Source organism: Schistocerca americana, chromosome 2, assembly GCF_021461395.2.
Source record: "Schistocerca americana isolate TAMUIC-IGC-003095 chromosome 2, iqSchAmer2.1, whole genome shotgun sequence".
Lineage (NCBI taxonomy): Eukaryota > Metazoa > Arthropoda > Insecta > Orthoptera > Acrididae > Schistocerca > Schistocerca americana.
The window spans coordinates 1022531165-1022592112 of NC_060120.1; the positions used below are offsets into that span (position 1 = coordinate 1022531165).

The 60948-nt window shown below is 43.4% G+C and overlaps 1 protein-coding gene across 1 annotated transcript; it reads right to left on the reverse strand.

Annotated features, from left to right (window-relative positions):
- Nucleotides 1-20439: 20439 nt before the first annotated feature.
- Nucleotides 20440-60404, reverse strand: LOC124596400 (farnesol dehydrogenase-like). Its single transcript, XM_047135527.1, has 6 exons — nt 60195-60404; nt 52077-52239; nt 34329-34458; nt 32939-33068; nt 26954-27118; nt 20440-20618 (listed from the first exon to the last, which is right to left on the reverse strand). Exons 1-6 carry the CDS (start codon nt 60330-60332, stop codon nt 20577-20579), a joined length of 768 nt encoding a protein of 255 aa, XP_046991483.1. The 5' UTR covers nt 60333-60404; the 3' UTR covers nt 20440-20576.
- Nucleotides 60405-60948: the final 544 nt, after the last annotated feature.

Genomic DNA, 60948 nt, shown 5'->3' on the forward strand with positions numbered 1-60948 from the left:
GGCGTTATTACGGCCAGAGGTGGTTGTTGTGGGTACTGATTTCTCAGGATCTATGCACCCAAATTGCGTGAAAATGTAATAACATGTCAGTTCTAGTATAATAAATTTCTCCAATGAATACCCATTTATGATCTGCATTTCTTCATGGTGTAGCAATTTTAATGGCCAGTAGTGTATTTGGTTTCTCTCGCGGCTTTAAAGAGCTATAGAACAGCGAAGTTTCAACCAACCAACCAAGCCAGTACGAAATCATTACAAACGAAAATAAATTAGCAAAGGAACTGTCAGCAGTTAATTGACATTGCTGCTCAAATACAGAAGAGGCAGCCGTAGACACGGAATTGCATCAAACTACGCTTCTGCAGATAATGATCTCTGAATGTTTACTGCAACTACGGCAAATACGTGTCCGTTGATAGCACTCAACACATTCCACATTTAAGTCTGAAGTAGGCTAGACTGAGCTTCGATATGACGACATTTTCCTCTGGAAGCGTAAATAGAACTTAGACTCTTGACTGCACTCGAGACGGAACTGTAGAGACAACTCGTAGAAAGAACAGAACAGAACAGATCTTCTTCTATGCGGCGGTGTCTGAAGAGCGTGATGTGACGATGGCGGCGTCTCGTAACTATGGGAGGCTCAGCCTACAGCTTGTTCCTCATAGACTCGCCTTGAGGCTGCTTGGGTGTGCAGCATCTCTGCTGTTGTCGACTGTTGGTCTGATGCAGTCGATTATCGAGGACACTGCAACACCAAGGACTCAATAACATATGGCAGGCTGGTACGGCATTTTCACGTGAAACTACGCACATTTTAAGCCTATAGATACCTCCACTTTCCATGGATGTACTTTTCATTCAAGCTGAAGATTCCTCGTTTCACGAAATTTCGGGTAATCTGGCGGATGTCAGTAAATTCTGACATAATATTCCGGCACAGATGCTTCTTGCCATTTGTAGATACATGCTGGTGGGAGCACATGGAGCTTTCCTGTTTAAGTATCTGCTGGCAAATTCTTGGTATACTCGAATGTCACTGCGGAGTGTGTAATTTGAACAAATCTGCTTCTGCTTTAAGTGTGTGCGTTACTATAAGCGTTACTGTAGTAGTAGGTCCTCTTATTTCAGATCAGTTATCTTCCTTCGATGAAATCGCAGAACGAAGGTGGTTATGCCCAACATGAAGTTCCAGGATTCCAAGCAGTATCCAACAGAATATTTACTGTCCCGATTGGAAAGCTACTCAAAGAGTAGTATTTACACTAAATTCCTCTTCATGGAGTTCAAAATCTTCAAAATGTGGGCCACAATTTTCGTTTCTCTGTGTTCCATCGAAAGACCAGTACACGTAATTGTAAGTAATATATCTATAACGATTCTGGTGCGCTTTTCACTTCAATGACCTTGGAGAGTGCAATTGTTAGTGAGGGATGCCTATATGCCAGGAGCCCAGGCAATGATCTCAAACACATGCTTTCCTTGAGACGGCGCTTGCGAGAAATCTAAAAATGCAGGATGGTGCTGGTGAGAAATTCGAAAATGACGAATGGTGAGAAAGTTAAAAAAATTCCTTTCAATCTGAGGCTTTTTACGGTTTCAGTATAACATGGGCAAGTGTTGTAACAAGTTGCAACTTGTTCAAACAGGTCTTAACTTGCTCAGTGAACATCGTGATTAGATCTGCTGACATCTGTGCATGTGCACTGATGCAATCTCCAAGCATGTCGTATTTCTTTGAGTTGAGATAAATACACTACACCACTCTTCAAGGTCCAGTAGCTGCACTCCCAGTATTGTCACTTACAGTAGCTGACACATTCAATACCTGACACACCGAATAGCTGACAAACCCAGCACCTCACAGTCCCAGTATTGACACTCCCAGTAGTTGACACACCGAGTAGTGACATACCCAGCAGCTGACATCGCCAAGCAGTTGACAGCTCAAGTAGCTGAAACTTCCAGTATTGACACCCCCAGCAGCCAATTCTCCCAGTACCTGACATCGCAAATAACTGACACCGCCCTCCCCAGTAGCTGACACCCTCAGTAACTGACACCTGCTGTAGATACACACTATCAGCTTCTGGTGACAATACTATTTATGACCCAGTACCTAACACTCACTAGGCATCTTGCTACATTGTCACTCTAACATGGAGCAACTAGTTAAAATTTTGTTATAACATAAAACAAAACAGTTTCGTCGTAAAATGTGCCAACTTGTTACAGCTTCGCTTTTACATTGTGGGCAACCTATGCAACTGACACCGCACCCCCCCCCCCTCCCCACCCCCTCCCCCATAGCTAAGATTCCCCTTCCCCCCATCGGTAGCTGACAACCTGCACACACATAGTTACTGCTAATAATGTTACAATACAGTTTTAATATCTAGAAGTTGACAGTCACTAATAAGTATTGGCATACACACTGTCAACTTCCGGTTTTGAGATACTGCTTCAGTTCTAAAAGCCCGTTTGTTTGTGCCAGTCATCACTGCCTTGCCTGCTTGCCACTATCAGTAGAAAGTGACAAATGTTTTGTTGTGGAAGGTGAAAGCAATATCCTTAGCTGGGGGCGACTATTCTGTTGACTGATTTTGAAAGCATACCAACCCTTTGCTGCGCTGGTACTAGTCTTAGTCGTAGGAAAGGGGAATTTTGTTAAAATTCAGTAAAGGCGTGGCTGGGCGAAAGAAATCTGGGGCCGCTAACGGTGTGTGGTTATGGTCGGCAGCCAGTAGGCCAGGCAGGGTAAACATGGCGCAGAGCTGCAGCGGCGATTTGCACGTACGATTTGTTTGTAGTGGGGCAACGTGAGGCAGGAACTGCAGCGTTGCTTTAAGCTATTGCGATGTATGAGGTGAGGCACGGGAGTGGCAATGTATAAGTGACTGACATATGGGAATTTACCCCTGCCATACTAGACAACATTCCATTAGAACTACTGATGGCCTTGGGAGAGCCAGTCATGACAAAACTCTATAACTCTACCATGTGGTGAGCAAGATGTATGAGGCAGGCGAAATACCCTCAGACTTCAAGAAGAATATAATAATTCCAATCCCAAAAAAAGCAGGTGTTGACAGATGTGAAAATTACCGAACTATCAGTTTAATAAGTCACAGCTGGAAAATACTAACGCGAATTCTTTACAGACGAATGGAAAAACTGGTAGAAGCGGACCTCGGGGAAGATCAGTTTGGATTCCGTAGAAATGTTGGAACACGTGAGGCAATACTAACCTTATGACTTATCTTAGAAGAAAGATTAAGAAAAGGCAAAACTACGTTTCTAGCATTTGTAGACTTAGAGAAAGCTTTTGACAATGTTAACTGGAATACTCTCTTTCAAATTCTGAAGGTGGCAGGGGTAAAATACAGGGAACGAAAGACTATTTACAATTTGTACAGAAACCAGGTGGCAGTTATAAGAGTCGAGGGGCATGAAAGGGAAGCAGTGGTTGGGAAAGGAGTGAGACAGAGTTGTAGCTTCTCCCCGATGTTATTCAATCTGTATATTGAGCAAGCAGTAAAGGAAACAAAAGAAAAATTTGGTGTAGGTATTAAAATTCATGGAGAAGAAGTAAAGACTTTGAGGTTCGCCGATGACATTGTAATTCTGTCAGAGACAGCAAAGGACTTGGAAGAGCAGTTGAACGGAATGGACAGTGTCTTGAAAGGAGGATATAAGATGAACATCAACAAAAGCAAAACGAGGATAATGGAATGTAGTCAAATTAAATCGGGTGATGCTGAGGGAATTAAATTAGGAAATGAGACACTTAAATTAGTAAAGGAGTTTTGCTATTTAGGGAGTAAAATAACTGATGATGGTCGAAGTAGAGAGGATATAAAATGTAGACTGGCAATGGCAAGGAAAGCGTTTCTGAAGAAGAGAAATTTGTTAACGTCGAGTATAGATTTAAGTGTCAGGAAGTCGTTTGTGAAAGTATTTGTATGGAGTGTAGCCATGTATGGAAGTGAAACATTGACGATAACTAGTTTGGACAAGAAGAGAATAGAAGCTTTCGTAATGTGGTGCTACAGAAGAATGCTGAATATAAGGTGGGTAGATCACGTAAGTAATGAGGATGTATTGAATAGGATTGGGGAGAAGAGAAGTTTGTGGCACAACTTGACTAGAAGAAGGGATCGGTTGGTAGGACATGTTTTGAGGCATCAAGGGATCACAAATTTAGCATTGGAGGGCAGCGTGGAGGGTAAAAATCGTAGAGGGAGACCAAGAGATGTATACACTAAGCAGATTCAGAAGGATGTAGGTTGTAGTAGGTACTGGGAGATGAAGAAGCTTGCACAGGATAGAGTAGCATGGAGAGCTGCATCAAACCAGTCTCAGGACTGAAGACCACAACAACAACAACAACAACAACAACATAGTTTCTGTCTCTCTCTGACACTATGTCAGAAGCAAGGGGAAAAACAATATAAATAGTCAGGCATTTTAAGCTTGAGGTGTGTGCCAGGTCAGTCAAGAGTCGGGTCGGACCAGTGCTGGTCTACGCTTACAGGGGCCAGTCTGTCGGCGATGTTGTAAATGTTCTGTGTAAATCTGTATTTTGTTTCTGTGTACTTGTTCTAGCTGTATTCCACCTCCCGGGACACAACACCGGGGCGGGATGGAACAGCAACCGGGTACATGGAGATTGCACGGTCTGCCTGAAGGAGGGCAGTGACAGCGGTCTGCAGTGGGTCCAATACGAGCCACGTCCACTTCCCACCTGGCATACCAGGTCCGGACGAGGCGCACACTGTGTGAGGCACGGCAGTGTTGCGGCAGCAGCAGAGACGGCGGCGGGTGTTGCCATCTGGAAAGCACCGCTAACGGCAACCTGCAGCACCGCATCCAGGAGGGCGCGGGTCCAGCCCTGTCCTGGAAGCAGCGGCGACCCGAGGGCCACGGGTGACCAGTACATCCACCTTCGTCCCATGGTTGGACAGAGCAGGACAAACGTGGCTGAGGGCGGCGAGAACCACAGACTGCAGCAGTCTCCGCAATCACAGGCAGCTACACGGCGCAAGACGTGACGCCTCTGCGGGCGGCGACCGGGCAGAGCGTGGCCGACTCCCAGGTGAGCGGCCTTGATGACAACAGCAGCAGCATCGTCATACCAGGAGTTGCTGAGCTGGCTGGACTCGCGGAACAGCGTGCGGTGCGCCGACATTACACTTCTGTACACTAGCTAAATAAAGGAATACTTCCGAATACTGCTGTGCCACTCTGCACTGCCCCTTGACGCTATTGAACTTGCTCAGCCTCCCGACGAGAATCAGCATGGTGGACCCTGGTTTCAGCTCTGCCAACTGCAGTCCCGGATTCGACCATCGTCACCCCGCAACAGAGGTGTCAGCTATACGAATGAATATTACCACTGTTCAATTTGGTATTTGGGAAAACATATTTCAACAGATCCACCTTCCCAGAGGTTTTTGTTACTGGTACAGACAATCACCATTTCAGTTATCAACAAAAATCATTGATGGTGGTAGGCATTTTGATCATATTGCTATGCTAAATTCATTCGAAGTATGGAAATGTGTATGGATAAATCATGAACTAGCTCAAACTGTTGTTTGAAAGCATTATATGTTGTGAATAACATAATAAAATAAACTTCTTTACTCTGATAGTTCTGGTCGACAAGTGCACTTTATGTTGTTGGTTGGATCAACAGCAGTGGTTATGTGTGTGTTGCTATGTTATAGAATAATTTTTAGGTATTTTAAAGAATGTAATGCCATAACATTCCTTATTTTCTTTATTCTCGTTGACAAGTGCAATTTAAGCTGAAGGTTAAACAGCAGCAGGTCCCAATTGTGTTTTGCAATGCTATAGAGCCAGTTTTCATGTATGTAGATGAATTTAAAGCGTGGTATGAAGATCTAATTGGGCTCTTCGACTAACCTAAAATTTATTTCATTAGTGAAAATAAGCAGTCCATGTGTATACAGACAATTTACCGGCGGAAATATTTAATTTAAGGTCCCTTGTGCTTGCTAAAGTATGGTACAAAGATGGTACTACGAAGATTCACAAGTGTGGCTTACACTGTAGGTTAAATCAATAGTCCTAATATGCAAGCTATTTGTGTATTTTTAAATGTTATAGATCAAATAAGTTACAGTGGCAGTGCCATAGCTGTTTATACTCGAAATCTTACATATTTTTAAGAATAATACAATTTTATTTTGGTGCGGAGTTATTTTTGTCCACAATCAGAGATTGGTAATTGTGCTTATGTATTATGATAAGCAAACTGTGTTTGTGTGTATATTTTGCACTCGGAATCGTTACTTGGTTTGATAAAGAATTTGTATTTTGGTGGTAAAGATTGTATTTTCCACATATAGACCTTTCATCTCTGTCTTGTTCTGTCATTATATTTTGGCATATTTCCTCTCGCTCATTTTCCACCATTATTTTTGGTAATATAGTTTAACATGTAAAATATCCTGTTATGTAGACCTCCTTGCGTATTACGAAGATATGGAGTTTAAGTGTTACATCACAATAACGATCTTGTCAGAACACCTTTTCTTGTCCTATAATGATGCTTCATCAGTTCGTTTTTCTGTGGCTATGCTGTGAGCTTTTTTGAAATTGTATTTTAGCGCATCATGATTAAAATTTTGCTGTTGTGTAGCAGCTGAGCATTTGAAGTACAACTGAGCACAGGAAATACAATCAGTAAATATTTTCAGAACCTTAGCGCTATAGTTCTGCTCAGACAAAGCCTCTCAAAAATTGATTGTACATAACCTTTTGTAGGTACAAATCATTAGAAATAAAAAGCATTATCGGCTAACTGGCACCATCAGTTACATTTTCCTACTGCAGAACATGCTGAATTGCCTTAAATGATGCTTTCTAAGGTCAAACATTAATGAAAAACTTGTAAAGAGTTCAGCTGATGACTGTTCATTCGATGAACCACAAATTACATAATCTCAGACTCTGATGTCAGCACCCTTCAAATATATTATACATTGAGATGTCATTGTATCTTTTGACAAGCAGCCTAGAACCATTTAGATGTGGCAATATTTAATTTGAGACTTAATTGTGCGTTGCACCACATGTATTTTATTTTATTTCCTTATTCATTTATTTGTTTAACCTAGTCGAATTAGGGCCATCAGGCCCTCTCTTACATCAGACCAGGGTTGCGCACAGTTACCTAAGGAATAACAATTTTAATATCACAATTGAGTCAAGGTCTTCAGAACGGCCGTATCTGTTCTGGATGGTGACAATTGGTAGCCTGCAATTACAGGTCTGTATGAATAGGCTTTCGGTACAACATCTGTCGGAGTGTGTCTTCGTTCTTAGGCCATACTAGGTGTCTAAAAAGGAATATTATTTTTCGATCTACAAAGCACATTTTTTTTCTCTGTATCCAGCTGAGATGTTGAAGAAATTTGCGGAGACTGTGCAGACCATGGGACCAAATTATAAATGTATCATGAATGTGCTTGTTCAAAATCTTGCATAAAACGGTTGGACAGGTTGGCTACCAGGGGAGACAAAGAACGACAGCGTAGGAATGCTGAAAAAACTCCTCTCGATATCTGTCTATCCCCAAGACGTTTTTGAACGAAGGACGCTTTCAGCATGCTGCACTCCTTCTCTCAATCATAGTTTCATTTGGAGTGAGCAATTATCAGGCAATGAGGTACTGAAATTAAAGCCCAATATAGTCAGCTACATGCACTGTCCAGTCACATTAATGTGGCTACCTTCCTAAAGCCTGAATAACAAACTTTTGCAGTGCAGACCGCTGCGCGAATGTGTAGGAGGAGAATCTGTGGAGGTTCTGGGAGGTACCAACAGGGATATGGAGCCCTGCCGACTTCAGCGAGCCGGCCGGTGTGGCCAAGCGGTTAAAGGCGCTTCAGTCTGGAACCGCGCGACCGCTACGGTCGCAGGTTCGAATCCTGCCTCGGGCATGGATGTATGTGATGTCCTTAGGTTAGTTAGGTTTAAGTAGTTCTAAGTTCTAGGGGACTGATGACCTTAGATGTTAAGTCCCATAGTGCTCAGAGCCATTTTTTTGACTCCAGCGACTTGGCCACCTGCATTAGGATTCTCGGCTGAGGATCAATGACATGAATGGCCTGATTGAGCTAGTCCCACAGGTTATTGGTTGGATTTAAATCTGGGGTGTCTGGTGACCAGACAAGTATCCTTGTTCTCCAGACCTTGACTGATCCTGATGCCATTGAAACCATGCACGTACACTGTGAGTTATATGACACTGCAGCATTGCCCTGCTGGTAATGCCATTGTGCCAAGGAAGAACAATTTACATGTACAGGTGGAAATGGCCCCCAAGGTTAGATGCATACTTGCATTGCTCCATTGTGCTTTCTAGAAGAGGATATCACCTAGAGTATTGCACTCCAGCCTGGAGGGTTCACGAACCAGGCAACTGCTGTGAAGGCCCATACCTAGTAACGTTCACTGAAGGTCGTTGAGGAGACGCTGTAGGTAGCCACTTGGTACATCTAGCTGGTCAGTTGAACAGTTGTACGTCTATTCCCCCGCACATATGTATTGTGCTGTGTCATGGGCATGGTGTAAGTTCACCTTTATCCTTTTTCGGCAACCGAGTGCACATGGGTCTGGGAATAAGGTTGGTGTATGTAAAAATGTGTGTATTGAAGTGAAATGTCGTGTGGCTAGGGCCTCCCGTCGGGTATGCTGGTCGCCTGGTGTATCTCTTTTGAGTCGACGCCACTTCGGTGACGTGAGTGTCGATGAGGAAATGATGACGAAAACAATAAAATACCCAGTCCTCTAACGCAGAAAATAGGCGACCCAGCGGGGAATCGAACCGTACCCCTCACATGGCAGTCTGCTGCGCTGACCACTCAGCTATGGAGGCGGGCAATATGTGTGTTATACATCGCGTATGTTTGTTGTAATGATGTTCTAGATACGCCATTCGTTCATTGCGGAAACCAAAGATGTAACAACACTGTGGAGTAGCTAGCAACCGCTCGAGGTTGCCGATGGCCGACGATAATAATGAAATAGTTGTCAAAAGTCGAGGTGGTGTCACGTGTTTGTTTTGCAATGACGGTCCGAAACGATTTTTCTTTGAGAAGGATATGCAGTCCACGTATGAGCTTCGTAAGCGTCAGTTTGTCAAAATCGGTACATATCATAGTCCTTCTTGGTTGAGGTCTGATTTGTAGTCTGTTGGACAAGAGGTTCTGATAAGCAACTACCTTTGACTGGCGTGGCAGTGAGATTTTTTTCTCCCGCGACCGATTTATAACCGACGTTGTTCGAGTAGGTTTCGCTGGCTTAGCACTGGCAAGGGAGGTCTTCATTGACTAATGGTAATTCGTGGGTAAAAATTATTGGTTCACGTGGAAGAAACTCAAGTAGCCAAGTCTTCGTTTGGTGGTAGTTGTTGGCGTAATTCACTGTGTCGAAAGTTATCCGAATTTTGACCGTGTCTTCCTGCTAGTTGACTGAAAGCAGTCTCAGAGGTAACAGGATTGTTGCTGTTATTTTTCGGAGAATTGAGTGACTTTTTGATGCCTCGAGAGAGAGGCACTGATTCGCGTGTGTACTGCTGTATGTGGTGGCGCTAGCAGATTACGATCGGTACCACTTGGCTTGTTAATACTGAATTTACCCACAGGGATTTGAGTCGATCTTGAACTTCACCGTTATTTAAGGTAAAACTCAGTAAAGAAGAACCGTCGAACGAACAGCACGTAGCAAAACTGATACTAGATTGATTATTAAAGACGAGGGCCGACTTTCATTTAAAGCAAAAGTGTCCGTTGAAAGCCACTTCAGGCCAGAAGAGTGCACCATTGTTCCATAAGTTTCGTATTATTTAACACAAAGTTTTATTACTGCATAAGTATCACAGACCATAGTTATTTTACATTAATCCGTTTGTTATTCTATACACACTCTATGCACTGAATAGCCGATGCTATGGATATTTTGTGCTAGTTAAATAAATTATTTCCGCCAGGTGGTACTACAAGAAATGAGACAAATAATTATTACATTACTCACTATTTTTAACGTTCTGTTCTGTCCTGTAGGTTCTACTTTTTATAATTATTCACTTTTAGATAAACTGTATCTTCAAATAATACGTAGTTTATGTAAATCGTTCCTCATTGTCTGATGTAGACGTCATATAGCACAAACATGCCCTCACCAGACCTATATATCGCAATGCTGCCCGGCCAATAGGAGCAGTTTCAGCGGCTGAGATCAACTGTTATACACAACATCTGCTTCAGTTTATGAGTAGCAGATCTTCGATTTTAAAATGTAAAAGACTTTATTTTAAGTCACTGGCGCCTTTGCGTAACTAGAAAGTTTTCCATCTTTCACAATGCTGTCTGAAGATGGCCTAAGCCTAGGCCAAAACCGGTCAGTTTAATAAAATACCCAACTCGATCTAGACTGTTTCTTCACTGATTTGATATAGATTAGAAAAATTTTGCATATCTGTCCTTATACTGGAAATAACGGAGAACAGTCAACTTATTCCTATGCCCGATTGTTCTCATAATAAAGTAAGCGAATATAAAAATTCATTTTTGAAGTATAGAGGACAGCAAAGTCTTAGTGAAAGAGTATTGTTAGAAAAGGAAGAACCAGTAAACGGTGTGTCAACCGTTACTGTAAGAGGAGTACTGAATGAAATTGAATTAGAATTTTTGATTGACACAGTCAAGTGACTCTATTCCTAAAGCAGCTTGCGAGATCCACAAGAATTGATACACAGCATAGAAGTCTTCTGCTTTTCCTGTAGCTAACGTGCTTATAGTGGGACTGACAGGAATCAAAAAGAAAAATTTAGAAGAAGAAATGCTACTGACATTTGGCATTTCTGGAATAACTTCGCAACAATCAATGTTAGCAGTGTTTAGAATTCCCTATTTTATTGGATATGAACTTGTTAGTGACACACAAACTATTGTTAGACTTGCCTAATGAACGAATGGAGATCAGAGTTATTAATCAGCATTTGTGGATTAAAAGAAGTTTAACTCAAGGATAAATAGAAAATTTTAAAGGCTGGAGTACCCAGTTGAATGAAGGATTTGATGTGAAGGAGGAAGAATTGTCACTGGAAGCCGAAAGTATGGTTAAAGACAAATGTTCAGAAACGAATTGTTTAAATGAGATGGTGAAAGAACTAGCATCAGTGTTAGTGAAGAATAGACCAACATTTAGTGACAAACCTGGGGTACTGAAAAGGTATGAATGTAGGCTGTGACACATGAAATCCATAGAATGACTGGTTGGGATATTACTGAATGATCTAACTGTAACAGCTAAGAAACAAAACGGTGATTTTTAAACTCCTCCTTGATGCTAGAACACTTAATCTAACTACTGAAATTGAGCGCGATAGGCCTGTTCCTACAGGAGAAATGCTAATGAGGTTTCATAATGGGAGCTATTTAAGTTTCATCGACCTCCCAGTTGGCTATTGGCAGATAGTCCTCCCTAAAGAATTAAGGAAGTACACTACATTTTTGTTTAATGGTAGGTCCCATCATTTCAAGTTACTACCATTTGTTTGTAGAACAAAAATCCGCTTCAGTTGCTAATGAGTACAGTTTCGAAGTTTAAAGCTTCGTCTTCAGGTGCCACCAAATAATTTTGAAAACATGAATGTGTAGCAATCAGGCCAGTCAGTCTTCAGAGATCATATCAATGTGAAACGAACGGATCATGTTTCTGTTATACAAAAAATAAAGTAAACGAGCCCTGGTCCGGAGCCTTCCCTTTTTGTCCAGTGGCGTTCATGTGTTGTAGCAGTCGCAGGGATCTCCAAACTGTAGAATGTTGTAGTGGCAACCAAGTGATGGGGGTTATGGAGATTGTCCACTGCTATGACTATCACCCTAGAACCATATTAGCAAGCAACTGAAAAATGAAGTGCGCGACCTTTCACAAAAAGTGTCACTGTACTTGGATTAATAAGTAGTACACAACACTTGTTATAGACTGAGCTGGCTATGAATTTTTGGTTTTGCATTACTTTATTTATTTATCTATTTATTCGAATATTTCTTTTACAGAGCATGTTAAAGCAATATTTAAATTTCTGCTGTAATATTCTTCATTCTGTTTGGCCCTATTCATTTCAAATCTTCTGATCCATGCCTCAGGAGTTCTTTCATGTTAGAAGGCTGATTCCTTTTTCTTTCCTGTTCATCCACGAAGAGAAGTTTCTGAAATTCTTCTGAAATAAATTCCTGTTATATGAGTCAGCTACATTGGTGTTTACTTATATGAGGTCATTTAGTGTCTATGTAAACCATGCGTGTTGTCATTTCAACTTCATTGTATTAGAGTGTTCCGTGTGTTATGTTCTCTACATGTTCAGAAATCTCCTTGTAAGTCATGGTCTGTTGCTTTCTGTTTCTGTTGCCCTTTGGGGCAAGTATCCTTCTAATCAGCATTCTTTCCATTTTCATAATTTTGATTATACCACTTTTCCACACTAGTTTTAGGGTTTCAATGCCATATAGAGCGTTTGTTTAATTTTCGTGCCACATGATAATGTCTTCTTCTTGTTTAAGTTTCCGGAGTTTGGAATGAAATGTTCATCTCAGTAGTACGGAGATGGGGATACGAGCACAAATTTGATACCACATTGATACGCAAATTAATTAAATTGATCAATTAACTAGCCCCCTCCCCGAACACACCCATCCCCAAACTCACCTCGCTGATTGACATAAATGTGTTTTCTTCAGCCAGCATGTGGGTTTCCCATCCTCTCCCCGCCCCACTCGCTCAAATACCCTATTGGCAGGAATTTCGAATTCTGGCGGCAATTCCGAATTTTCGCTGTACAATTCAATTGTCAGTTCAGTGGACAAAATATTAACCGTCATTGTTGATGGAAATTGTTTAAAAAACGGAAACAGGTGTTAGAAATCGGGAAACATTTAACGGGATGGGGGATCGGAGAATTATCCTCGGAGAACGAGATAACTTGCATTTAGTAGGACAGGGATATTCTTGTTTAACTTGCGATCACATTGTGTACTGTGATGGCAGAGTCATTACGACACTCTGTGATGCTCAGCTGGTCGCGAGTGCGCCAGTGTTCATCCCTTCCCCACATCCTGCATCACGTCGCCTCATATGTCCTTGGGGGGCTTGGTCTATCGCCCACCTGACCGCATTCATGCCTGCTACTGCTACTGCCTCACCTCGTGGGCACTCCTCCCCTCCTCTAGGGGCTTGAGAGGAAAGGGTACCGTGTGACGCGTACTCATAACTTTCAGCGGGCCTTAGATGGCACAACCAGTGGCATGTGTTCCGCTTGGCTCAGTGTCCGGCAATCTGCACAGTGACCACCCACACACCATGGGGTGGGTGGCAGCCAGCAGTTGGAAATTGGCAGATGATTGCAACGTTCAATTCCATGCTCAAGGCGAGCTTTGGTGGCTATCTGCCACTAACAATAGCTTTGTTTTCGAAGTTTAGTGTCTTCCTACAACTGTGTCCTGATGAAAACAAATATTTCGAGGGCTGCAGCTGGAATTGGGTGTGACAGACTATCTGTCTCAGAATGAACAAAGGATGTTTTTCTAAAGATATCAGATGAGTCCAATTTTTCATCCACTTGTCGGCAAACAATTTTCAGAAAATGTCTATCTTTTTCACAGAATTTTTTTGTCCCCCACAGAAGCCACCTGCATGAAGCCTGCTTCACGAAGAAAAAGAAGACGAGGTTAGCGTCCTCCTCCCACAGCTGTATTCTGACTAACAACAACATCTATTTCGAGGGATGCAGCTGATGTCAGAAGTATCAGTCTACCTGGTTGCCTCAGAACGAACAGAGAGTGGTTTTCTATATTGCCATTTAAGTGTCTATAAGAAAATTATGAGTTCAAATTGCGACAGATACAAAATTTTGTAGCAAAGTATTCAAAGTTTGCATGATTGTGATACATATTCATACCAAGTGGCTATAAGAGTTCTTTTTTTTTTTTCCTTGCTCTCGTGGTATTCATTCCCGAAATGTGGCTAAGTTATAACGCCAGCTGTAAGCTACCATCACATAAGTAAATGTCAAAATTCAGTGTGTGATAGTTTACATATTCAGAAAACATCTTTTAAAGTATTCAAATCAAAGGGATTGTGCTACCATCACATACGTAAATTTCAAAATTCAGTGTGTGATAGTTTACATGTTCAGGAAACTTCTCCTACAGTAATCAAATCAAATTGTGACAAGCGCTTATTACATTTCCACTGTTGTTCTAGCATTAAAGCAGCAGCACCTGGAAGCTGAAAGTCGCCATCAAGCCGAAGAGCTTGTGCTACTATCATGTGAGTACAACTCCAAATTCTGTGTGATAGTTTATTTGCACAGAAAACAGCTCTTGATTTATTCAGATCATAACAAGTGTTTTAAAACTTTTGGTCTGCTGTTGCAGCATGAGAGCGCCAGCTGACGGACATTGAGCGGATGCTGCAGGCCAAAACGCAGCAAGAAAATAGGTACATTTGTAATATATTGCCGTTAGACTTAGTTTCATCGTATACAGCTGTGTGAGGCATATATTATTCATTCTTGTAGATGCTGTTACAGAGCACGAGGTGGAGGAAATTCTAGCAGGGCATGCATCGAGGATGATGACCAGGAGTCATCACTTCCACCTGGTATGAACATTTAATTTTTTCGTCGCTATGTATAATCAGTATCTCGCTGCAGTCAAATTCAGTACAGATTTTTTGTTGTTATTTCTTACAATCAATTGTACGGATGGCAGCCAGTCAAGGAATATTTTAGGGAATTGGTTTAAAAACATTTATTTCAAAGGCCCAGTGGAATCTTTACAAGTTTTCTCCCAGAGTAATTCACGTCCTGTCTTCGTGACACGAGTCGCTTGTCTTTCATAATGGAGGCAGTTAAAGCTGCTGACAGGAGACGCCCTGAGCCCTCAGCTGAAATTGCTAGCGAATTCACGCCATTGACTTTAGCCAATAGCGTGCACGGGATACCGACCACATGTGTGGACTTCGGAGCGTCCTGCGGTGCAGAACACAGTTGCTTCTCTCTCTTGTAATCCAGAGCTCGAGTAGAACAGGCGTCCTTTTGGAAGGCACAACCTCTGGCTCTGCTTTTCACGACCGGCCACCAACGTAAGTTGACATGAACCGCTTCCCCTTCCGTTGCCCATTTTAATTAATTGTTCGACCTCCTAGACTGGCCTAAACCTGCTAACTTCCGATCCTAGGCGCGCCCTTTGTACTATGTATATTGAAAAATACCCTCTTTATTGTATTTAATTTCCTATTTTGTCATTTAACGGCAGTCCTGGATGCCCACTATCAAATCCTGACCGCACGACCTCCTGCACACTGCCGCCTTCCCCCTTCCCTTTCAGAAGTGGGATGTAACAATTATATTCACCCCCCCCCCCCTTCCCTGCACGTACTCTTTTACAATTGGTGACCAGAAGTGGGACGTTAGCGTCCGCTTAACTTTACATTGGCTGCAGAAGTCCCTCATAAACTTCCCCTAACTGTACAAATATTTTGTTGTAGATGACTACCAGGTGGAAGTGTTTTCCACCGCCACTACCTCTAGCATCACTGCTAGCTGACTGTTTCATATTGTAGGGAACACACGGACACTACTAGGCAGTGTCAAAGAATGATGATGATGGTGGTGGGGGTTGGGATTTATATACCTTCAGACTCCACCCACTATTTTGCAGAGACGAATAGGAACTTAGACTGACATACCAGTGAATTATAACTGGCGTTCTTTTTTCTTCAAGCAGGCTTGGTGCAGAAGTTTGAGGAACATATCGCAGCTGTTGGGAATGAAAAAAAAAATTCTTACACAAATATCCTTTGTTTTTGGCAAGTGGCTGGAAAATTGAATGCAGCTGATAGCTTTAGAAAAACACTCTTTGTCCGTTCTGAGGCACATAGGTAGATTGATACTTCTGGCACCAGCAGTATGCCTTGAAATACATGTTGTTGACAGTTATGTTCAGCTGTGGGCGGAGGACGCTAACCTCACAATCTTTTCCTTCTTGAAGCAGGCTTCATGCAGCTGGCTACTGTGGGGGACAATAAATTCTGTGTAACAAGTAGAGGCAGTTTCTGAAAACGTCCTTTGTTTGCCAGCAGCTGGATGGAAAGTTGGATGCATCTGCTATCTTTAGGAAAACATCCTTTATTAATTCTGAGACAGATAGATAGTCTGACACACCCAGTGCCAGCTGCAGCCCTCGAAATATATGTTGTTGTTTGTCGTGAGAGGAAGGCGCTACCCTTCGAAAATAAATTGTTCATTACAATCATCTGCCGCTGTCATCTGCTGCTGCCTGCTCCCCCTCTCCCTCCCCCCCCCCCCCTACCCCACACCCTGTGGTGGGAAGTTGAGGGTACTGCAAGTGCACGTGGTCACTGTGCAGAGAGCTGGACACTGAGCCAAGCGGCACACGTTGCACTGACTGTGACATCTAAGACCACCTGAACGTTAAGAGTACGTTTCGCGCGTCGCCCTTTCATCTCTAACCCCCGGAGCAGGGCAGGCGGCAGTAGACGGATCCAGCAGTGTCCCTCGAGGCGAGGCAGCTGCAGTAACCATCATGAATGCGGTCTGGTGGAGGATGGACCGAGCCCGCCAAGGTCATATGATGTGGCGAGGCACGGAAGACATGAACCCTGGCGCACTCGCGCCCAGCAATGCACTATAGAGCGTCTTAATGACTTTGCGATCGCAGTATACGAAGCGAACAGAAGTTAACCAAGAATATCCCTGTCCTACGTAATGCAAATTATCTCCTTCTCAGAGTGAATTCCATTCATTCCCCATTCTCTTAAATTTTTTCAGGTTTCTGCCAACTATTCCCATTTTATGAAAATAACCATCAACAGTGTCTGTTAATATTAAATCCTCTGAACTGACAGTTGAACTGTACAGGGAAAATTCGAAACTGCTGCCAAAATTCGAAATTCGCACCAATGGGACAGGTGAGGGAGGGGGACGGAGAGTGATGGGGACGGAGTGGAGAATTCATGTGCTGGCTCAGGGTAGCACATGACGTCATCTGGGGTGGGGAGTTAGGGATGAGTGTGGTTGGGGGAGGGTAGCTAATTGGTAAATTTAATTAGTTTCCATATCCATTTGTTTTTGTTTATCAGTAACTCCTGTGGTCAATTTTTAGCGATTGCTGTTATTTCTGTCTTTCGGCAAGAATTTTGGTAACCGATTTTTCCTGGCTGCTCATTTAGTTTTTCGATCTGGATTTTGGCAGCGTCATTTGCGAATGACAGGCTGTCCACATAGGTGATATTTTCTTTTTTTCCCAGGTTTATGCCTTTCGTGCCGGATTTTCACCAGTCTCTTATCACCTTCTTCAGGCCGCAGCCGAAAATCAAAAGTGTCAGGCCACTTCTGTGCCTGTTTTAAAGGCTCCTTTGAAAAAAAAAATTGTTTACTACTACTACTAGGCTAATTACTGTTTAGCTGTACAGGGCCTTTATACTGAAATGTTTCCCACACCACCTTGTATTCTCTTTCTATGTGTGTGCATAACTGTATGTTCACTGTTGTGGGTAAATACAAACGGCGTACACAGGGCGATGTGTGAAACTGATAGCGATTACACACTTCCGCTGTTGTAGAAATCTGCTGCAGCTGCTGCAGATATCGTGTTGAGCTGAAAGTGGTAACCAAAGTAGTGAGAAACTTTCTTCGGGGCTCTGTTGCATAGCAATCAGATTGCTTTCAGTTCTGAGAAATGTCCAGGTACAAATGTGGATTTGAATGATCCGTGAAGTGACTTCTTTTCCTAAGAAAGCATCGAACTATTTCACTAGAAATGAACGCTCCCTTCGGAACTGTTCTCAAGCTGGTATTTATTATTAAATCACGATAGAAGTATATGCTGGTTCTAGAATAACGCGTACCTTCTTGAAATGAACAATATTTTATTGTTCTATTAACTGATTTCCTTCGATATACACATATATTTTACAATGTGAGTCAAAATCTCGCAATGGTGTCGATTTTTACGTCACAAGAATGGCTCTCTTCTTGTAAAATTACTCTTAACGAGAACAAAAGCTCTATATCCTAAGAATAATTATGCGAGCGCTGACCGCCACAGAGTAATAAACAATATCTTTGTCTTTCTCTGTCTCGCACTGTCACAGCAACTTACGCTGCATCATACATCATACTGTGTGATAGTAGGTACCACCATTTCAAGGTACAACTATCTGTTTATGGAACAAACTTCCACTTCAGCTGCTAGTAAGACCGGTTTTTGTCTCAAAGCCTTTGGAGGATTCTTCACAGAATCTGATTGTACATTAAGTATTTGTCAATGTGTCTTGGATAATGCTTCTAGTTTCTGGGTCCAAGCCGAATTCTTTCACAGTATTGATGATGGATTTTGTGTCAATGGAATCATATGCTTTCTTGAAATTACTAAGGCAACCTGAGGATAGTGCTATGACATTTTTTATGAACTTTTCGTTCTCAAAAAAATTGGTTCAAATGGCTCTGAGCACTATGGAACTGAGGTCATAAGTCCCCTAGAATTAAGAACTACTTAAACCTAACTAACCTAAGGACGTTACACACATCGATGCCCGAGGCACAATTCCAAACTGCGACCGTAGCAGTGGTGCGTTTCCGGACTGAAGCGCCTAGAACCGCTCGGTCACCCCGGCTGGCTTTCGTTCTCTGTACCGAAGAATAGAGCGAGATATTAGAGATACGATCCATTGTAGAAAGCATTTCCAGCCACTTTAAATCTTTTTGTTGGGAAAACATTACTGCTTACAAGGGAACCTCCCTATCGCACCCCCCTCAGATTTAGTTATAAGTTGGCACAGTGGATAGGCCTTGAAAAACTGAACACAGATCAATCGAGAAAACAGGAAGAAGTTGTGTCGAACTATAAAAAAAAAGAGCGAAGTATACAAACTGAGTAGTCCATGGCAAGATAGGCAACATCATGAGTAATGTGAGCGCAGGAGCGCCGTGGTCCGTGGTTAGCGTGAGTAGATGCGGAACGAGAGGTCCTTGGTTCAAGTCTTCCCTCGCGTGAAAAGTTTAATGTTTTATTTTCAGACAATTGTTATCTGACAAACTCTTCATCACTTTTTTGGGAGTGATCATCACATCCACAAGAAAGCTAAATCGGGCAAAGTAGAAGAATCTTTTTACCCATTCGCCAAGTGTACAAGTTAGGTGGGTCGACAACATATTCCTCTCTTGTGACGCACATGCCGTCACCAGTGTCGTATAGAATATATCAGAGGTGTTTACCCGTGGAGGAATCGGTTTTGAGCTATGACCTTGCGATCAAATGTTTTCGGTTTCCATTGGAGAGGCACGTCCTTTCGTCTACTAATCGCATGGTTTTGCGGTGCGGTCGCAAAACACAGACACTAAACTTATTACAGTGAACAGAGACGTCACTGAACGAACGGACAGATCTTAACCTTGCGAAAATAAAAAAAATAAAATTTTCACTCGAGGGAAGACTGGAACCAACGACCTCTAACTCCGCAGGTGCTCACGCTAACCACGGAACCACGGCGCTGCTGAGCTAACACTCTTCATGATGTTGCCTATCTTGCCCATGGACTACTCAGATTGTATATTTTGCTTATTTTTTTCATAGTTCCACACAACTTCTTCCTGTTTTCTCGATTGATCTGTGTTCAGTTTTTCATGGACTATCCACTGTGCCAACTTATGACTAAATCTGAGGGGGGTGCGATGGGGAGGTTCCCTTGTTAGTATCTGTGTGTAAGAAAGGAATCCTGACTTCTTGCTGTATATATTTAGTAAACCTTGGAAAGTACATGATCCTTTTTTATGTTTCATTCTCTACTCTAAAATGTGCTGTGGACTGTTCTCAATTCACCCAATTGTAGAGCCTTTTCGCTGAAGTACCATGGGATTACTTGGGAGAGGATTTCCAGTTAGTGCATTTGCTATAAAACAAAGAGCAACCTGGAAAACTCGGTCTCAACTTAAGCAGTAGGGTATGATTCATTTCTGGGACAGGGAGAGAAAGGTTATCTACAACTTGTACAGAAGGCAAAGTATAATAACTTTATGTGGCTTCTGGTGAACTATCTGTCAGCAACCTTATAAGCTTCGCCACAGAGAGAATGAAAGTTTAATATATTGCGAGCGATGCTACTTAAACCTAACTAACCTAAGGACATCACACACATCCATCCCAGGGGCAGGATCGATTACCTACGTCCTCTTTCCTAGGAACCAAGTTGGATGGCATAAGTTATCAACTGCAACGTTAAAAATCGCATACCGTTAACGAACATTCTGAAATGTAGTATCATTTAGAGTGTTCTATTGCAAAATATTCTAGGTATAAAAAATATCACACAGATACACCATTTAACAAGAGACTGTTTATTCTGTAAAATGTTTCCAACCGTACCATAGTATTACTGTTCGCTCATCAGTATAACTATTACAGAAAAACTGAACGCCACACAATCGTTAGCAGAGGGATTCGCGTTCTCATCTTTCCTTAGAACGGTTGGCCGGTTGGCATAACAATTACATCGTGCACCTGCAACAAGAATTGACGCGTTACAGGTAAGAGCTTGCAAATAATTGAGCTACATAACTTTATTTTAATATGGAATAAATTGTTATTTTGAGAAGAGGGAACGCCTCACTCCCAGTAACATTAGATGTGAATATAATTAAGATGTCACTACCAAATTCCAACTTTTTAAAATAATTTCATTTACACTATTCATCCCTTTATCAGTGGAGTCCGCTCCTCAAACAATTTTTGCTGCAGATATTTTGTGGCAATAAGGCGTATTCCCAATCTCACGACAGTATTATCCCCTCGTCCATAGAAAACTATTTACTTTTCAGACAAGACCTTGTGTAAACAGGACTTAGTAACAAACAATGTAATGCCGTAAGATACAGTGTGGGTGCCCAAGAATTTTGGAATTCTACTGCAGCCAAATAGAAAAGACAAATATTTGATTGGTACCTCCGACCACTGCAGTGATGAGAAACCAGCTGCCTATTGAATAGATGGTTCTGAGAATACCCTGTGATTGTCAGCTATCTCGTTTGGCACTCCGAAATTTTCCATTCGATAGACGTTCATCTTCACTACTTTGCGACTACTTACGGAACACCGCTATAACGATCAGTGGTTCCGTCATTGAAAGTGCAGTGAAATTACGCTGATGAGCCAAAATATAATGAGCACCTGCTTAATGTGGTATCGATGCCACAGGGTAGGTGCCCGTTCTTAGGTTGGCACTACGAGAGCGGAAGATCTTCGCCGACCACAGCGACAACTAGCCGGCGCTGTGCAGCTCTACGAGCGCCGCTCCACTTCCCGCATCTGATCAAGAGCAGACGACTTAGCAACTTACAAGGGAACCTCCCCATCGCACCCCCCCTCAGATTTATTTATAAGTTAGCACAGTGGATAGGCCGTGAAAAACTGAACACAGATAAATCGAGAAAACAGGAAGAAGTTGTGGTGTCACCGCCAGACACCACACTTGCTAGGTGGTAGCCTTTAAATCGGCCGCGGTCCATTAGTATACGTCGGACCCGCGTGTCGCCACTGTCAGTGATCGCAGACCGAGCGCCACCACACGGCAGGTCTAGAGAGACGTACTGGCACTCGCCCCAGTTGTACAGCCGACTTTGCAAGGAAAGGTTCACTGACAAATACGCTCTCATTTGCCGAGACGATAGTTAGCATAGCCTTCAGCTACATTGACTACGACCTAGCAAGGCGCCATAGCTTTGATAATTAATATTGTGAAGCATGTATCATTAAGAGCGATGTTCTACAAATGTGGATTAAAGTTAAGTATTACAGCAACTGCGTCCATTTTCTAAGTTCTCATTTCCTTTTAACTGTTCCAGACCTCACGCCAATCTGCGTGGGCTTAACGCGTGCCTTTCGGCTTCCTCTCGTTGTGACTTGGCTGTCGTGCTAAGTCACAACAGAAGTTGTGTGGAACTATGAAAAAAATAAGCAAAATATACAAACTGAGAAGTCTATGTGGAAGATAGGCAACATCAAGAAGAACACGAGCTGAGGGGTGCCATGGTCCCGTGGTTAGCGCGAGCAGCTGCGGAACGAGAGGGCCTTGGTTCAAGTATTCTATCAACTGAAAATTTTAATTTTTTTCTTTTCGCAAAGTTATGATCTGTCCGTTCGTTCATTGACGTCACTGTTCACTGTAATAAGTTTAGTGTCTGTTTCTTGCGACCGCACCGCAAAACCGTGCGATTAGTAGACGAAAGGACGTGCCTCTCCAATGGGAACCGAAAACATTTGATCGCAAGGTCATAGGTCAACCGATTCCTCCACAGGAAAATCCGTCTGGTATATTCTATACGACACTGGTGACGGCATTTGCGTCACATGACAGGAATATGTTGTCGACCCACCTAACTTGTACACTTGGCGAATGAGTAAAAAGATTCTTCTACGTTGCCCGATTTAGGTTTTCTTGTGGATGTGATAATCACTCCCAAAAAAGTGATGAAAACATAAGAGTTTGTCACATAAACTGCAACAAATGAATGCAACAGTTTCACAGTCGCACAGTTTTCCCTGTGCTCTGTCAAAACATATGTTTTTAACGCTTTCATATTTTTCTGTGTGTAGACCGTCAAATCCTGTATATGTCCAAGCAAATCTGAACATGTCCTGGAATTTTGGAGAGCGAATTTAATTGTGTGTGATTGCCTGATCTTCGATAATTGTCGGAAAATAGAAAATTGAACATTTTATTCGAGGGAAGACTTGAACCAAGGACCTCTCGTTTCGCAGATGCTCACGCTAACCACGGGACCACGGCACTCTTGAGCTCACATTATCCTTGATGTTGCCTATTTTACGCATGGACTACTCAGTTTGTATATTTTGCTTATTTTTTTCATAGTTCCACACAACTTCTTCCTATTTTCTCGATTGATCTGTGTTCAGTTTTTCAGGGCCAACTTACAACTAAATCTGAGGGGGGTGCGATGGGGAGGTTCCCTTGTTAGCTTCTACTTGTAGGGGGGCTAGCCATTATAGACTTTGCCTTTTGTAACTTCTAGTAGCTGTTAGCTTCGACACATGAACAGCTTCGCACCTACGTGCTCATCTGTACCAAAAGTTAAATAATGTGTGTGTATATGTTTATACACCAGTAAAGGTGCTTTAACTTTACTTGCAGTACCGAAGTGCTTCACCTTTTCCTGCTCCTACTCGCGTCCTTCACTCTCAGCCTATTTTGCAGAAGCAGTTCACAGGAGCAGATCCACGCGTCGCCTATCCAGGCGGGATACAAAAAAAGTGGCGACGAGGATCGTTCTTTTTCTCCTCTTAGGTCGTTTTTTGCTCGGTACTACTTTATTTTTTGTGATAGCTCCGTGTGACTGCATGTATGAGTGCTTCCACCCTTCGCTATAAGACTTTTTGTGCAAACCATTTACTGAACAGATCAACGTATGACTTGCTTGGTTCGCCCCCGCTTCGTCGTTCACATTCCACGCTGACTGCATTTACTGGACAGAAAATCTCAGTGCTTGGCGTGTGTAGTTAGCAAGCCACGTATAGTGCAACGACGAAAATACTGTCTTTTCATGTGCTCCACTCTAGTAATGCTCCGAGCATTTTGTCATGGACGCATTTGAGCTTTTTGGCCTCGCAATCAGGACAATGTACAGGGTTATTACAAATGATTGAAGCGATTTCACAGCTCTACAATAATTTTGTTATTTGAGATATTTTCAAAATGCTTTGCACACACATACAAAAACTCAAAAAGTTTTTTCAGGCATTCACAAATGTTCGATATGTGCCCGTTTAGTGATTCGGCAGACATCAAGCTGATAATCAAGTTCCTCCCACACTCGGCGCAGCATGTCCCCATCAATGAGTTCGAAAGCATCGTTGATGCGAGCTCGCAGTTCTGGCACGTTTCTTGGTAGAGGAGGTTTAAACACTGAATCTTTCACATAACCCCACAGAAAGAAATCGCATGGGGTTAAGTCGGGAGAGCGTGGAGGCCATCATGAATTGCTGATCATGATCTCCACCACGACCGATCCATCGGTTTTCCAATCTCCAGTTTAAGAAATGCCGAACATCATGATGGAAGTGCGGTGGAGCACCATCCTGTTGAAAGATGAAGTCGGCGCTGTCGGTCTCCAGTTGTGACATGAAGACAATTTTCCGCGGGCTACGCGTGAAACTTGCCTGCACGCGTTCAACCGTTTCTTCGCTCACTGCAGGCTGACCCGTTGATTTCCCCTTACAGAGGCATCCAGAAGCTTTAAACTCCGCATATTATCGCCGTATGGAGTTATCAGTTGGTGGATCTTTGTTGAACTTCATCCTAAAGTGTCGTTGCACTGTTATGACTGACTGATGTGAGTGCATTTCAAGCACGACATACGCTTTCTCGGCTCCTGTCGCCATTTTGTCTCACTGCGCTCTCGAGCGCTCTGACGGCAGAAACCTGAAGTGCGGCTTCAGCCGAACAAAACTTTATGAGTTTTTCTAAGTATTTGTAGTGTGTCGTGACCATATGTCAATGAATGGAGCTACAGTGAATTTATGAAATCGCTTCAATCATTTGTAATAGCCCTGTACTTTGCATCAATGCTAATGACCATGGAGACAGTGTTGCCGCACTATGCGATGATTTCGCTCAACTCTTTTCTGATGGCCTTGGTTGTGTCACAGACTTTGCAGCGCATGTTGTAGTTAAAAAACAATGCCACGCCTGTTTTCCGGCGTGCACGCTAGCTCTAAATGTGGAGTCCGCAGCTCGTGGTCTCGAGGTTGCGTTCTCGCCTCCCGAGCACGGGGTCCCGGGTTCGATTCCCGGTGGGGTCAGGGATTTTTCAGCTGCCTCGAGATGACTGGGTGTTTGTGCTGTCCTCATCATTTCGTCATCATTCATGAAAATGGTGAGATTGGACTGAGCAAGGATTCGGAATTTTTACGGGCGCTGGTAACCGCGCAGTTGAGCGCCCCACAAACCAAGCATCATCATCATTCAATGTGGAAAAATGTAAGTTAATGTGGATGTGTAGGATGGAAACACTTGTAATGTTCGCATAGAGTATTACTAGTGCCCTGCTTGACACAGTCAAGTCGTTTGAATATCTGGGTGTTACGTTGCAAAGTGATATGAAATGAGCGTGTGAGAACTGTGGAAGGGGAGGCGAATGGCGAATGGTCGACTTCGGTTTTTGGGGGAAATTTTAGGAAAAAGAGTTTGATCTGTAAAGGAGACCGCATATAATATGCTGGTGCGACCTATTCTTGAGTACTGGTGGAGTATTTGGGATCCGTAACAGGTCAGATTGAAGAAAGACATCGAAGTAATTCGGAGGTGGGCTGCTACATTTGTTACCGGTAGGTTTGAACAACACGCAATTGTTACAAAGATGCTTCGGGAACTCAATTGGGAGTCCCTGGAGAGAAAGCCGACATTCTTTACCAGAAACGATATTGAGAATATTTAGAGAGCCGGCATTTGGAGCACATTGATGAACGATTCTACTGCTGTCAACATACACTGTGCTTAAGGGCCACAAATATAAGATGTGAGATTTTAGGGCTCATTAGGAGGCATATAGACAGTCGTTTCTCTCTCGCTCTATATGTGAGTGGAACAGGAAAGGAAATGACGTAGTGGTACTGCTTACCCTCCGCCACGCACTGTTCGGTGGCTTGCGGAATATCTATGTAGATGTACGTGCCGTCCGCCTATTGACGAGCCCTATATCCCAGCTGCCTTCAGTTAGTATTACGTCCAGACAGAATTTGAGGGCTACTCTTCAGAGTTCCCGGGTGTTAACATGTTTGGTTTTCTGGTATTTGCTACCGATTCAATCCGTTGCTTAGTAACAGAGGCCAAAGCAAAGTGGCAAGTCTACGAGTAAGTACGTGATGTGGAGTACCTGTACCCTCTACAAACAACTCACGCATAATGCTTCGCAGCCGCGCACCATAAACACATGATAATCGTTATGCAAAATCAAAGAAGAACCTGGTTTTAAATTATTGGATTACTTAATACTAGCTAGTCACCATGTAATCATTTTATTTCCGAGATAAGTAGGAAAGGATACACAGAATGAACTGTTTTAACGTAACCATTCTACATGGTATGAATGCGCATTTGCTCTCTAGTAGGAGACTGCCTACAGTACGCTTGTCCGTCCTCTTTTTAGAATACTGCTGCCCGGTGTGGGATCCTTACCAGATAGGACTGACGGAGTACACAGAAAAAGTTCAAAGAAAGGCAGCACGTTTTGTATCATCGCGAAATATGGGAGAGACTGTCACACTATTGATACAGGATTTGGGCTGGAAATCATTAAAAGAAAGACGTTTTTCGTTGCTACGGAATATTCTCACGAAATTCCAATCACCAACTTTCTCCTCCGAATGCGAAAATATTTTGTTGACACCGACCTACATAGGGAGGAACGATCACCACGATAAAATAAGGGAAATCAGAGCTCGTACGGAAAGATATAGGTGTTCATTCTTTCCGCGCGCTATACTCGATGGGAAAAATGGTTCAAATGGCTCTGAGCACTATGGGACTTAACAGCTGAGGTCATCAGTCCCCTAGAACTTAGAACTACTTAAACCTAACTAACCTAAGGACGTCACACACGTCCATGCCCGAGGCAGCATTAGAACCTGCGACCGTAACGGTCGCGCGGTTCCAGACTGGAGCGCGTAGAGCCGCTTGGCCACTCCGGAGAGCACTAGATTGGAATAATAGAGAAATGCGAAGCTGGCTCGATGACCCTCTGCCAGGCACTTGAATGTGATTTGCAGAGTATCCATGTAGATGTAGATGTAGATGTACCGAGTCTATATTTTATGTAACTCACCTGAACGCGAGGGTGTTGGGACAGCATGTAGACAACGGCTTCTGCAATGTCTTCTGATTCCAGGAAAGGCATATCCTTCAGTTCGGAGAAAAATTCAAGTACCTTTGGGGGAGCAGCTGCCATGTTTGATGTTCCTTCAGTTCGTACTGCGCCTGGAGAAACTTCCTGCAAGAAGACACATTGCACTAAGATGTAAGTACAGTCGCAGGAATCAAATTTTGAAAATCAAAATCCTATCACTTTGTTCTTCCCTCTTCCTCTTTCTTTCTCTCTCTCTCTCTCTCTCTCTCTGACACACACACACACACACACACACACACACACACACACTCACTCACAGAACATACCCACACGACCTTACATACAAAACCATTACCACCAAGAGAATCCCATCAACACATTACCACTTCGTCTTCAGGCACGAGTGGCCTACCGGGACCATCCGACCGCCGTGTCATCCTCAGAGGAGGATGCGGATAGGAGGGGCGTGGAGTCTCCACATCGATATCCTGGCCGTTATGATGGTATTCTTGACCGAAGCCGCTACTCAGTTGGCATCACGAGGCTGAGTGCACCCCGAAAAATGGCAACAGCGGATGGCGGCTGGATGGTCACCCATCCAAATGCCGGCCACGCGCAACGACGATTCAAATTATAGATTATCGTTACTAGTTACGTGTAAAACGTAGTGTAGGCCACGAATGCGGGTATTCATGCTTTATTTAATATTAAATGCACAGCGACGCCGTAAGAACTACTCTTTCAACTGCTATTATGATGGCGTACTGGAAATCCGTAGCAGGAAATGGGAAAAGAAAAATAGTAGGAGAACATGTAGTATAGCAATGAAAGAGGAAGCTGCCTGATAGGGTTCTGCACAGAACATAATTTAAGCATCGCTAATACTTGATTTAAATATCATGAGAGAAGATTGTGTAAGTGTAAGACTTGGAAACACAGTAAGGTTTCCAATATACTGCATAATGGTAAGGAATAGTCTCCGAAATCAAATTATAAGGGCAAAAACTTCCAGGGGCAGATGTGGATTCTGACCATAAGTTATTAGCTATGAATTTTAGATATAAAGTAAAAAAAAAAGACGAGACTTGAATAAATTGACGAACGTGAGGCTGTTGAGAGTTTCAGAGGGGTAAGAAACACAACAATAGATGAATGGGTACTCTTCAGGGATAAAACAGTGAAGGCAGCCGAGGTTAAATAGGGAAAAACACGGAGCACAGTACAAATTATTGGACAAAGAATGAGAGAATGAATGTAAAGGAGAAAATACAAAAATTCAGCAGATGAAACAGGCAAAAGAGAATACAGACATCTAAAAATTGAGTCTGACAGGAAGTGAGAACGACAAAACAGAAGTAGCCAGATGAGAAATGCAATGATATTGAAGCATTCGTTACTAGCGAAATGATAAACGTCACCTATAGGAATTATAAGGAGATAATTGCACAAATGAGAAGGTGTATGAGTATCAAGAGATCAGATGGAAAGACAGTTATAACTAAAGAAGGGAAAGCTGAAAAGCGAGATCAGATAGAAAGACAGTTCAAACCAAACAAGGGAAAGCTGAAAAGCGAAAGAAATCTATAGATGACTATAGAACGGAAATGTCCTTGAGGGTAATACAATAGAAAGGGCGCATAAAGTAGATTAAGATGAGCTGGGGATCATGACATTGGTAGAAGAATTTGGCAGAGCACTGAAAGACATAAGTCGAGACAAGACTGTTGGAGTAGACGACATTCCTTCAAAACTATTGAGATCCGTGGTAGATACAGCCATGACAGAACTGTTCCACCTGGTGTGAAAGTTATAGGAGGCAGTCGAAACACCATCAGACTTCAGAATCCAATTTCAAAGGAAGGAAGGCGCTGAAAGTGTGAATATTGACGAACTATCAATACAATAAGTCATGGTTCCAAAACACTGACATGAATTGAAACTAGTAGATGCCGACCTGGGAAGATCGCTTTGGGTTCTGCAGAAATGGACACACGAGCGAGACAATAGTACGCTACGATTCATCTTAGATGATAGGTAAGGCAAATGTATGCTTATAATGTCTGGATTTACAGGAAACTTTTTACAATGTCAACTGGAATACGATCTTTGAAATTATGAAGATAGAAACGATAAAATAAATGTACTGAATGGTTATTTAAAACTTGTGCAGAAACTAGACTGCAGTTATGGGAGTTGAAAGACATGAAAGGAAAGCAGTAGATAAGAAGGGAATGAGACAGACTTGTAACTTATTCCGATATTGCTAAATCTATACACTGGACATGCTGTGAAGGCAATCAGGGAGACATTTGGAAAGGGAATTAAACTTCAGCGAGACGAAATAAAACCTTGAGGTTTGCTAATGATATAGTAATTCAGAAGAGAACTTGGAAGAGCAGTTGATTAGAATGGGCAGCGTCTTGAAAAGAGGTTATAAGATGAATATCAACAAAAGCAAAAATACGATAATGGAATGCAACGGAATTCAACCAGATGATGCTGAAAGAATTAGATTAGAAAATGAGACACTAAAATAGTAGATGGATTCTATTAATCATGCAGGAATATTTGACGATGTCCGAAACAGAGAGGATATGAAATGTAGATAAGCTAAAACACGAAAGATTTCCTGAAACAGAGATGTCTGTTAAGATCTAATGCGAATTTAAGTTTTAGGAAGTCTTTTGTGAAGGTATTTATGTGGAAAGTAGCGCTGAAATCAAGTGTAACGTGGACGATAAGCAGCTGAGACAGGAAGTGAATAGAAATGTTTGAAATGCGGTGCTACGGAGAAACGCTAAAGATTAAATGGGTATATCGGAAAAACTAATTGTGAGATACTTAATCGAACTGAAAAGAAAAAAATAAATTTATTGCATAACTTGACTAAAAGAAGGGATCAGTTGATGGGACACATACTGAGGCATGAAGTAATCGTCAGGTTGGTACTAGAGGGATACATGGTGTGGGCGAGGGGGGGGGGGGGGGGGAGGGGGAAGGGGAGGAGTGGTAAGAAAAAGTAGAGGAGGACCAAAGTTTGAATACAGTAGTTTCAAATAGATGTAGGCAGTGCAAATCCCTAAGCGGACACGCAGATTTGGCTTTCTCTGGTTTCCCTATAATCGCGTGAGCAAATGCACGAATTGCTCCTTTGATGAGAATCTCATTCTTATTCATACCCAATCTGAACTTGTACTGTCACTAATGATTACATCGTACATAGTACGCTCCACCCTAACGTCCCTGCCTCTTCAATGGTGAATCCCATATTCGGTTGCAAAGTAGCCTGAGACATATTTTAGTTGAAGTGTAATTGTGGTGTCACAGCTAGACACCACACTTGCTAGGTGGTAGCTTTAAATCGGCCGCGGTCCATTAGTACATGTCGGACCCGCGTGTCGCCACTGTGTGATCGCAGACCGAGCGCCACCACAAGGTAGGTCTCGAGATACGGACTAGCACTCGCTCCAGTTGTACGGACGACTTTGCTAGCGACTACACAGACGAAGCCTCGCTCATTAGCCGAGCCAATAGTTAGAATAGCCTTCAGCTAAGTCAATGGCTACGACCTAGCAAGGCGCCATTAGTAACATTGCATGTATCTAAAGAGTCTCACTTGTATCGCCACAATCTCCAGATGTACCAAAAGGATGGATTAAAGTTAAGTATTCCAGAAGCTACGTACTTTTCTTTATAGCATTCATTACGTATCCTGTTTCAGACCTCACGCCATCCTGCTTTAGCTTAGCGCGTGCCTTTCGGCTTCCTCTCATTGTGTCTAGGCTGTCTTGTCTAGACACAACAGTAATCTGTTATCATTTGTCAGAAATTGCCGAAATTAACGCCTTCCGACGAAACATGGCTTCTCTGCAGGTTGACAAATTATCTATTTCATGCACAGACCTACTAGTTTTCCATACGTGTAAGTCTGCAGGCAAAGCATCCTTGCAGCTTCTTTGATGTTACACATGTCCGAAAGAACAGATTAGATCTTCATATAGTTAAGGCTAACCGGCCATTGACCTTCTTGTTCTGTGCTGGATGCACACGCATTGCCCGAAGTCTTACGGGACCCGGTAAGATTGTCTGCCGCGAGTAACGAGTGTAATGGGCAGGGGCACTACCAACGTAGTGTGTGGACATTAAGTTGGGAATGTGGGTCTCACGGGGAGCGTGCAGGGGATAAATCCCTGCAGTCGCTCTATCCTATCTGCACTCGGTGGCTCAGATGCCTAGAGCGTCTGTCATGTAAGCAGGAGAACCCGGGTTCGAGTGCTCGTCGGGACACACATTTTGAACTGTCCCCGTTGATGTACATTAACGTCTGTCGACAGGTTAGGGTCTTGGTTCCATTATCTTTTCGTTATATAGGATAGATCATCCAGAGCTCACCTCGTGTATGTATGTTGTTGTTGTTGTTGCAAAGACTAGTGTGGTACAGTTTTCTACGCTAGTCTATTCTGTGGAAGCCTCTTCATCTCTACATAAATAGTGAAACCAATATCCATTTGAACCTGCTTTCTGTTCCGGCCCATTACGTAAGTGGCGCTTCCTTGATTACTCGGGATTTGTCCCATCAACCGAATCCTCGAATCCTTCCTTCCCCCCCCCCCCCCCCCCCCCCCCCCTTGATGCCTCACAACGTGTCCTACCAACCGATCCCTTCTTGTAGTCAAGTTGTGACGCAAATTTATCTTCTCCCCAATTCTATTCAATACCTCCTTATTAGTTACCATCTAATCTTCAGCATGCTTCTGAAACAATAAATTTCAAAGACTTCTGTTTTGATCTAGACTGAACTGCTTATCGTCTACATTTCACTATACAAATACTTTAAGAAAAAGTTTCCTAAGCTGAAAATTATATCAGACGTAAGCTAAATTCTCCTTTTGACAAATACTTTTCTCCCCATTGCCACGCTGTTTGCATCAAATTTGCTTCTTGCATCGTCAGTTACTTTACTAACAAATATCAAAACTTACGTGCTATTTTCAGTATCTCCGTTGTTAATCTAATTCCCTTAACACTACCAAATTTAATTCGACTACATCCCACTACCATTGTTGACGATTTTATCGTTTCAAGACATTCCGTTCAACTGTTCGTCCAAATCCTTTGCAGACTCTGAGCGATTTAAAATACCATCAGCAAGTTTGAGATTTTTTATTTACTTTCCCTGAACTGTAATGCCCGTTCCAAATTTTCCTTAGTTTCCTTTACTGCCCGCTCAACGTACAGACTGAATAACACCGGGGTAGGCCTGGGACATGTTTCATTCCCTTTTCAAATACTGCTTCCCTTTCATGTCCTTCGACTCTTACAGCTGCAGTCCGGTTTCTGGAAGAATGTGCCAACCAATTCGCACATTATACTGGAATCTCGCTCCCGTGACCGTATTTCATATTATGTGGTTGCAATAATCACTGTAGCTGTGCTATTGTTCGCCTAGTTCCTGTCCAAACACTAGGCTTCACAGACATCAGATTCTTAAGACGATTTGCATCCACATCACGCCAATTACACATAAATCAAAAGTAAGACCATATATCCCTTGTTCGCACGGTTCATTTGCTAGCATAATCCGTCTTGTTTTATTTGAACGCTAATACACTGACTTAATTTGTATGTGGCAAAGATAGTCTATGTTCAAATATTGATTCTTCGTCCGGAACTGCGTTTTCTTGTTTTATTAATCACGCGTGATGGGTCTTATACTTGGACTAAGTGCGTTCTGTTCGACCTGTAACTTTGTAACTTGTATCTGCAATATTTTCTTGATTAATGAGAATCAGCATATGCTACGTTACTAAGAATAGCTGGAATACAAGTACTAAGATAACTTGCGAAAAACAAATAAAAGATAGTCTCATAACAATAATGATATGCAAGCATCCTTAATTTGAAAACAGACAGCATGTGACTTTTCCTTCATTAGACATGTGCCACTTATGATGGATGACTTACCCCAACTCGTATCTTGCTGCCCTTGGCGACCAGGTCTTTCCTCAGCCCTTCGAGCAATACTTTGACGGCGTGCTTGCTGGCGTAGTACATCGCCATACCATCTATAGTCGGTGGTGTGTGTCCGGCGACACTGAAAATTAGATACCAGGTTACAACTTTTGAAACAGGATCCAGCATCGCATGTGAGTAACATATCAGTACGTGAGGCCCGTCTTGGAAGATTAACATCAACTCATAATTTACCAGTGAAACACACTGATTATATTTTGCTGTCTATTTCGTAAAGTGCTACTTAATTACTCTTCTTCCCAATACTTCTTCTTATTCCTTCTTACTTCTACCTGACTGTACTTTTACAGTCAATAATCTGGACCCAGCACATAAATCAATGGTGGTGATGAATTACGCTTAGTCCATTCTTGGAAATGTAAATAGCTCCACGGTCGTATTAATTTTTACTACTGTCAGGGACAAATTACGTGAACGTGACACTTTCCGAGGGATGTATTTGGAGTATCAGTATGACTTACTACTGGTTCTATTGATTGGAAAGGAACAATTCAGAGACAGTGGTATTATGGGAACAAAGTTTCTTGTGTTGGAATTTTTGTGTAAGTCGTTAGTGGTTTTCTTGCTGCATCAAATTACGGTAGAAACCGGGCTTTCTATCATTACTTCCGTGACCTTCACTGGAAATAATTGGTTGTTGTCGTGCCAAGTAACGATCCAAACAAAAGTGACCATGAAATTTCTACACACCTGCTACGTCGGAACTGAAGCGCCATCCGGCCCTAGATGTGGATTCTAAAGTGGAGAAGTGCGTAGTATTAAATTTGATATTAGTGAAGGTCCTTGAAGTATATAATAAACCATATGAAAACTAGACTGTGATACAATACATGGACAATATGTATACACCTGATCTCGGCTAGAGTTTGTTAGCTTCAGCTGGTCTCACTAAGCGTGTAGATGTTCGGCTGTTTTATATTTTAAACCTCGTAAATGATTGTCAAATGAAAAAAAATGAAAAAAATAGTCATGTCCATTTGAGCTAACGCAGTTCTGTTACCTTTCTGGGGGACTTTTCATGTACGAATCAATTAAAACGTTTTTGCTTATTAAAGGTTTGCTGAATCTTTACGAGCTTGTGTGCGGGAACTTAACCTGACACGTGTCCAAGTGAAAACCTTTCACCATCGACAATGATTGCTGGTGCTGTCTTCCACCTGTTGCAACAGCTGTTCACTAGGCGTGACACACAGACTCATACATTACTATTAGGATCGCAAAGCTGTGTCTAAATTGTCTACACTAGACTGCAAGGTACAGACATACGTTACTGAATAAAACTAAGAACACAATGCCGAGACAGGAAGTGACACAAGCGCACCTGTTGATGTGGATGATGAAGCCGTCGTCGACGCCCCTGCTCAGCATGTCCTGCACGGCCTCCCTGGTGCAGATGCTCAGACCCAGCACGTTCACGTCCAGGATGCGCTTCCAGTCTTCCGTCTTGCCCTCTGGTCACAAGAACAAAGATAAATACTACTGCACGTGCGTAAACATTTATGCAATCTGTGTTACTAAATGGTTAACCTGGTGAACAGTCACTTGGTTCCAGCTGAAGGTTTGCATAACCCTGTGCTTCTTTAAAATATTCACCGTGACCCCGGAAGTTAATCAAGAGCCAGACACACCATTAAGATCCAAGTTGAAATTGTTAAGCACAACGGAATGACTAATATGAAAAATATGGCGGTAGCTGTGGATTCGAAAGTGGAGAAGTGCGAAGTATTAAATCTACATCTACATCCATACTCCGCAAGCCAAGTGACGGTGTGTGGCGGAGGGTATTTTGAATACCTCTATCGGTTCTCCCTTCTATTCCAGTTCCGTATTGTTCGTGGAAAGAAAGATTGTCGATATGCCTCTGTGTGGGCTCTAATCTCTCTGATTTTATCCTCATGGTCTCTTCGCGAGATATACGTAGGAGGGAGCAATATACTGCTTGACTCCTCGGTGAAGGTATGTTCTCGAAACGTCAACAAAAGCCCGTACCGAGCTACTGAGCGTCTCTCTTGAGTCTTCCACTGGAGTTTATCTATCACCTCCGTAACACTCGCTGTTACTAAATGATCCTGTAACGAAGCGCGCTGCTCTCCGTTTGATCTTCTCTATCTCTTCTATCAACCCTATCTGGTAAGGATCCCACACTGGTGAACAATATTCAAGCAGTGGGCGAACAAGTGTACTGTAACCTACTTCCTTTGTTTTCGGACTGCATTTCGTTAGGATTCTTCCAATGAATCTGTCTGGCATCTGCTTTACCGACGATCAACTTTATATGATCATTCCATTTTAAATCACTCCTAATGCCTACTCCCAGATAATTTGTGGAGTTAACTGCTTCCATTTGCTGACCTGCTATATTGTAGCTAAATGATAAAGGATCTTTCTTTCTATGTATTCGCAGCACATTAAACTTGTCTACATTGAGATTCAATTGCCATTCCCTGCACCATGCGTCAGTTCGTTGCAGATCCTCCTGTATTTCAGCACAATTTTCGATTGTTACAACCTCTCGATATACCACAGCATCACCGGCAAAAAGCCTCAGTGAACCCCCGATGTTATCCACAAGGTCATTTATGTATATTGTGAATAGCAACGGTCCTACGACACTCCCCTGCGGCACACCTGAAATCACTCTTACTTCGGAAGACTTCTCTCCATTGAGAATGACATGCTCCGTTCTGTTATCTAGGAACTCTTCAATCCAACCACACAATTGGTCTGATAGTCCATATGCTCTTACTTTGTTCATTAAACGACTGTGGGGAACTGTATCGAACGCCTTGCGGAAGAAACACGGCATCTATCTGGGAACCCGTGTCTATGGCCCTCTGAGTCTCGTGGACGAATAGCGCGAGCTGGGTTTCACACTATCTCTTTTTCGAAACCCATGCTAATTCCTACAGAGTAGATATCTAGTCTCTAGTCATTATACTCGAACACAACACGTGTTCCAAAATTCTACAACTGATCGACGTTAGAGATACAGGTCTATAGTTCTGCACATCGACGTCCCTTCCTGAAAACGGGGATGACCTGTGCTCTTTTCCAATCCTTTGGAACGCTACGCTCTTCTAGAGACCTACGGTACACCGCTGCAAGAAGGGGGGCAAGTTCCTTTGCGTACTCTGTGTAAAATAGAACTGGTATCCCATCAGGTCCGGCGGCCTTTCCTCTTTTGAGCGATTTTAATTGTTTTTCTATCCCTGTGTCATCTATTTCGATATCTACCGTTTTGTCATTTGTGCGACAATCTAGAGAAGGAACTACATTGCTTTCTTCCTCTGTGAAACCTATGGAAAAAGACATTTAGTATTTCGGCCTTTAGTCTTTCATCCTCTGTTTCAGTACCATTTTGGTCACAGTATCTCGACATTTTGTTTTGATCCACCTACAGCTTTGACATAAGACCAAAATTTCTTACGATTTTCTGCCAAGTCAGTACATAGAACTTTACTTTCGAATTCATTGAACGGCTCTCGCGTGGCCCTCCTCACATTACATTTCGCTTCGCGTAATTTTTGTTTGTCTGCAAGGCTTTGGCTATGTTTCTGTTTGCTGTAAAGTTCCCTTTGCTTCCACAGCAGTTTTCTAACTCGGTTATTGTACCACGGTGGCTCTTTTCCATCTCTTACAATCTTGCTTGGCACATACTCATCTAATGCATATTGTACGATAGTTTTGAACTTTGTCCACTGATCCTCAACACTATCTGTACTTGAGGCAAAACTTTTGTGTTGAGCCGTCAACGACTCTGAAATCTGCTTTTTGTCACTTTTGCTAAACAGAAAAATCTTGCTACCTTTTTTAATATTTCTATTTACGGCTGAAATCATCGATGCAGTAATCGCTTTATGATCGCTGATTCCCTGTTTTGCGTTAACTGTTTCAAATAGTTCGGGTCTGTTTGTCACCAGAGGGTCTAATATGTTATCGCCACTAGTCGGTTCTCTGTTTAAGTGCTCAAGGTAGTTTTTAGATAATGCACTTAAAAAAATTTCACTGGGTTCTTTGTCCCTGCCCCAGTTATAAACGTTTGAGTCTCCCTGTCTATATCTGGCAAATTAAAATCTCCACCTAGAACTATAACATGGTCGGCTAATCTACTCGAAATATTTTCCAAATTTTCCTTTTTTTTACCACAACAGCTATCAGTACAAGGTGTTAACAGTGGTGGTGGTGGTTAGTGTTTAACGTCCCGTCGACAACGAGGTCATTAGAGACGGAGCGCAAGCTCGGGTTAGGGAAAGATTGGGAAGGAAATCGGCCGTGCCCTTTCAAAGGAACCATCCCGGATTTGCCTGAAACGATTTAGTGAAATCACGGAAAACCTAAATCAGGATGGCCGGAGACGGGATTGAATCGGGTGTTAACAGAAAAATGTTTTTAATCCATTAATTTAATAAACTAAAAATACACATTAACCGCATCTCCCTATGGAAGAAATTTAGTTGATATTACAAAATGTGCCCTAGGTATCCGCTGATTTTAAGCGTTACCTCAGAATAAATGAGAAAGTGCCCTTTTGACGCAACTCAGGAACTTTTATTCCAACGAATATAGTTAGACTGAGGAACACGTGTATCTACTAAAGCAATGCTGGACTGGGACAGACAACCACAGTGATATGAGTAAATGCGGACCAAGCGTTGTCCTACGATGCCGGTGCAGCTAATAATGCTCAACATAAATATTCAGCATGAGACGTACGGAAAGCTGCTGTCATAGTACAGGACGTGGGTCGTGCTTCAGCTAATATAAAGTCTCGGCCCCTATATGTTACGAAGGAGTGCCCCAGATCCGGGTCTGCTCGTCTCTCAATGGACTGTTCAATCCGTCCACGTCTCTGTCCCATAGCTCTCTATATTATAGCTAAACTGTACAGCCTGCTCTTTTCGTCCTGGTATACAGCAGCTAGGTGCAAATCACTGTATAATAAGACTCCCCGGCCAGTGGCATGATTCCCTCTTACACAAAACTCCCGCCAAGAAAGTGCAATGCGTTAAAATCCTGATGACTTTCCGATTCGCCCTTCTTTCTCAAAATATGTACAACTTCTACTCCGTATTCGTGACGTCACAAACGTTTTTACCAATGACACGTTTTCATGCTCGTAACTGCCCCCACATCATAAGTCCTCTAAAAGTAAAAAAGCTGCAACCACACCTAGGCTTTTATTTTTCTACAAGCCGTGTTTCTTTGGGAAAGTGTTGGGGTTGTTTGTGGGAGGAGACCAGACAGCGAGGCCATCGGTCTCACCGGATTAGGGAATGACGGGGAAGGGAGTCGGCCGTGCCCTTTCAAAGGAACCATCCCGGCATTTGCCTAGAGTGATTTAGGGAAATCACGGAAAACCTAAATCAGGATGGCCGGACGCGGGATTGAACCGTCGTCCTCCCGAATGCGAGTCCAGAGTGGTAGCCAATGCGCCACCTCGCTCGGTGGGGACGTGTAAGATAGTTATCCGCTGAAGGCACACTTCAGGAGATGACAAAGCGCCGGGCTCCCACTGATAAAGCTCTTTGCCCTAGCCTCTGCTTGGCCACAGGGCTGCAGGCGGCTCATAGATGCACGGTAGCTGCGAACCCCTGGAGCTAGCCGGGCGAGGCAACTTTCACGGAGACAGGAGACATCCAGTGATTAGCCCACATCCGACGTCACTGAACACTCCTGTCCGACCCATTCTGCCGCTACTGCCCCTCTGCTAATGACACAATACTAAACCCACCTCCTTTTACACCTGTCGCCGGTGTGGAATTCCTAAACTTGGCTTCACACGAACAGCAGTTGCTTAGGATCCAGGCGATCGGCAGCTGCGGTCGCCGCTTCCTGACTGGAGCTGTGGATTTGACAGTGCACGTCACTGTTAAACAGTTAGATCAGTAAGATGCGGGTCATATGATCAACGTACCGCAAATTTATATCATGTACACTACTAGCCATTAAAATTGGTACACCAAGAAGAAATGCAGATGATAAACGGGTATTCATTGCACAAATTTATTATACTAGAACCGACATGTGATTACATTTTCACTCAATTTGGGTGCAAAGATCCTGACAAATCAGTACCCACAACAACCACCTCTGGCTGTAATAACGACCTTGATACGCCTGCGCATTGAGTCAGAACAGAGCTTGGATGGCGTTTACAGGTACAGCTGCCCATGCAGCTTCAACACGATACCACAGTTCATCAAGAGTAGTGACTGGAGTATTGTGACGAGTCCGTTGCTTGGCCACCATTGACCAGACGTTTTCAATTGGTGAGAGATCTGGAGAATGTGCTGGCCAGGGCTGCAGTCGAAAATTTTCTGTATCCAGAAAGGCCCGTACAGGACCTGCAACATGCGGTCGTGCATTATCCTGCTGAAATGTAGGGTTACGCAGGGATCGAATGAAGGGTAGAACCACGGGTAGTAACACATTTGAAACGTAGCGTCCACTGTTCAAAGTGCCGCCAATGCGAACAAGAGGTGACCGAGACGTGTAAACAATGGCACCCCATACCATCACGCCGGGTGATACGCCAGTATGGCGATGACGAATACGCGCTTCCAACGTGCATTCACCGCGATGTCGCCAAACACGGATGCGACCATCATGATGCTGTAAACAAAACCTGGATTCTTCCGAAAAAATGACGTTTTGCTATTCGTGCACACAGGTTCGTCGTTGAGTACACCATCACATGCGCTCCTGTCTGTGATGCAGCGTCAAGGGTAACCGCAGCCACGGTCTCCGAGCAGATAGTACATGCTGCTGCAAACGTCGTCGAATTGTTCGTGCAGATGGTTGTTGTCTTGCAAACGTCCCCATTGCTGACTCAGGGATCGAGATGTGGCTGCACGATCCGTTAGAGCCATGCGGATAAGATGGCTGTCATCTCGACTGCTAGTGAAACGAGGCCGTTAGGATCCAGCACGGTGTTCCGTATTACCCTCCTGAACCCACCGATTCCATATTCTGCTAACAGTCATTGGATCTCGACCAACGCGAGCAGCAATGTCGCGATACGATAAACCGCAATCGCGATAGGCTACAATCCGACCTTTATCAAAGTCTGAAACGTGATTGTACGCATTTCTCCTCCTTACACGAGGCATCACAACAACGTTTCACCAGGAAACGCCGGTCAACTGCTTTTTGTGTATGAGAAATCGGTTGGAAACATGTCAGCACGTTGTAGGTGACGCCACCCTTGTGTGAATGCTCTGAAAAGCTAATCATTTGCATATCACAACATCTTCTTTCTGTCGGTTAAATTTCGCGTCTGTAGCACGTCATCTTCGTGCTGTAGCAATTTTAAAGCCTAGTAGTGTATATGTATCAGGTTCGAAGCCTCGAAATCGATAATGCTATAATGAAAAAAAAATTCCAAATCATTCGTAACCTCTTATTAAAACGTTTAGTGACTATTGGCTCTTTCAACGACGATCTACACATTTATAAGATCTCGTTAACCTCTACGATAACGCTATTGAAGGGTCTCTACATGAGCCTCTTCATCATTTTGTTTAACACTTAACTTAATGTACCCACCTCTGGCGCTTCCTTTCTGGGCGCAAACTGTAAACCACATAAAAAAAGAGACTGAGCAGCTTAGTGTGTCTATAGAGACCACACGATACGAGCTCGGGATTGTATACCTTTATATATATTATCTTTATTTCACCTCACATTTTACTAAGATTTTTGATAATTCTCGGAGCCCCACACCATATTCAATACATCTATGCCCAGTATATCAGTACATACATCCTCCCCTCCTCTCACCTGATATATGAAAAGCATGAACGAGAGTGAATGAGGTAAATTTCAGTATCTAGATCTGTAGGAGTAAAAGTTTGCCTGCTACTGTGGCAGAACAGCTAACCCTTTAAAGCACGTACCATGTACCAAAGACGTTTCTGTTCACCTTGGACGAGGCTCTTGGGTTGGCACCAGACAGTAGGGAGATCTCTGAGCACTTCCCGAGGAACAGGACGTGTGGGTTCCAAAGAGTTCACTCGGCGGTGTACCTGGAGACGCGAGACGGGTGACACCGACTAAGTGTGAGTGTGCCTATTCATAGTTAAGTCATTACCTTATTTTTGTAGATTTAACGTCCTGCTGTCATCGCTCATTGTTCGTTGAGCGGTAAACACAATTTTTCCGGTTAATTTCGGAACGTTATAAACAGTTGCATTTGGCCTCGCTTGCAATCCATTGTTCTGCTCTACCTCTGCTCGGACATATGGACTCGATTTCTGTTCGGAATCTAGTTTCCACATGTCTTTGTTGTCTCAGAACGTGTTAAGTACGGATCTAAGACCCTTAAGTTCGCAGATCGTGACTCACAGTAATGTATCCTAGCATAGCCTTCAGCTACGTCATTTGCTACGACCTAGCAAGGCGCCATTATCATTTGCTATTTATCTTGTGATGCATGTTCACCAATTATGGATTAAAGTTAAGTATTCCAGCAGCTATGTACCTTTTTTGCTAGTCTCAATTCCTTGTCATTTCCAGACGCCAGCCTGCGTGAGCTTAAACGCGTGCCTTTCGGCTTCATCTCATAGTGGATTGGCGCTCTTGCCAGTCCACAACATATCCTGTCTAATTTGGTCAGCTATTCTGAATTTCACCATTCATTTTATGCAGAATTTTTTTTTTGTGACGACCACGTGTTCGCGTATTTTGAGAATCATTACACGTCATAGTTACTGATTCTCGATGTAAGACTTCCGAATTAGTTTCAGAATTTCTTCTTTGGTGCAACTGTTAAGTTTATTCTTAACGACGAATTCTTGTTCACTTGCTTCGTGAACTCAAGCCAAGCGAACGACCGTTCGCCAACCACGTGCATAATGGTGAAATTTCTTCTTTATTCTTATATTGTCCCGAATATCTGTTATATGCGTATACGTGCGTGAATGTCGCCATTAAAACATTCCTCTGACCCTTTCATAATTAACAATTAATGATAAATCTTGCGGGTGTCTCCAAGGCGCAGTTGTAAATGTGCTTTTGTAACTCAGCCAAGTGTGTTATGAATAACACCAACCATTTATTAGTTGTTCAAATGTTCAAATGGCTCCAAACACATCTGAGGTCATCAGTCCACTAGACCTAGACTACTTAAACCTAACTAACCTAAGGGCATCACACACATCCTCGTCCGAGGCAGGATTCCAACCTGCGACCGCAGCAGCACCGTGGTTCCCGACTTAAGCGCCTAGAACCGCTCGGAAACATCGGCCAGCATTTATTAGTTGTTTAGCTTATTAGTTTTTTCACCTGTTCTTCAATAAATGTGATATTTTTACCAGAGCACATGTTTACGTATGCCCTCTTATAAAAAAGAAAATAAATAAATAAGAAAAAACCGGCTCTGAGCTCTATGGGACAACATCTGAGGTCATCAGTCCCCTAGACCTTAGAACTACTTAAACCTAACTAAGGACATCACACACATCCATGCCCGAGGTAGGATTCGAACCTGCGACCGCAGCAGTTGCGCGGTCTCGGACAGAAGCGCCTAGAACCGCCGGCTGCACTCGCAAACTTTCATTTTATGTCCTACTGCTATCTATTGTGCAAGAGATAGATATACCCAAGTTATTTTTTTAATATTTATTCAACTATCATAAATGGGCAGATCCGGCAACTCAGTTCATCTAAACATCAAACGTTTTTATTTCGGGTGCATCCAGATACCGTCTTGTCACCTTCCATGTTAACAGATACCTCATTTCCATTAACTGTAGCGTAAAATTTCTGGGGCACAGTATTCGAACGACCACAGCAGCATAAAATACCCGTATCAACGCTTCTTTTTATGCCATTTCTTAACGGATCCGTATATGAGTAATACCAAAAAAATTTACCTCGTCTAATTCTGCTAGTCTGACACAGAAAATACCATAATTCCGTTGGAAAAGTGTATGCTTCTCTCTGAGTTATTAATCAAATTACGAAAACTGGCTGGAATTCGTTTAATATTTCCCTGGTCACTATATGTCTATGTGACAGCACTACTTGAGACATTAGTCGAGTCCACGCCACATCGTGTTGTGGCACTCCTGCGTGCTCGCGGGGGCCCTACACGATATTAGGCAGGTGTACCAGCATCTTTGGCTCTGAAGATCCACACAATATTAGGCAAGTGTAGCAGTATATATATATATATATATATATAGGGTGAGTCACCTAACGTTACCGATGGATATATTTCGTAAACCACATCAAATACTGACGAATCGATTCCACAGACCGAACGTGAGGAGAGGGGCTAGTGTAATTGGTTAATACAAACCATAAAAAAATGCACGGAAGTATGTCTTTTAACACAAACCTACGTTTTTTTAAATGGAACCCCGTTAGTTTTGTTAGCACATCTGAACATATAAACAAATACGTAATCAGTGCCGTTTGTTGCATTGTAAAATGTTAATTACATCCGGAGATATTGTAACCTAAAGTTGACGCTTGAGTACCACTCCTCCGCTGTTCGATCGTGTATATCGGAGAACACCGAATTACGTAGGGATCCAAAGGGAACGGTGACGGACCTTAGGTACAGAAGAGACTGGAACAGCACATTACGTCCACATGCTAACACCTTTTTATTGGTCTTTTTCACTGACGCACATGTACATTACCATGAGGGGTGAGGCACACGTACACACGTGGTTTCCGTTTTCAATTACGGAGTGGAATAGAGTGTGTCCCGACATGTCAGGCCAATAGATGTTCAATGTGGTGGCCATGATTTGCTGCACACAGTTGCAATCTCTGGCGTAATGAATGTCGTACACGCCACAGTACATCTGGTGTGTGATGTCCTTAGGTTAGTTAGGTTTAAGTAGTTCTAAGTTCTAGGGGACTGATGACCACAGTAGTTGAGTCCCATAGTGCTCAGAGCCATTTGAACCATTTGAACATCTGGTGTAATGTCGCCGCAGGCTGCCACAATGCGTTGATTCATATCCTCTGGGGTTGTAGTCACATCAGGGTACACATTCTCCTTTAACGTACCCCACAGAAAGAAATCCAGAGGTGTAAGATCAGGAGAACGGGCTGGCCAATTTATGCGTCCTCCACGTCCTATGAAACGCCCTTCGAACGTGTACCTCACCCCTCATGGTAATGTACATGTGCGTCAGTGAAAAAGACCAATAAAAAGGTGTTAGCATGTGGACGTAACGTGCTGTTCCATTCTCTTCTGTACACCGTTCCCTTTGGATCCCTACGTAATTCGGTGCTCTCCGATATACACGATCGAACAGCGGAGGAGTGGTACTCAAGCGTCAACTTTAGGTTACAATATCTCCGGATGTAATTAACATTTTACAATGCAACAAACGGCACTGATTACATATTTGTTTATATGTTCAGATGTGCTAACAAAACTAACGGGGTTCCATTTTAAAAAAACGTAGGTTTGTGTTAAAAGACATACTTCCGTGCATTTTTTTATGGTTTGTATTAACCAATTACACTAGCCCCTCTCCTCACGTTCGGTCTGTGGAATCGATTCGTCAGTATTTGATGTGGTTTACGAAATATATCCAGCGGTAATGTTAGGCGACTCACCCTATATATATATATATATATATATATATATATATATATATATATATATATATATATAAACTGGTACACCTGCCTAATATCGTGTAGGGCCCCGAGAGCATGCAGAAGTGCCGCAACACGACGTGGCATGGACTCGACTAATGTCTCAAGCTAGTGCTGGAGGGAATTAACACAGTGAATCCTGCAGGGCTGTCCATAAATCCGTAAGGGTACGAGGGGGTGCAGATCTCTTCTGAACAGCGCGCTGCAAGGCATCTAAGATATACTCGATAATGTTCATGTCTGGGGAGTTTGGTGACTAGCAGAAGTGTTTAAACTCAGAAGAGCGTTCCTGGAGCTACTCTGTAGCAGTTCTGGACGTGTGCGGTGTCGCATTTTCCTGCTGGAATTGCCCAAGTCCGTCGGAATGCACAATGGACATGAGTGAATGCAGGTGATCAGATAAGATGCTTACGTACGTGCCACCTGACTGGGTCGTATCTAGATGTATCAAGGGTCCCATATCGCTCCAACTACACACCATTACGGAGCCTCAACAAGCTTGAACTGTCGCCTGCTGACATGCAGGGTCCATGCATTCATGAGGTTGTCTCCATCCCTTACACATCCATCCGCTCGATATACAACTTGAAACGAGACTCGTCCGACCAAGCAACATGTTTCCAGCGAGGCGTAAAGTTTTGTGTCGTACAGTCATCGAGGGTACACGAGTTGGCCTTCGGCTCCGAAAGCCCATATCGATGATGTTTTGTTGAATGGTTCGCCCGCCGACACTTGTTGATGGCCCTGCACTGAAATCTGCAGCAATCTGCGGAAGTGTTGCACTTCTGTCACGTTGAACGATTCTCTTCGGTCGTCGTTGGTCCCGTTCTTGTAGCATCTTTGTCTAGCCACAGCGATGTCGGAGATTTGATGTTTTACCGGATACCTAATATTCACGGTACACTCGTGAAATGGCCGTATGGGAAACTCGTCACTCCATCACTACCCCGGAGAAGCTGTGACCTATCGCTCGTGCGCCGACTGTAACACCACGTACAAATCCACTTAAATCTTGATAACCTGCCAGCAGTAATCGATCTAACAGCTGTGTCAGACACTTGTATTACAGTCAAAATGAACACTTACCTTTTGTTATAGAACTTCTTCTTTCATGTGACTGTGGGTCAGTGTGTAGATACATTTATACACACTTATAGAATCACTCTAACACTTATTATGAAATAGACTGTCATTGGTAATAGAACCCTAAGCACGTTCAAAGAAAACCGCTTCTCGTTGCCCCGTCCGTGTGTCGGTCTATTTGAAGACAGACCGCCGACGGCGGCGCGGAGAAATCTTCTGGGTGTTTCTTGATACCTCCGCCTCACTGGTGCGAAGAAGGAGCATCTATGTGGTGTCGATGGCAAGTGCCAGCTCAACACCTATCGACTGTAACACATGTTTAATGTCTATTACTGGAATGTCTAGCAATTACGCTGACATACGTACACTTTCGAGTCGTTATCGAATCTGTAGCTACAGTACGAGAGAACATGAATGAGGATGAAGAGCAATCTTCAAATCGCGGTTTATTACTAAAATAAATTAATAGCAGTCTCTAAAAAACTATAGAAATGAGTGAAAAGTTATATCGTTGCTGTTAGCCCAAAAACGCAAGTTACAATGACCAAAGTGCATTTTCTGGTCGCAGCGAAATAACAATGACGTTACTTTGCGCCCAGTCTTCGTTTGATGTAGCACATTTGTTTCTCATGGTGGAGTGGGATAAACAAGAATACAACCAGTTTTCTTTGCCATAAATTTTACTTTTTTCGTCCTATGTGTGGACTATAGCAAAACATTGTTCCAATCCCTTTTTCCCCAAACGCAAAACATTTGCTGTTATGTGCACTGCTTCTACACTACTGGGCATTAAAACTGCTATACCACGAAGATGACGTGCTACAGACGCAAAATTTAACCGACAGGAAGAAGATGCTGTGATATGCAAATGATTAGTTTTTCATAGAATTCACACAAGGTTGGCGCCGGTGGCGACACCTACAACGTGCTGACATGAGGAAGGTTTCCAACCGATTTCTCATACACAAACAGCAGTTGACCGGCGTTGCCTGGTGAAACGTTGTTGCGATGCCTCGTGTAAGGAGGGGAAATGCGTACCATCACTTTTCCGACTTTGATAAAGGTCGGATTGTAGCCTACCGCGATTGTGGTTTATCGTATCGCGACATTGTTGCTCGCATTGGTCGAGACCCAATGACTGTTAGCAGAATATGGAATCGGTGGGTTCGGAAGGGTAACACCGTGCTGGATCCTAACAGCCTCGTATCACTAGCAGTCGAGATGACAGCCATCTTATCCGCATGGCTCTAACGGATCGTGCAGCCCCATCTCGATCCCTGAGTCAACAGGTGGGGACGTTTGCAAGACAACAACCATCTGCACGAACAGTTCGACGACGTTTGCAGTAGCATGGACTATCAGATCGGAGACCGTGGCTGCGGTTACCCTTGACGCTGCATCACAGACAGGAGCGCCTGCGATGGTGTACTCAACGACGAACCTGGGTGCACGAATGGCAAAACGTCATTTTTTCGGATGAATCCAGGTTCTGTTTACAGCATCATGATGGTGGCATCCGTGTTTGGCGACATCGCGGTGAACCACAGCACATTGGAAGCGTGTATTCGTCATCGTCATACTGGCGTATCACCCGGCTTGGTGGTATGGGGTGCCAATTGGTTACACGTCTCGGTCACCCCTTGTTCGCATTGACGGCACTTTGAACAGTGGACGCTACATTTCAGATGTGTTACGACCCGTGGCTTTCCCCTGATTCGATCCCTGCGAAACCCTACACTACAGCAGGATAATGCACGACCGCATGTTGCAGGTCCCTTACGGGCCTTTCTGAATACAGAAAATGTTCGACTGCAGCCCTGGCCAGCACATTCTCCAGATCTCTCACCAATTGAAACCGTCTGGTCAATGGTGGCCGAGCAACTGTCTCGTCACAATACGCCAGTCACTACTCTTGATGAACTGTGGTATCGTGTTGAAGCTGCATGGGCAGCTGTACCTGCACACGCCATCCAAGCTATGTTTGACTCAATGCCCAGGCGTATCAAGGGCGTTATTACGGCCAGAGGTGGTTGTTCTGGGTACTGATTTCTCAGGATCTATGCACCCAAATTGCGTGAAAATGTAATCACATATCAGTTCTAGTATAATATATTTGTCCAATGAATACCCGTTTATCATCTGCATTTCTTCTTGGTGCAGCAATTTTAATGGCCAGTAGTGTATTAATTTTCGTCTTACATCTTCCAGTGGCGCAAAACAAAGCTTCGTTAAAGGCCATCCGATCCCGACGGTGAGTCACTCCACCTTGTCAGTGATACTTAACAGCAGTAGTATAGTGCGCTTATCTTCCATATTGAGTCAACAGCAGCAGTACAGTGCGCTTATCTTCCATATTGAGTCACCGCTAGACTTACACTCCTGCACACTTGAGTAAGAGAGAACGAGTGGACGAGTGTGATGCGACCGCAGCGCCACAGTTGTCATACTCGCGTAACCACAGCGAGAACGAAGCAACTCCGTTGGTACTGATGTTAACAGTGGCGCCTTGATTTGTAAGGCATAGAGTCTGCAGCATAAGACTCGTGTACTACCTGCGTCCCTGATCCTTAGCACACGGGATTTGAGCCTGGAGAAGCAGTGACTTGACGCGATACGGAACACCTCTCCACCGAGACAGTGGAACCAAGAAACTGTCCCTACTCATACAGATGAGTGAGTGCAATGTAAATTGTGGGAATGCAGGAGGACGGCGTAGGTTATCTTCAATCAGAAAGATTGGCAACAATTAATAATAAAATGATGTCCATGGGTTGGCAGCTGCGGCGCCTGGCTGACCTTTTTATAGTTCGTACCGCCAACTCGTACACCTGCTGCACTGCGAGTATTTCTAGAGCGGCCTATCGATTGTGGTGCGGTACTCTCCAGAGTCGTGAGTACTGTCACCACATAAATGACAACTCGCAAAAGCTCAGTGCCTCTTTCATTGCAGGAGATACTCCTCTTTTGTGACAAGTGTAGCAGCCGACGGAACCTGATACATTACAAAACGCCCACAGAGTTATATCGTAAGCTTATGTACAAGGTACAGGAGACTTCAAGTATTCAAGTCTCCTGTATGCGAGTTATTTTAGCCCAGCTAGATGGGCGTAATCGAAAACTTTACGTTTCACATACATTCACACTAACAAGGGGAGGCCGCCAATTGCGAAATTCAGATTCGATTCATGCTGCGCATAAGAAAAGTTCATGGCCAGAGGTGTAATGTGCCAAAGCGCCACGATGCACTTCTCAGCCGTTGTCGAGAAAATCGACAGTTAAAAGAAACCGTTGCGGTGAAATACTCTCTACGATTAATAATTTTCTACAGCATCGTGGCGCAGCGGTAAGCGCTCGGGTTCGTAATCCGAAGGTCGCCGCATCGTATCTCGCGCCATGCAATTTTTTTTATAAACTATTAATGAACTGCTTATGCATGTTGGTGAAAGCGGATCGCTCTCCAATTGTACCGCCTCCATTTTTCCGTTTTTTTTTAACAGGGTGTACCAAAGCTCTCCCGTCCGCACTGATTTTCGACGATGTTATAAGTTGCGCTAGTGACCGCATCTACCTTCTTTCGAAGTTAGCAGGCAACTTCGCTGTTATGCTGCGGCTCGTTTCGGACCATTCAACATCTGTCCTTCAAGTGTAACGAGCGAGTAACGGAGTTTATATGTCATACATGCCGCAGCAAATTTGTGTTCGTGGGCTCTCTATTCTAATTCGAACGTTTGACTTACACTATACGTATTCGTTTCGGAATACCGTTTCTACGTCTTCCGTTAACTATACGTGGTTAACATTATGAAGACAATTAATAACATTTGTGAAATACAACTTTGTTTGCGGAAAACATAATAATGATGTTCGAAGTCGCCAGTTTTTCCACGACAAACGACTTTCAACAACTTATTATATGCATAATTGTTGCAACTGATTGCCGGGAATTATTGAATTAAAAAAAAAACAAATACTAAAAAAAAAAAAAAAAAAAAAAGGTGCATGTCGCGAGATTCGATCCAGCGACCTGCAGATTACGAACCCGAGCGCTTACCGCTGCGCCACGATGCTGCAGAAAATTATTAATCGTAGAGAGTATTTCACCGCAACGGTTTCTTTTAACTGTCGATTTTCTCGACAACGGCGGAGAAGTGCATCTTGGTGCTTTGCCACATTACACCTCTGGCCATGAGCTTTCATTATGCGCAGTATGAATCGAATCTGAATTTCACAATTGGCGGCCTCCCCTTGTAAGTGGAACAGTATTTCGTACCAATATCCTTCGCTATGCACCGTACTGAGGTTTGCAGAGTATGTGTGAGCTATGCTGCGGCTCGCATTCGTACTGTTGTAGGTTTCCGTCCTCTGTTGGAGGCCAGACTGTATCGTTTAGTTGACATGGTTGCGGTTGCTTGTATTGGTTTCGCAAGTGTTGCTTGTGCGCTAGTGGCAGCAGTGGTGTTATCGATATATAGTAAGTGTGGCCCTATTTTTGGGGTAACGTTGTTGTTCTTCCGGGTCGTGTAACTGAGCAGTTCGGTTGGGGACTCCGGAGGAGCCAAGAGGGCAGTTCGCGAACACGCCGGGTCTGCTGGCGGCACGCATGCACTGCCGGATGGAAGGGCTGTGGTCACGAGGGTACACGACCTAGTCGTCATCCGGATACAACAAGCCTTAAGTTGTGTGGATTTTAATCCTAGCAGTGAAACCTCCACCATTGTGATATCTCGCGATTCTCCAGTGACTTGGGTTTGTGTTGCTGCTCGCAGTGTCACCGAGACAAAGAGCAGAGAGTGGAATGCTTGGGGAAGGCGGATCTAATTAGCTTTCCTCGACTTCTTGTTACTAATCGCTGCATTCTATGTTTCACTATTTGTTAAGTTCAACTAGCGGTATTTTTCCTGCCTGGTGACCGCTAACGCTCCAGTGAGCGGCCCTGGAGGTTACTACTGTATGTAACGGCAGTGTACGTTTCCTCGCCTTGGCGCTGCTTTCCGGTAAGGCGTGTAGTTTTGACAGTTTCCTCGATTTGTAGGTCAGTTAGTGTTTCTTCTACTCTGGTAGTAGTGATTCCTTTCTCCGTTCGGACGCTCTAAGCACAGCATTCTGAGGTCGTAGTGCTGACCACCGGTTCCGGCTTTGGCGTGGTGTACCATCGTTGCATTGGTTATCAGACGTTAGGTAGTTTCAGCAGATTATCATTAGTCATTCGTTCGACTCCCACTAGTCTGAGTTACCATCTTAAGTGATGCAATTCTTGGCTGCCTTTCTCATCGCTCGCGAAACTGTTTTTGGCCCGAACCTCTCAGAGGTCGATTCCTGGTGCACCGTCTCTGACTGGTCCTTGTGTTTTATTATTCTATTTGTTGTTTTATTCTATGTTTCTAAATTTTTATATAATTGCTATTCTTGGCGTTACAGCACGTATAAATGATTGTGCTACCAAGTTTACCATCATTTTGTCTCACCTGTTTGGTGATCAGTTGCTTGTCCTTTTAAATTAACCTTTGCTGCAGTATTTGCTGCTCACCTCTATGTTTTGTTTAAATTTTTTATGTAATTGCCATTCTTGGCGTTACAGCAGGTGTAAAGGTTGTGCTACCAAGTTTACCAGCATTTTGTCTCACCCGTTTCGTGATCAGTTGCCTGACTTTTTAAATTAACCTTGCTATTGCATCGCTGTTTCACAGTATGTTTGTTACATTTTTTATAATTGCCGTTCTCAGCGTTTAAATCCTTCAGCCGTGGTCACTTGCCTTAAAATTCTAACTGGGCTCACATTTTCTTGTTTTTAAAACATTATTTACTGTGTTTGTATTTTATGCTCATTTGGTAAATTGAACCCACTGAAAGCCACTATTAATTATAGAGTTGTTTACTCTTTCATTAATAACGTCTGATATCTTTATTTATTGCTGAGTCTGGAATTACCCTTTTAAATAAATATGTGTAATTGCAAAAGGGAAACAGTAGTTCAATTACAAATGGCTCTGAGGACTATGGAACTTAACATCTGAGGTCATCAGTCCCCTAGAACTTAGAACTATTTAAACCTAACTAACCTAAGGACATCACACACATCCATGCCCGAGGCAGGATTCGAACCTGCGACCGTAACAGTCGCGCGGTTCCAGACTGAAGCGCCTAGAACCGCTCGGCTACCGCCGCCGGCGGAAACAATAGTAACTGATTACAACCCCGTCCACAATTGTAACCGAACCCTGCCTTCCTTAACTACCAGGTTTCATTGTCTAAATATGTGGATATAGATGTTGAGTAAGAGAGATTGTATTGATCTTAAATGGCTTGGGGATATCAAATGTTCTTCAAAACAGTCAGGTAAGCTAATGCAAAATGTTTCTCTTACCCGTAAGGCTAGTAAAGGGGAATACACCAGCGTTGTTGATGAGGACGTCGACGCCGCCCAGGTTGTCCTTGACCCACTTGAAGGCAGCCAGGATGCTGGCTTCGTCGCTCACATCCCCGGCGATCGCGTGCAGCTTCCCTGGCGCGTCTTTGAGCGCCAGCTCCTGTTGTGAGGCACAAATTCCATACTATACACGAGAAAAGAAGAAAATGATCAAAGCAGATCTCTCACTCTTAGTACAGACTAGTCTTTCGTGTTTTGCTGTGCGTGACATTTCGAACGTTCTCATGATTACGTCGAATTTTTGATAAGAACGATTTACGTAATTTGAATAAATATTCTCCAGTTGTACTTGAGAAATCGTTTATTTGGTTAAGATCGTACACACAGCCCAGGTTTCAGGACCTAAATCCCATCTTCAGGGGCTACAAAAAACGAGGGAAGCAAGAGACATACTGTATAATATTAACTAACACCAAAAGCGTCCATACATATGAACATCTGGTAATACCTCAATTGCTTAAGAGAAAATCGTGTCAGCCATGTTATAAAGCCACAAAGTTATCAAGTAGCATGCGGGATCCCTTGCGGATGAGGCATGAAAAGATTCTCTGTATTTTACTAAGACGGTATCTGTTCCTTCGGACATGTCCGAAAGAACAGATACCATCGCTACCCATGTAGCTCATTAGAATGAAATTACAACCAAATGAAAACCCTTAGCTGCTTACAGGCGTTGACGTACGTTAACGGGGACAGATGAAAATGTGTGCCCCGACTGGGACTCGAACCTGGGATCTCCTGCTTACATGGCAGACGCTCTATCCATCTGGACCACCGAGGTCAAGTGGCCAGTGAGTCTTATATATATGGTGTTGTGGGTTGGCAGGAGAGCCAACACCGGTATACTAGAGGAAGCCGAAAGGCACGCGTTTTAGCTCACGCAGGCTGGCGTGAGGTCTGGAACAGGACAAGGAAATTAGACTTTAGAAAAACGGACGTAGCTGGTGGAATACTTAACTTTAATCCATTAATGATGAGCGTCGCTCTTGACGGTACATGATTACAGTATCAATAGTAACTGAATATGGGGCCTTGCTAGGTCGTAGCAAATGACGTAGCTGAAGGCTATGCTAAACTGTCGTCTCAGCAATTGAGAGCGTCGGTAGACAGTGAACCATCGCTAGCAAAGTCGGCTGTACAACTGGGGCGAGTGCTAGGGAGTCTCTCTAGACTGGACCTGCCGTGTGGCGGCACTCGGTCTGCAATCACTGATAGTGGCGACACGCGGGTCCGACGTATACTAACGGACTGCGGCCGATTTAAAGGCTACCACCTAGCAAGTGTGGTGTCTGGCGGTGACACCACACTCTGGGTCTGAGTTAAAATGATGCAAGCTACAGCACGGCTATAGTGAGCATTCCAAACACGATATATGAGATCAAGTCATAAAATCAGGGTTCCCGTATTTTGTGGTGCATTTGTAACTAGATTCTTCCAGAAAGCAAAATGTTTATTATAAGTGTCGAAAAACAGAAAGGAAAGCAGTACTTGCAAAGCGAGTGAGGAAAGTTTGTAGCCCATTCCTAGTGTTTTTCGGTCTGCACATTCAGCATGCAGTAAAGGAAACCAAGGAGAAATTCAGGACGCGAATTGCAACTGAAAAAAAATAAATCAGTACATTTTAGTTTTGAAAGAAGCAGGAATGTAGCAGAATGAACAGTGTCTTGAGAAGAGAGTTGTAGGAGGCACATCAACAAAAGTAAAAGAAAGCTAATGAAAAGTAGTAGAATTAAATCAAGGATAGCTGAAGGCTATGCTAACTAACGTCTCGGCAAATGAGAGCGTATTTTGTCAGTGAACCATCGCTAGCAAAGTCGGTTGTACAACTGGGGCGAGTGCTAGGAAGTCTCTCTAGACCTGCCGTGTGGCGGCGCTCGGTCTGCAGTCACTGATAATGGCGACACGCGGGTCCGACGTATACTAACAAACCGCGGCCGATTTAAAGGCTACCACCTAGCAAGTGTGGTGTCTGGCGGTGACGCCACATATGGTATATGTTCTTTCGGACATGTCCAAAAGAACAGATACCACCAGTGACCATGCAGCCTATTAGAATGAAATTACAATGATATGAAAACCCTAGCAGCTTACAGATGTTGACATACTGACCATCTTCTTATTCAGTGCGGTTGCACAAACAGTGACCGAACTCTTTGGGGAACGGCAACGCGCCGCGAGTAACGAGTATAATGGGCGGGGACACTACGAATGTAGTGCGGGACAATACGTCGAGAATGTGGGTTTTGCGGGAGGTGTGCCAGAGATAAATCCCTGCAGTCGCACTATCCTTTGTGTCCTCGGTGGTTCAGATGGATAGAGCGTCTGCCATGTAAGCAGGAGATCCCGGGTTCGAGTCCCAGTCGGGGCACACATTTTCATCTGTCCCTGTTGTAAGCAGCTGAGGGTTTTCTTTTCAGTGTAAAGATTCTTTGTGTTAACCAGAACCACACCTGGTAAACAGGGAGTGACCGAATGAAACAAGAATAAATCAATAAACAGACACTGACTGACAGCGTAATGTAACATACGAAGCAACTGCGAACGGCCCGACATGAGCCATATGCGTAAGACCGTAAAACGGAGGAGTACATGTTGTGAAATGTCAATTTCTGAATCTCAGAAATAACTTACGTATAAGCGCCCAGCCCGCCGCATGTCGTGCACGCCAAGCAAAACCGGTCAACAGACGGCCACGCGAACCGCAGTGAGAGTTCTCAGAACGCGTAGTCGTCATGGAGCGTCGCCGCCACCGAGGGCGGCACAACCGACGGAATCATAGTTAACACCACGACGACGCTCCCACGTTTTCTCACCGGGAGAGGGTGGTGGGGTGGGGGGGGGGGGGGGTCCACTCGAGGCCGTACTGCACAGTAACCCTGGGTTGGTTCAAATGGCTCTGAGCACTATGGGACTTAACTGCTGTGGTCATCAGTCCCCTAGAACTTAGAACTACTTAAACCTAACTAACCTATGGACATCACACACATCCATGCCCGAGGCAGGATTCGAACCTGCGACCGTAGCGGTCGCGCGGTTCCAGACTGAAGCGCCTAGAGCCGCTCGGCCATTCCGGCCGGCAGTAACCCCTGGGTTCGGTGTAGGACGGCGGTGGGATGGGTGGACTGCTGTGGCCTGTTGTAGGGTTGTGAACCACTGAGGCCAACCGCGGGACGAAGCCTCTCCGTCATTTCTAGGTCCCCGGTTTAATACACACATGTATACCATAGCTTTGACGTACCAATCGTTATCGTCACTTCACCAATTAAAAGCTTCATGTCAATAAGAAACCCAACGGGCACAAGGTTAGAACCGTATTGTCAAACCAAACTGTCTGCACTGCGGAGGAAGACACGGTGCCCGCTAGAGGGCGCTGGAGCACCGATATGTCTGCCGGGGTCTACGACTGCGTGGCTTACATGGAAGCCACTGGTCAAGTAAAGAATTTCGCATATATGTTTACAGGAACCTGAAATTACGCAATGGTCCACAATCCGGTACAAAGACAATTTTTACGTTGAATCTACTGTATAATATTACAGAATAAAATTGTCTCCGTTTATTACAAATAATCGTAAAAGAAAAATTTATGGAAATCCTTTATAAAAAGGCCTGTACATCAGGCGATAACTCGTTTGTATAATTACAAATATGTATTTGAGGGTAAGACCAGTACGTATGTATTAAGTCGATACATAAAATATCATCTATTGCTTACATTTTGGACTACATTGCTCACGTCGGTTCGCAGTAATTAGTTTATTATTTCATGAAGACATTTCTGGTGAAACAACAACTGGCCTTCAAAAGATATTGAATTAAATCATATGTTCCAGAAGTAACTGAGGAAGGTAATTGTCTTATTCGTTCCGATCGAGAAACAATACATCAAATGAAACTTCCTGGCAGATTAAAACTGTGTGCCGGACCGAGACTCGAACTCCAGACCTTTGCCTTTCGCGGGCAAGTGCTCTACCATCTGAGCGACCCAAGCGCGACTCAGGCCCCGTTCTCGTAGCTTTACTTCTGCCATTCTGGAATACATCAAATATTCCAAAAAATTCCGGCTATTTGCCGTTTATTCATTAATCAAACAATTGTGATTTGAATGGTTATTAATTTAAATTTCTAACTGCTCTCGTAATATAAATTATTGCTCTTATTATGGAGTTGCTATACATTAAGTGAACTTTACATGTCTATTAGCTTATGTTCAAGGTCTCGTAGATGTGCTTCCATGGAACTATTGTTGCTTGTGTAATCATACCCCTAAATCGTTTTTTAATACGTCCACCCATCTGCCCGAAATAATACACCTGTATGACCCGCATTTATTCTTTTATTTTCCCGCATTCAAAAAATGGTTCAAATGGCTCTGAGCGCTACGGGACTTAACTGCTGTGGTCATCAGTCCCCTAGAACTTAGAACTACTTAAACCTAACTAACCTAAGGACATCACACACATCCATGCCCGAGGCAGGATTCGTACCTGCGACCGTAGCGGTCCCGCGGATCCAGACTGTAGCGCCTAGAACCGCACGGCCATTCCGGCCGGCCTTTCCCGCATTACTAAATGTATTTGAGGGGGGGGGGGGGAGGGGGCTCTAAACTATGGCGCAGAAGTTTGCCTAACTTTGTATTTGTCCAAAAACCTCCCTGTATGTAATCTTTACTGAAAATATGTGCAAATTTTTGAGACAACGAGCCACAAATGGCAGAGATATATATTTCGTATTAACACGAATAAAAGGATTTTTTGTTTTCTATTTTGCGAAAAACTTTTTCAGCCATCTTCTCTTGTAGCCATTTGCCTTGCCTGTCTAAATAATGGTGTCAGTTTCTCTATTCTTATATTTCTCATCTAACTGAAACTTATTGAAGCTTCATGATAGCTATAACACGGCTGAAACTTAATCACTGGTAGTTCAACAAACACCTCTAACGGCGCAATTTAAGCGCCACCCTTCTATCTGTTTGCAAAAAGGAAGAGGATCCAAACCATACATTTGTACACTGTCCTCGGAGCAAGTATCACATAAACGTACTTGCAAGTAATCTTCGGGCTCTTGGTCATCAGTTCCTGAGCAGCCTCCAAACCTTGTTAGAATCTAGTGATACAGCAACGTATAAAATACAGTACTAGTTCGTCAAGAGCACCAGTATCACGATATAGCTCCACACGCTGCTAATCTAATGCTCTTGGTATTTGAAATTCTACGGGAAGACGAAGCACAATTAACTGACCATATTCCCACGTGCTACTCAGGGGTATATGGAACGCTCAGTCTATAAATGAATGTCACTCCTGTATTCATGTGTCTGAATACTGGTGTATCTATACATGTGGCTGCAATGCGCAAATGTCGCTCTTGTATCCTGTTCTCATTTTCTGTCTAGATAGTACTTATAGACCTGCACAAATATTCAATTCTCTGTACGCAGTTTTTGAAACAATTCATGCAGGACATAAAAAAGATGATTTGCTAATTTAGATTAATAGTCATTAATATGGATAGAATGTTTACCAATGACGATTTATCATTTGTGATTGTGATCTATATATTCAGAGTGAGACGACGATTGATAATTTGTACCAAGGGCGGCATTCAAACCCAGGTCTCCCGTTCACGAGGCAGATGCGCTGACCACTACGCCACCCTGGCACATTGGCTTTGAACAACTGCACAGACCACCTACCACGCCACCCTTCTCAATGCAAATTCCCAGCCACGCATCAGTCCAGGATCCCCTGTTATTTTCTATGCTGAGATGCTATTCCAACACAATTGGAGAGTATCTGCAATGCTTTTGAGTTTAGGTGGATAACAAGTGGGATGAGGTGTGAAAGGGAATTTGGACTGAGGAAGGAGGCATCCTAGGATAGTCCATGCTGTGGTGGAAAGCCACTGTGCCAGGATGGGGTAGCATTAAGTGCGTCTGCCTAGTGTGCTGGAGACATGAGTTCGAATCTCAGCCATGCTAAAAGATTTCATTCGTCACTTCAGTTTGTATACATAAATCACAGACGTTTGAGACTTGAAAAGGTCTCTGGAATCATACAGTTCTGTTTGATTTCTTATTGTGTTACCAGTAGAATTTTTATAGCGTACTACCTCTGTGTATCCTGTGTTACATTTTCGCCTTGTTTACTCGTTTCATTATACTGTGGATGTTAAATTTGTTTTATATCGGAATCTGTCCCTTGTTAAGCCCATGTAACTTCGTAATAGGCGGGCCGGCCGCGATGGCCAAGCGGCTCTAGGCGCTTTAGTTCGGAATCGCACGACTGCTACGGTCGCACGTTCGAATCCTGCCTCGGGCATGGATGTGTGTGATGTCCTTAGGTTAGTTAGGTTTAAGTAGTTCTAAGTTCTAGGGGACTTATGACCTCCGATGTTAAGTGCCATAGTGCTTTTTTTCGTAAAAGGTGAGACTTAAAAAAAGTAGTATATGGCGCACTCTGAGCTGTCAAAACAAACTGTACTAATGTCAAGTGTTGACATGGTTGCAGGGGCATGTTCCGAAAGCCAATAAACAAAAATTAAAAACGGTGTCAGCAGATCTCTACACACTTCGCTTCTTGTGATCATCAGTGCCTGGCTCCGAGCGTTTGGTACCGCACTTCAAGAAAATCATATTTGCTCACCATAGATTGGGAATGGATTTGGAGTGAGTACTGAGATATACAAAACGGAACTTTTGTCTTCAACGTGAATTGTTCCCAAAGTCTCTACATTACTACGGAACGGATTAAAGTTTATCGGTAAGCTCTCTGCAAATTATCAATGTCGTTACATTGGCAGTAGAGACAGATCGCGTTGAAAATAATCCTGGATTTTGTGTATGCGATTTACGGATATCCAAACAAACCGCATTCGATATCTGCAATGGTCATGGTGTAAAGCTCTGTAGAGGTAGACGCTAGGGCGTTTCGCTTCGTGATGGTATCATAGCTGAGATCTCGGTAACTTTTTGTTTCGTTTTAGGAAAATAAGGGCAGAATACCAATACGTTTTAGGTTTTGTAATGCACATTATTATATTACTGATTGTTTTAATCCATTTTGCTGCGGCGGTGTCGTGAAATGGCTTTGTCGCCAACTGGTAGTGTCCCGAAAAACTTAGATTTGGTGCTAAGGCTTGCGGAAAATTAAGGATTCGTCACACATATATGTTTAAGGAAGAAAATCCGTTTTTATTTTCTGCGATAATCTTTTTAACATTTGGTCACCCCTTAAATATGAATGGCACCATAATCGTTGCCCATGTCATAGGTCCTAATAGTACTGTTTCCTGATTGTGACTGATTTAAAATAAGCATAATGGCTTGGAGATCTGTATACTCCACAGGAAATGACTCAGTCATGTACAAATCTTACCTGCAGCGTAGCACTACTGGAAAACGCGCATCTTACGAGTATTGTAGCCGTGATACATCTTTGTTGTACTTACCTTTGAAAAGCCGCTTTTCGTCATTCAATTTAGTTCGATCTACATTCCTGTCACTATTGACAGTGCCAACAAAAAAACGTATGGAAATTAAGCAAATCAATCGTGGTTTGATGTTGGCCACATGAGAATCTCTTTGCACAAAAGAAAGTGAAAGCGGTAGCTTTACTGGACGAACGTCTGCATTTCATCTACTCGCTAAATGCTTTTATTACACTTCAACTGGCAACCACATCGTTGTTTGTCCCAGTCATGCATCTGATACTACTGTTAACAACCTTAGGTATCTTCTTATTAAGTATTACCAATTAGCGATGACCTCAGGATAGTGGTTCAAAAATGGTTGTAATGGCTCTGAGCACTGTTGGACTTAACATGGGAGGTCATCAGTCCCCTAGACTTAGAACTACTTACACCTAATTAACCTAAGGGCATCATACACATCCATGCTCGAGGCAGGATTCGAACCCGCGACCGTAGCAGCAGCGCGGTTCCGGACTGAAGGGCCTAGAGCCGCTCGGCCACGCAGGATAGTGCCTGAGCATTTAAACGCTACCTTGACAACGGATGTATTATCCCAAATACAGTGCAGTGCTGAAGAGTCCTTACCTTAATCTTCTCGACCCTCCTGGCCATTCCCACGACGGTGAGTCCATGCTTGAGCAGCGCCTGCACTATGGCAGCACCGATGCCTGCGCTGGCGCCAGTAACCAGTGCTACGCGTCCCTTGTATTTCTCGATGCCCATCGCTGTGTGAGCTAACTTACTGGCTCGGCTGTGAGACTAGCTAGACGAGTCGACGGAGTCTGCGAACCTCCCGGCGAGTACCAGCGAATTGGCGATTTAACGATAAGGGTATTACGGCACGCGCAAAGGTCAATGGTACGTTTATCTCTGGAATTCTGTGTAGCCCGGCAAGACAACCTTGTACTCTGTACACTCTTAAACAGATTTGCGTCAGGCGAAGTTCTTATCCTACGTCGTTGCACAATAGTTCAGTCACGACATACTAATTGTCTTATTTGATATATCATCGAGATACTTCGGTTATAAGGAGATGTAGAAAGATTTTAAGTAAGTGGGGGAGTAGCCATGTATGTGAAAAACGGCAACCCATTTGAGTCAATTGATGTTTCAAAGTACTGCACTGGAAAGGTGTTTGAATGTTGTGCAGGTGTGGTTAAATTTAATGGAGCTAAACTTCTAACTGTTGTTATTTATAGATCCCCAGACTCCGAGTTCACAATATTTTTGCTAAAGCTAGAGGAGGTTCTTAGTTCACTTTATAGGAAATACAAAAAGTTAGTTATATGTGGTGACTTCAGTATTAATTGTATAAGTGATTGTGCAAGGAAGAGGATGC

Bases quoted from the DNA above. Each gene is read 5' to 3' on its own strand.
- LOC124596400 (XM_047135527.1), bottom strand. From the start codon at position 60,332: ATGGGCATCGAGAAATACAAGGGACGCGTAGCACTGGTTACTGGCGCC. The intron at 52,240-60,194 runs GTAAGGACTCTT...GCCTCACAACAG, and splicing joins GGAGGGTCGAGAAGATTAAG to GAGCTGGCGCTCAAAGACGC. The intron at 27,119-32,938 runs GTAAGTCATCCA...GTCTTCTTGCAG, and splicing joins GCAGCAAGATACGAGTTGGG to GAAGTTTCTCCAGGCGCAGT.